The sequence below is a fragment of the Stegostoma tigrinum genome, chromosome 10 (assembly GCF_030684315.1).
Source record: "Stegostoma tigrinum isolate sSteTig4 chromosome 10, sSteTig4.hap1, whole genome shotgun sequence".
NCBI classification, from domain to species: Eukaryota; Metazoa; Chordata; class Chondrichthyes; order Orectolobiformes; family Stegostomatidae; genus Stegostoma; species Stegostoma tigrinum.
Window position 1 is genome coordinate 66,091,516 of NC_081363.1, and position 72,089 is coordinate 66,163,604.

A 72,089-nucleotide genomic window follows, 5' to 3' on the forward strand; every position below is an offset into this window, starting at 1 on the left:
ACCAATTACTGCCCCATCAGTCTTCTCTCAATCATCAGTAAAGTGATGGAAGGTGTCATTAATTGTTCTATCAAGCAGCATCCGCGCAGAAATAACCTGCTCAATGATGCCCAGTTTGGGTTCTATCAAGACCACTCAGTTACAGCCTTGGTTCAAACATGGACGGAAGAGCTGATTTCCAGAGGTGAGGTGAGGTGAGAGTGACAGCCCTTCGCATCAAGGCTGCATTCAACCAAGTGTGGCATCAAGGAGCCCAAGCAAAACTGGAATGAATGGGTATGAGAGGCCAAACTCTCTGGTGGTTGGAGTCATACCTGACACATAGGAAGATGGTCGTGGTTGTTGGAGATCAATAGCCTCAGCTCCAGGATATCTCTGCAGGAGTTCCTCAGGGCAGTGTCCTCAGCTGAACTATCTTCAGCTGCTTCATCAATGACCTTCCCTCCATCATAAGGTCAGGAGTGGGGATGTTCGCCAATGAATGCACAATGTTCAGCACCATTCGCAACTCCTCAGATACTGAGGCAGTCCATGTTCAAATGCAACAAGATCTGGACAATATCCAGGCTTGGGCTGACAAATGGCAAGCAAAATTCACGCCACACAAATACAGGCTATGATCATCACAACTAAGAGACAATCTAACCACCATCCCTTGGCATTCAGCAGTGTTACCATCACTGGATCCCCCACTATCAGAATCTTGGGGGTTATCATTGACCAGAAGCCCAACTGGATTCACCACATAAATGCAGTGGCTACAAAAGTGGGTCTGAAGCCTGAAATACTGAAGCAAGTAACTCACCTTCTGGCTCCACAAAGCCTCTCCACTATCTGTAAGGCACAAGTCAGGAGCGTGATGGAATACTTCCACTTGCCTGGATGAGTACAGCCCCAACAATGCTCAGGAAGCCTGACATCGTCCAGGACAAAGCACTCCACTTGATTGGCACTACATCCAAAAGCATCCATTCCCTCCATCACTGATACTCAGTAGTAGTAGTGTGTACTATGTACAAGATGCACTGCAGAAATTCATCAAAGATCCTCAGACAGCACCTTCCTAACCCACGACCACGTTGATCTAGAATGATAACAGCAGCAGATATATGGGAATTCCTCAGGTTCTTGGGTAGTCCACATTCAAGTTCCCCTCCAAGCCATTCACCACCCTGATTTGGAAATTTATTGCCGTTCCTTCACTGTTGCTGGGTCAATATGCTCGAATTCCCTCCCTAATAGCATTGTGGGTCACCCTACAGCAGGTGGACTGCAGCAATTCAAGAAGTCAGCTCACAACCGCCTTCTCAAAGGCAACTAGGGGATGGGCAAGAAATGCTGGACGTCCCACAAATGAAATTTTTTTAAAAATGTAATGTACTATAGGAGTGGATTATGTTTACTGTATTCTTTGGTAACTTCTCCTAATTTAATTCAATCTAATCAGATACAGAAGTAGTACCACCAATTACCTATTTGTTTTCTTGTGACATAACTTCGAGTTCTGACAGGTCGAACAGGTTGAAATGACTCTCTATCACCAGCTTTTATTTCTGCCTATTGCTTTACTTCTCACACACTTCAGTTCCCTTTATGATGCTGCAGTCTTTGCTCACTCTCACAGTTTCAGAAGCTGCTGTCCCTGCCTCCTCTCTCTCACTGTCTCAGACGCTGCTGCTCTCCACTCCCTCTCACTCTTTCAGAAACTGTTATTCTCGCTATCTTCTCTCAGTCGTCCCTGCATGCACTCTGTTCTCTCAATACGCTGTTTCCCCCATTTTATTTGGCATGCTTTAAGAAGCAATGGATGGCCAAAAAATGTGCTCCCACCCAATAATTTCCACATTCTGTGAATGAATATTAGAAAAGCTCATACTTTCACATCTCCAGGACACTCTATTGACTTTAAACTGGATAATCCTTTCATTCTTTTATAGTGAAAAATATCCATTTTCTGATGAAGAGTCACCCATGACCTCTGCTACTCACCACAGTTGCTGCTAGACCTGATGAACTTTGACAACAATTTCTGTTCTTCTTTCATATCTCCAGCATCTGCATTTCTTTGTTTTAACGCAAGACACTGAGTTGGCCACTTTTTTGGTGTCTTAAATTTTGAAGTTGGAAGAAATGAGAAGTGATCTGTGGTTACCAAACCAAAGATGTTACCTAATCAATGATAATTTTTATCTGGTAGAGGACTGTCATCAGCTGACAACATTAAGAAGATAAACATTATGTGGTGCTATGCTAACCATTATTAAATGTTTTTCTATATAATACATATTGAAGCACATCAAACATTACAGATAGATTGTGACATGACTTTATGTTTTATAGTTTACCCTTCAGAGAACTGTATTATAAATCCTGTCACCAAATTTTGCAACTCAGTCAGATGATGTCTCTCATTTATACAAATGTTGCTTAAGGCTGATTAGATTGTAAAGTATTTGCATAAGCGTTTAATTCAAAATTGCTATGAAACTGTTTCCTAGTTATTTGTTTTAATAGATGCCATTACAAATAAAGGTTGCAAAATAACGAATGAGACAAATGTTGCTATCTTATGAGAAATTATTGATTCCAAATTAATTTGCCATATAAGGCAATAGGACAGTTTCTTCAAAGCGGATAAAGATAAAAATTGATTCAAAGCTAACTTAAAGAATGTTGCTACCTGTGTTCTCCTGCACAACAACTCGTATAATAACAGCTAAACTGAGGAAATTAAGCAGAGTATCACAATCCAAGGATTGAGAAGACGTTTATAAAATTATGCTTTGTGATAGCCTTTGAACAAACTGATTGGCCTTTCATTTCTTTTCTACACTGTAACACAGTTTGATAACCAATGCTATAAATTTGCCTACTTTTGAATCAACCCACATGATTCCAGTACTTTGGCCTTTGAATCATGGATGATGAGTTGAGATGTAGCTGCAGAGGAGGAAAACACTTGTAGATAAATAAGTTTAATTTTTGTGGACAGTAAAGAATCCAAATATAAACAAGTAATATTCAAGCATACAAGCGATTCACATCTTCCTCTTCATAGCTGTCCTGGGAGGCTAACATGTCTAGTACTGGTTACAGAATCAATGGACGCCATTCAATCTGTCGTGTCAGTCTGGCTGTCCATGGGACTAACTCACCAAGCCCATTCCCCTGTCTATTTCCCAAAGGCCTATAAATTTTTCTCTTCAGACTTCTTTTATTCTTTCAAATGTGGGTGCCACAAACAACATCAGCCCTTATCGAGTCACAGGAGTTTCATAGCACAAAAAAGAAACCTTTGGTCCAACTTGTCTGTGCCAATCAGACATCCCAATGTGATCTGGTCTCATTTCTCAGCTGTTGGCACGTATCCTTCCAAACCCTTCCTGTTCATATACCCTTCCAGATGCCTTTTAAATATCGTAATTGTACTCACCTCCACCGCTTCCTCTGGCAGCTCGTTCCATACATATGCTACCCTCTGTGGGAAAATTGTTACCTCTCAGGCCTTTTTAAATCTTTTTCCTTGCACCTTAAACCTATGCTATTTAGTTTTGAAATCCCCAACCCCAGGAAAAGAACATTGGCTATCCAATCCTTGCCCCTCATGATCTTATAAACCTCTATAAGTTCAACCCTCAGCCTCCGATGCTCCAGAGAAATTGCTGCCCATCTGTAATTGTCCTTGAAGTGAATGGTCTTCTGGCCATAGCAGAGGACATTTGAGATTCGTCCATATAACTATGGTCTGGAGTCTCATGTAGACAAGTTCAGGTAAAGATGGCACATTAGGGAGTAAGGATGGAAGCTGAAAGCCAGGACAAATAGAATAGTAATCTCAGGATTACTACTGGAGCCACAGGCTAGTGAGGCTAGAAAAAGAGAGAGTGCAGCTGAACACGTGGCGATAGAGCTGGTGTAGGAGGGAGGGCTTCAGGTTTGACGATCATTGGGACACCTTCTGGGGAAGGTGGGACCTGTATGGGAAGGACAGGATGCACCTGAACTGGAGGGGCACCAATATCCTGGACGGAAGGTTTGCTACAGCTCTTCAGGAGGGTTGAAACTAGTTTGGCAGGGGGGATGGGAACACGAGCTACAGATCAGAGGATGGCGTAGCCAGTGTACAGACAGATAGAGCAAGCAGAGAGTCTATGAGGAAGGATAAGCAGTTGATCGGGCAAAGTGGCAATCAGTGAGACAGGTTGAGATGTCTACTTCAATGCAAGAAGTGTCAGGAATAAGGGTGATAAACTTAGAGCATGGATCAGAACTTGGAGCCACAAAGTTGTGGCCATTACAGAGGCTTGGATAACACAGGGACAGGAATGGTTATTGGATATTCTGACATACAGATGTTTCAAAAGAAATAGGGAGGAGGTAAAAGAGGTGGGAGAGTGGTATTTCTAATCAGGGATGGTATCCTGGAAATTACAGCTGCAGAAAGGGAGGTCGTGGAGGACGGTTTGTCCACTGATTCAGTACGGGTGGAAGTCAGAAACAGGAAAGGAGCAGTTACTTTATTGGGAGTTTTCTATAGACATCCCAGTAGCAACAGAAACACTGAGGAACAGATTAGGAGACAGACTTTGGAAAGGTTCATAAGTATTAGTGTTGTTGTCATGGGCAACTCAACTTCCCTAATAAAGACTGGAACCTCCTCAGTGCAAATAGATGGAGCAGATTTTGTCAGGTGTGTCCAGGAAGGATTTCTGACTCAATATGTAGATAGGCTAACTGGAGGGGAGGCCATATTGGATTTTTTGCTTGGCAATGAACCAGGCCACATGTCAGACTTCTCGGTGGGAGAGCATTTTGGTGATAGTGATCACAACTCCCTGGCTTTCAGTCATGGAGAGGGATAGGAGCAGACGGTATGGAAAAGTATTTAATTGGGGGAGGAGGAATTACAATGTTATTAGGTAAGAACTATGGAGCACCAATTGGAATCAGATATTCTCAGGGAAATGCACGATAGAAATGTAGCGGCTGTTTAGGGAGCAATTGCTTCAAGCACTGGATAGGTTTGTTACACTGAGGCAAGGAAAGGATGGCAAGGTGAAGCAACCATGGATGACAAGACATGTGGAACATCTAGTCAAGAGGAAGAAGAAAGTTTTCTAAGGCTGAGGAAGCAAGGATCGGACAGGGCTCTAGAGGTATACAAGGTAGCCAGGAAGGAACTGAAGAATGGGCTTAGGAGAGCTAGAATGAGGTATGAGAAAACCTTGGTGGGTAGAATCAAGGAAAACCCCAAGGCTTCCTATAATTATGTGAGGAACAAGAGGATGGCCAGAGTGAGAGTAGGGCCCGTCAGGAATAGTAGAGGGAACTTGTGTGCAGAGTCAGAGTGAGGTAGGGGAGATCCTTAATGAACTTAGCTTCAGTATTCACTAGTGAGAGGAACCTTGACATTTGTGAGGACAGCATGAAACAGTCAGATATGCTAGAACAGGTTGATATTAGGAAGGAGGATGTGCTAGAAATTTTGAAAAAAAATGAGGATAGATAAGTCCCCTGGACCAGACAGGATATAACCAAGGTTGCTACAGGAAGTGAGAGAAGAGATTGCTGCCCCTTTGGCAATGATTTTTGCATCCTCATTGTCCACTATAATAGTGCCAGAAGATTGGAGGATAGCAAATGTCATTACCTTGTTCAAGAAAGGTAATAGGGATAATCCTGGAAATTACATACCAGCCAGTCTTATTCTGTGGTGGACAAATTATTGGAGACAATTCTGAGAGATAGTATTTATAATTATTTGGAAAAGCACAGTTTGATTAGAAATCATCAGCCTGGCTTTGTGAAGGGTAGGTTATGCCTCACAAGCCTTACTGAATTCTTTGAGGATGTGACAAAACACATCGATGAATGTAGAGCAGTGGATGTGGTGTATCTAGATTTTAGCAAGGCATTTGATAAGGTTCCACATAGTAGGCTCATTTAGAAATTAAGGAGGCATGGGATTCAGGGAAATTTGGCTGTTTCGAAATAGAATTGGCTGTCCAATAGAAGACAGAGGGTGGTGGTAGATGAAAGTATTCACCCTGGAGCTCAGTAACCAGTGGTGTGCCACAGGGATCTGTTCTGGGATTTTTTGATCTTTGTGATCTTTATAAATGGCTTGGATGTGGAAGTGGAAGGGTGGGTTAGTAAGTTTGCCAATGGCATGAAGGTTGGTGGAGTTTTGGATAGTGTTGTAGGTTGCAACTGGACATTGGCAGGATGCAGAGCTGGGCAAAGAAGTGGCAGATGGAATTCAACCCGGAAAAGTGTGAAGTGATTCATTTTGGAAGGTCGAATTTGAATGCAGAATACAGAGCTAATGGCAGGATTCTTGGCATTGTGGAAGAACAGAGGGATCTTGGTGTCCACATCCATAGATCCCTCAAAGTTGCGACCCAAGTTGATAGGGTTGTAAAAAAGGCGTATGGTGAGTTGGCTTTCATTGGCAGGGGAATTGAGCTTAAGAGCTGTGAGGTTATACTGCAGCTCCATAAAACCCTGGTTAGACCAGACTTGGAATATTGTGTTTAGTTCTGATCACCTCATTATAGGAAGGATGTTAAAGTTTTAGAGAGGGTGCAGAGGAGATATACCAGGATGTTGCCTGGACTGGAGGGCAGGTCTTATGAGGAAAGGTTGAGGGAACTAGGGCATCTTTCATTGTAAAGAAGAAGGATGAGAGGTGACTTGATAGAGGTTTACAAGATGATGAGAGGCATAGATAGAGTGGATAGTCAGAGACTTTTTCCCAGGATGGAAATGACTGTTACGAGGGGGCATTTTAATGTGATTGGAGGAAGGTTTAGGGGAGATGTCAGAGGTAGGTTCTTTACACAGAGAGTGGTGAGCGTGTGGAATGCACTGCTGGCAGTGATAGTGGAGTCAGATATTTTAGAAGCTTTTAAGCCACTCTTGTATAGGCACATGGAGGATAGTAAAATGTAGGGTATGCAGGATAAATTGATCTTAGTAGGATAACTCGTCGGCACAACATCATGGGCCGAAGAGCCTGTACTGTGCCGTATAGTTCTATGTTCTATTTCCCTCCCTGAAATGAATTAGTGAACCCAATGAGTTGCTATGATAATCAGTGGTAGTTTCATGGTCACCATTTCTGAGACTACCTTTCAATTTCAGGCTTAATTAATTGATTTCAAGTTCCATCATCACACTGGAATTTTAATCTATATTCCCTCGGACATTAGCCTGGGCCTGTGGAAGACATCTCAAGTGACACTATCATTAAATAATTATCCAATTTTACTATAAAAGCACCATTGAATTTTTCTCTATTACACTCACAATGTGCATAGCAGTGATTAGCCATTCATTACACAAAAAAAATGTTTTTCTGTTTTTTATCGCCAATCACTTTAAATTGGTGTCTTCATTCTCAGTCCTTCTGTCTACACTCTCCGGATGTCTCATGATTTTGACTACCTGTAACAAAACACTTCTTAACCTTTAGCCTTTCCGGGAGAACCAACTTTGCCAATCTATCCATGTTTTACTCTCAACTCTAACACCTCTACTCTCACACCTTGTCTAATGCTTTTACATTTTTGCCAAAGCATGGTACTCATAAATGGTTGTGACACTCTAGGTCAATCTTGACCAAAGTTCTACACAGGCTTATTGTAACTAGATTTCTTTAACTCCATGCCTCTATTTCTAAAGCAGTATTAACTCTATTGCAACATTCCCAGCATCTTGAACAATGTTTGCGAATATGCCTTCAGCTCCTGAATCCTTTTTCAAATTTATCTTTTATTTTACATCATTTCTCCTGGTTTTTAGAAAATGATCTACCTCACAATACTCTGCAATAAATTTCATTTTTGTTTGTCTTCCCATTCCTCCAGGCTATATCAGATTATAGAGAGTTGCGAGCATAGCCCAGTCCACCAAGCAAACTAGCCTTCCGTCCATTGGCTCTGTCTACACTCCCTGCTACCTTGGGAAAGCAGTTAACATAATCAAAGACCTTTCCCACCCCAGTTATAATCTCTTCCATCCTCTTACATTTGGCAGAAGATCTAAAAGTTTGAAAACATGTACCAACAGATTCAAGAACAGCTTCTACCCTTAAGTTATCAGACATTTGAATGGACCTCTCCTATATTAGAATTGATCTTTCTCCGTACCTTCTCCTAGCTGTAACACTATATTCGGCATTCTGATCAATTATCCTGGTGTACTTATGTAAGGTATGATTTGGCTGGTTAGCACACAAAATGATACTTTTCACTGTATCTCGATACATGTACCAATAATCAAATCAATGTCTTCACTTTCTCCCTCACAGGTGCAAAAATTGCATAATCTGCAGCTTTGGAAATTGTGCCCTGTGCACCAGAGTTTCGGTCATTTAATATAGATCAAACAAAACTATCCCATAGTTGACCTCAGAAGAATGCCATTATTTACTTCCTCCAGTGTGAAAAAGAGCCATTCACCACTAATATGTCACGTGTTATTCAACCAACTTCACATCTATGCTTCCACTCCCACTTTTATTCAAAGGACTTCAATTTTGCTGACAAGCCCATGAGGCCCTTTATCAAATGTTTTTTGGAAGTCCTTGTTTATTCCTACATTACTCTCATCAACATTCATTACAAAATTCAAGCAAGTTAGTTCAATGTGATTTGTCATCAACAAATCCATGTTGGCTTTTGGATTCCTATTTTTTAAATTGCCACTCTCCTCCCATACTCTTTTTATTTCTCTTATATTTACTTCATCCCTGGACCTTCTATATTCAACACAGCACCGATATCTGTCATATGCAGAAATTTTTCAGCTTCATCTTATTTTCTATTTCTTGGAATCATTCAGGGAGCTCTGCATTTGATTTCCTTCCCTTTGCCCATCGTGTGAATGTACTTTAACTATCCTGTACGATTTTCAGAATAAAATGTAGCACAAAGACATCAAAATTCAAGGAGATAATTTTTTTTTAGAATGCAAGTAAACTTTCTATAACCAGTGACTAATCTGCAATGACAATGTTATTCTTATGCAGTACGTTTAAAAAAAACCTACTTCAAAGTCTAGTAGCATTTTAAAATATTATAAAGCAGCCATGGCATCAACTACGGTGAGATGTAGAGTTAGCATTTCAAGCCAGTGACCTTTCATTTGATGTTAAATCAGGGTTTTGACTGCCTTCTCTATTGAGTGCCAAAAGACCATTACAGTAAGGCAAATAATACTAGCAGGTTCTCTCCAATGCATTGTCCAGTAAGCATGTATACCTCAGCCAATGCCACAAAACATTTCCTGTTCATTAACACATTAGTCTTTGTGGGAACTTGCTCTGCATAAACTGATTGTCATATTTTCTGTGTTCAAATGCTAACTACATTTCAGATTATTTCATTGAATTTGAAGCAAATGAGGTTATGGAAACTCCAATATAATGCAAGCCTTTCTTGTGAAACAAAAATAGCATTGTAATTGAAAGCATTTGGATTGAAATGTATTTGAAACATTTTATAGTTTTTATTGAACAGGAAACAGACTAAGAACAAAAATATTTGCTTAAAGAAATATTTTAAAGGCATCATTGACAAAAATGCAATACAAAGCTGATCTGAATACCTTTTTTTGATTGTAAGATAATAAAACACTCAATCAGTTCCAGCCCATTTCAAGATATGACAATATACTAAAAGAAATTTAGTTGTGATTAATGAAAGATAATTTTTGCAGAAATGCAGGTAGAATGACAGGTGTATATGTTTCCATAAAATCTTAGCAAGATACAAAGGCAAACTTGTCATAATAAAACTGGCACAAAATAGCTGTTGGCACCTTGGATTGACAGATGTGAAAAGCTGTAGTTTAATACCACCACAAAGCCCATCTTAACAAAAACATACCCACATGTAAAAAGTGTGTCCTTAATCAGGGCTTTATATTCATGGAATGAATATTTAATTTCCAGCAAGTTTGGGTGAACACAATTTTGAGATGGATTGTTCTCATGAATTTTGTATCCATAAGTATATTTTGGTACAACTTCAATTGTAATATATTTCAAAATATTGTTTGCACTTTTCTGTAAGAAATTGATCTATCTCCAAGGCTTTCACAAATTTTTGCTAATCTAAAAATCCATGCTGCTCTCCCACAAATTGTCCAGAATCCCAAATATCCCAATTCCTTGCTCCATAGAATAATCAGTAGGAGAAACAAACTCCAAGATTCTTGTCAATGTTTTCTGAATTCCCATTGATATTTTATGATATTCCCTGGCCATGTTCACACTGCCTTTCTGTTTCAGGTTATTGACTCCTACTATCTTCTCTCAGTTCAATAATAAGCCTCAAATCATTTGGAAATAAGCTTCAAAATTTTACCCCAAGATTGTGTTGACTCACTTCTTCCCTAAAAGATCTGTTCTTCTACCATACTTTCAATCTCCCCAGCTCTCTTTCTTCCCTGCCCGTGCTTCTCATACTGTTTATCCATCTCTTTGCCTTGTGGGATAGTATTTTTTGGCACACAGACCATTATTTAAATGCAAATTGAAGTCAATGAGATGAGATTTTATCATCATAGATATTAACAGGCGGATGATTGTAATAAAATGAATGCTCTATGGTTTGCTTTTGAACAGCATATAGCATGAACAATTCCTTCCCCAAGCAGATTGAGAAATGTTGGCAATATTGAAAGTATGAAAGGATTTGTTTTCATGCAGCATGCTTTGTGACCTCTGAACATTCCCAAGTGTTTGGCATCAATTTAAAGTAACTTTAAAAGTAATGATTCTGATGTAGGAAAGTATGGCAGCTCGTTCATTAGAAAATACAATAGTTACTTTATTGTATCACCTTTCATTAAACTTGACGTCCAAAATCCTATTACAGTCAATTATCTGAGACCAAACCAAACTGTTACAACCTTTGTCTCAAATTTAACCCCAAGAGAGCTCTGACCACAGCACTCATACCAGCATCAAAATCATAAAATCCCATCTCAGTGTTATTACCCTATTTAAGTGCCTGCCTTGTTGTATCCACTGCTGAAAACCTCATCCATGACTTCCTACCTCTTGAAAACTTCAGTGCATGCCTTCCTAGACTTCCATCTTCCATGATCCATGAATCTAATGTCATCATAGACTGTGCTGTTCACATCATACTTTATCGCAAGATCCTTCACATACTACCTCAAAATCACTGAAATCCGTTCACTTCCAGTTGATCAACACTTTCTTTTCAAAATTCTCAGCTATGACTTCAAATTCCTCCATTTTTCTATTTTTCCCAATCTGTGGAACCTCCTCCAGCTTTAAACCCACTTCTAATCCTGATTCTTGCAGAATCCTGAACTTAATCTCACACACATTAGCATTTATGCTTTCAACTGCCAAGGACCTTAGTACAGCAATTTTATCACATCTGTTATCTGGGTAAGTTGGGAGCTGAAAAACTCACAACTTGAAGTTAAGTTACGTACAAGAAGAAATTCACCCTCATTGTACTTCTTATTACAAGACAAGATAACATAAGCTGTATGGTGCTTGCATAAGGGGTCCTGTAGTGCAAGCTGTGGTTTGCCACCTCAGGGTTCAAGACCAACCTTTCACAGAAATGTGCCAAAACACATCCAAACAGTCAATTAAAAAAAACTTGTAAATATTTTCACATTCATGAAAATATATGGGGCCAAACTTTCTTTGTACTAATGAGACAGGACAGTAGAAAAAATAGCCACATTGGATTGGACCTGGTGTTCCATCTCTGTTTCCACATTTTAGCTATTTTCCCAAGAGTGGCGGAAGTGCAGGCTTTGTAATAGGCCACCCCATCAATGAAGCATCTAACGCTGTTGTGGGCTTACTCTCTGCCCAACCCTGTCCCTGTTTCTGTCTGCCTGTCTCTGTCTCTTTCTCTGTCTGTCCAGCTGTCCCTCTCTTTCCTCCTATCATATTGCTGTCTCAGAATCTATGGAGTTTTCAGGAGATTTGCGTTGCCTCAGTGCTGGCTTCCTCACAACTGTATTGAAGTGATGTTTCCAAATAATGAGGACAACAGCAGGACTGAGATTGCAAGCCATGACAGCTGGGATAATGCATGTTACAAACCATGTATATGAGCACCGTCTCCCAAGTTGCAAGCAGCAGTATTCAGAAGCTGAGTTGTTAAGTTCAGGAAATTCCCACCCAAAGCAGGACAGTTACGAACCCTAGTTCTAGGATGTTTTGGACTCAGAGCCTTCTCAGAGGTAGCGCATTACAGTGAAACAGGCTTTCTTCCTCTCTTATGCCATGTGAAAGTATCCATTCTCAGTGAATATTTTCAGAAGATCTTGTATTGAGATTTGAACTATAAACAATGATAGGTGGTTTTTCCCATCAACCTAAAAACACTTTTCCTTCATTTCTGAAATAATCATATCCATCTTGATAATTCTGAATCTATTACAGTGCTTTTATGATGAGAATTCTGTATGTTAGCTTAAACAAAATTGTTCCTCGTGAAAATAAACAATGTTTTAAGCAGGAAAAGAGCTACGCTTGATACATACATGATAGCATGGCTAGAAAATATATCAGTCCTGTAAATTTATGAAAGGATGCAGTACCAGTAAAATATAAAAGGATTTTGTGGTGTCATCACCACTAGAGTTTTATTTGCCATAACATTTGAAATTAAATGCCAAGGGTGCGATTCATTTATTTTCCAATTTCCTGTAATTTAATATTTGAGCTAACTTCATATATTTATTGTACTCAAACATTAGTTTTAGTTTGATAGATTCAATTATTTGTTTCTGAGCTATACTAACAGTGTTTCATATTGCAATCAAGTAACAGTTGCAAGATTGACAAGTTACATAGAAAAAGCTTTCTGTCAACAAACAGACTAAAAGCCATTATTGTAAAGTGTACATTGTGTCCCAGACCTGGTAAACACATCTTCATTGATCACACAAAACGATAGAAAGATCTTCTCTTGTATAGCTCAATCAAGAACCTTTTATAAAGGCGAAGTGCAAACAATACTGAAAACAAAATGAGACTGACATTACAGTCAAACACTAAATAATAGTTTGGTTTAGCCAAGCCATCTGTAACCTTTTAAAATGGTGCCAAAAAAGATTAAATGCAAAAACCTGACTATTACAACCTTCTGAAAGATCGAAGAGTGACACTACATTGTAAGATTTATTGGGACTGGTGAAAGCAGGAGCTTTTAAGCAGAGAATTGCCAATGGAAAATAGTATTTTTCAAAGACTATTAAACAGCCACAACAAATTTTCATGGGAAAGCGTTGATAAATACTTTATAGGTTGTTTCTTTGAGAAACATGTTATTGTAATTAATCTGTAAGTAATACCCTCATGAAGACATAGTAAATTACACATACAAACACAGGAATAGTCTAAAGTTGTTATTACTTTGTATATGATTGAACTGTTGACTAGATTTCATTTTTATTAATTCCCTAATTGTTGCTTTGTTTGCTTGTGGTTTATTTTTCCAATTCAATGTATGATTTTGCCTGCTTATTTGGAACATGAGCATCTCAAATTATCATATAAACTGGCCAAAATTATGATAGTGTGGCTTGTTCTAATCCGTGTCAATTTGAGGGAAAATTGATATTATTAATTTCTGTTACACAAAGGTGAAACAGTTCTACTGCATAATTTGTCCATGTGGGTTCGCCTCTCTCACCCTCCTAGCTATAGGAGACAACAACCTCTGGATTCACTCACATATTACATATTCCTACAGCCTGAATAAACCGGCATAAACTATCTTTTGTATGGCATTATCACATCAGTGTAACCTTAGTGTTAACCCCTGCTGTGGAAACCTGCTTTCTTTGTGGTGACATGGAAGAATTTTATCCGAGCAACAGAACTCAATACTAAATTAATTCCCTCTAATTATGAACTTATTTCAGATTTTTCATAATTAGAATTTTTTTGAAGATATGATGAAGGTAAAAGCTACTAGTCTGAGGTGTTGGAATTCAGAGATTTTATTAATTTTTGGTATTGATAGACTTTGCATGACTGGGCGTGTCACTGTATTTTAATGGTACTTTAACTTAAACCTGTGTCAGCCCATTCATGGCTTTTAACAATGACACTACAGATCAGTACCACCTCTAAGGTTACGATAATGGTAAACATGGACTATTAAGTTTCGACTTGTGTTGCCTGATTTTGCAATAAGATCTCAGGGACAAAGGATGTTTCTTTTTTTGAAAAGGACGAATAATGACCTGAGATGGTTGCGTGATCATCTGACCATAATTTGAGGGGATTCCAGAAAACCAATATGGGACAAATGAAATTGGCTACATCAACATTACCATGTTATCTAAAGACTGGAAGCAGGAGGACCAACACATTGGTAGACTGGGAAGATACAATGACAAGTTGATTACTCCTGAAGTGGTGAGAAACAGATTTCAATTTCATCTACATTGGAAAATATCAAGCAGAAATCAGACAGGGGGAGCTTTGGGATATCTTATATGCACTTCTTCATGGCTGATTGACACTAACATATAGGATTCTAGGATAGGCGTGAGAAATCTCTGAAGCCAAGGAACAATTTACTGTACGCTCTGTGAGACTAGTGGCAGAATTTTATATTGTATCCAGGAGTGAGGAACAAGGTGGGGGGGGGAAGTCAATTTCTCAAAAGGCCAAAAATCAGATTGCTATTGGTAAGATGAAAGCCTGTAGTTAAGTTCTCTTTAAGATTAGGTCGAGCTTCCCAACAACCAGAACTGGGAACACCTTTGCATGTAATCCTCATCTCCATTTTAGATAGCTTAATCCTTACTTTTCAACTGAGTTCCCTATCTCTAATCTCTTCTACAATTAGAAATGTCCTTCCAGCATTAACGTTTTCAAGTAATCTCAGCATCTTTTTTTAACTCAATAAGATTTTCCTACTCTTCTAAACTCTATCAGATATAGGTTCTGGCTGTCCCATTTTTCCTTCTTAGATATCTGTCCTATCCTGTGAATCTGTCAAGCACTGTTTCTAACATACTTGCATCCTTTCTTAAATAAGGAGGCTAAAAATATACACAGTATTCAACATGTGGTCTCACCAGTGCCCTGTACAATTGTCGCAAAATGTTCCGCTTTTATGTAATATTCCCCTTTACAACAATCATCAGCATTTCATTTGCTTTTTTTGATATACATCAATGAACTGGATGGGACCCATATTTAGGTAAGTTCTACTCTCTCCATGTAATGAACCCCTGAAGACAGCAATATTGTTCCCTGATTCAGGTCTCACATTGACAAAATACCAGCAAGGTCCAGAGTTGGACTAAAATAGGCATGAACATACATCAATGAACTGAATGGGACCCATATTTAGGTAAGTTCTACTCTCTCCATGTAATGAACCCCTGAAGACAGCAATATTGTTCCCTGATTCAGGTCTCACATCGACAAAATACCAGCAAGGTCCAGAGTTGGACTAAAATAGGCATGAACAGACAGGTGCTGTTGTCTGAGGCAGGGAGGGAGTAAGGGACATGGCAGCTCCATAGGTGGTGGTAGGTTAGTGTCTGAGGAAGGATGCTTGATGGTGCAGTGTATATATAGTATAGCCAAGATTCTGAGACTCAGTTGGAGCGTCAAGGGTTGATGGGTGTCTACCTCTGGCTTAAGGGGCTGGGCTCCAAAGTACTCCATTGGAATCTTGAGGATCTCAGACTGCAGTCATGGCTGATCAGGGGCAGGTGGAAAGTCACTGAGAACAGGGCAATATCACTTGAATGCTTCTCTAATGTGATGGAGGGAAATTCAATTCAGAACAAGAAGGGTTTACAGGTCCTGTCTTCCATCTCTCAAGTCAACACTCCAGTCTGAACACAACCAGCCCAGCTCATCCCCTCCCCCCACTGCATCTCAAAACCAGCCCAGCCTGTCTCTGCCTCCCTAACCTGTTCTTCCTCTCACCCATCCCTTCCACCCACCCCAAGCCACACCTCCATTTCCTCCCTACTAACCTCAGCACACCTCCTTGACCGTCTGTCTTCCCTGGACTGACCTATCCCCGCCCTACCTCCCCATCTATACGCTCCTCTCCACCTATCTTCTTTTCTCTCCATCTTTGGTCCGCCTCCCCCTCTCTCCCTATTTATTCCAGAACCTTCTCCCCATCCCCCTCTCTGATGAAGGGTCTAGGCCCGAAACATCAGCTTTTGTGCTCCTGAGATGCTGCTTGGCCTGCTGTGTTCATCCAGCCTCACACTTTGTTATCTTGAACACTCCAGTCTGCACAGCTTTTTGAATGAGAAGAACACTGGATGAGAGCTTCACCATTGTGGCAAAGGTAGAAGCAAGGCTTGAACGAACACTAGGTGCAATACTTCCCATTGGCATGTTAAGCTGAATAAAATGTCCCCTGAAATTTGTTCACATCATTTTGTGCAGAAGTTTTTAGCTCCTGTCTTGGAGATAATGAATGTTTGCTTGCTGTCCTTTACACAATGCTGACTCACCCCTGAAGCAAGCATCATTCACTTTCATTACTACAACCCAACTCCGGTCCAGAATAGAGGATTCCTCCCAACTGGCATGCTGGGGCTGATGTAAGGAAGATAGTAATGTAAAATATTTAAAATATGGCAATTTTTGAAACTACATTAGCAATCTATTGCAAATCTATCATCATGAGTTAAAGGATGTTTACCCTATGTTATGCAGTTGGTAATATATGAAAAGATCCTGTTTCTAAGAGGCCTGAAAGAAATGTGAGCTCTCCTCACAAACTGACTATGTTGTGATGATTAGAGTGTTGAGCCCAGACTTGTGAAGACAGTTGGCTAAAGTAGACTATGAAAACACATCATAAAATAGATAAACAGTGCAAAATGTTGAAGGAGATATTTCATAACTTTCAAAGATATATTCAATCGAGCAAGAAAGACTCTATGAGAAGGATGCATGTTGTCTGCAGATTATCAAGGATCTTATAGATAATTTGAAGCTTTTAAAAAAAACAAGATTTTAAAAGTTAGTAATAGACCAGAAAATTGGGAAATTGTAGAAACCAGAAAAGTCTGATTGAAAGAAAGCAGGAAAACTAATCTGAGGTTAAATTGACAGAAAAAAATAAAGACAGTAAAACTTCTATATATAGTTATATATATTATGATAGAGATGCCAAAATAAATGTTGGTTCCGTGACAGAATGAGACTGAGGAATTATCAAAGGGAAACAAAGGAAATGATAGAGATTTGCAATGAACATTTTGTATCAGTTTTCATGCTAGAAGGTACTGAAGGCATCCCATAAATAGCAGAAAATAGAAGGGCAAATGGAAGGGGGAAACGCGAGAAAAGGCTCTCGGAAAACTAACGGGGCCAAAGGCTGACATGTTACTGCATCACCAGATCTTAAAAGAAGTGCCTACAGAGAGCAAAGGTGCACCAGCTGTTATTTTCCAAAAATCCATCAATTCTAGAAAAGGCTCTGACAGGTTGAAAAACCACAAAGCTATTGTCCCTCTTCAAGAAAGGAGGGAGACAAATACAAGAAAAATATAGATCAGTAAGTTTAACATCTAGCATTAGAATATGGTTAGAATTAATTAGTGAAGAAGCTATAGATAATTTTCCAAATTGCTATCATTATCACCAGTCAGCACGGTTTTATGAAAGGGAAATTGTATTTGTGAACTTATTAGTCTACTTTGAGTATGAATTCAGCAAGGAGAATATAGGGGGTGGGGGCTACCAGATAGGTGTGATTTAAAAAGCTACACCATGCCATCTTGTACATTAATATACTAACATGGAGATAGGTCTGGCTAACAGAAAACAGTAGGGATAAATGGTTCATTTCCAGGTTGACAAAATTTAATTATCAGAGTGGCACAGGGGTCAGTGTTGAAATGGGAACTATTTACCATCTAAATAAATAACTTGGATTAAAGGATTGAATGTATTGTAGTCATGTTTTTGATGCCACAAAGTCAGGTGGGAAAGAAGGTTTTACAGGGGATACAACAAACAGACAGATTACAAAGAGAATAAAATGTGAGGCTGGATGAACACAGCAGGCCAAGCAGCATCTCAGCTGTGCTCCTGAGATGCTGCTGGGCCTGCTGTGTTCATCCAGCCTCACATTTTATTATCTTGGAATTCTCCAGCATCTGCAGTTCCCATTATCTCAGATTACAAAGAGATATTGATAAGGTAAGGAAGTGGTCAAAGAGTTAGGAAATGAGGGATAATGTCAGAACATGTAAAGCTGTTAATTTTGGAAGGGAGGTTTTGTCTCTGGGGGCGAGAAACAGAAATTTAGACTGATTCCAAACTCTCAAATGGGTGAAACCAGTCATTGACCCTGAATTTTAGAGGGGTATATTCTATCACATTCCTGACTTTGATCTCATTGAAACATGTTAGATTCTTAAAAGACATTACAGGGTAGATGCTGAGAAGGAACAGCCTCAGAATAAAGAGACACCAGTTTAAGATTAGGAGAAATTTATTCTCTCCAAAGAGTCTTTGAAACTCCTTGCCACGAAGCTGTGGGGGCAGAGTCCTTGTGTATATTCAAGGCTGAGATAGGTTTTTGTTCAGTCGGGGAAGTAATGTTTACAGGAAAAAGGCAGGAAAGTAATGAATGTTTGATCAGTCTTGATCCTATTGAATGGCAAAGCAGGCTTGAGGATCTAGATGGCGTACTGCAGTTGTGCTCCTAAGATGCTGCTTGCCCTGCTGTGTTCATCCAGCTCCACACTTTGTTACTGTTCACAACAAACAACTGCACCTCCCAGTCGCAAACCATTTTAACTCCCCCTCCCATTCCTCAGACGACATGTCCATCATGGGCCTCCTGCAGTGCCACAATGATGCCTCCCGAAGGTTGCAGGAACAGCAACTCATATTCCGCTTGGGAACCCTGCAGCCCAATGGTATCAATGTGGACTTCGCAAGCTTCAAAATCTCCCCTTCCATCACTGCATCCCAAAACCTGCCCAGTTCTTCCCCTCCCCCCACTGCATCACAAAACCAACCCAGCTCGTCCCCTCCCCCCACTGCATCCCAAAACCAGCCCAGCCTGCCTCTGCTTCCCTAACCTGTTCTTCCTCTCACCCATCCCTTCCTCCCACCTCAAGCCGCACCTCCATTTCCTACCTACCACCTCATCCCTCCTCCTTGACCTGTCCGTCTTCCCTGGACTGACCTATCCCCTCCCTACCTCCTCACCTATACTCTCCTCTCTACCTATCTTCTTTTCTCTCCATCTTTGGTCCGCCTCCCCCTATCTCCCTATTTATTCCAGTTCCCTCTCCCCTTCCTCCTCTCTGATGAAGGGTCTAGGCCGGAAAGGTCAGCTTTTGTGCTCCTGAGATGCTGCTTGGCCTGCTGTGTTCATCCAGCTCCAGACTTTGTTATCTTGGATTCTCCAGCATCTGCAGTTCCCATTATCATTGTTACTGCTGTTCCTGTTTCTTATGGTCTTATGGAGTGCAGTTTATTGCATTTGGATAAAGCTTTTGAAGACATTTAACTACCTGTTCTACTCAGATAAGGTGACTGGTACCACAAACCCTCTAGACCTCTGGGCATTCAGCTTCCAACAGATACTTCACCTCTGGAACATAGGGAGGTTCTGCGCCCAGGCACTCATGAGCCCTCAAAATGGCACAACTATTGTGCTGCCTTGGAGCCACCAGCCTGAAAACATGCAACTTGTGATGAGTTGGAACAGCTGCCACTGAACATAGAGGGTAACAGAGCTTTTATTGCAGTCATTTACTGTCTGCATTAAGTTCTGGAAAGCACTGTCGCTGCCTGAGACCACAGTAGAGGCAGATGTGCCTGACACATCTGAACAGGCTGTTTTAAAAGTACCTATAAATGCAAACTGAAGGGCTTTTATGGTGCAATGGTAATGTCCCTAACTTGGGGACAGAAGGTCCGAGTTCAAATCCTACCCCCTCCTGCAGTGCGTCATAACATGCCTGAATTAGTTAATTAAAATATATCTATAAATGGAAAATGTCGCCTTTTGTGCATACTCTTTAGTGATCCTGACTTGCTAAGGAAAGTGTGATCTAGCAACAATGTCTGTATTTCTTAAACTTAAAACAATGTGAGAATGGTTTTGATAAGTTAACTAAATATGTCAAAGTCTAGTATAGTTTCCTTTACTGATGACTGTATTTACATGAAATTGGAGTTCCCATGACAAACCAGGAACTCTATCTACCTGAGGGAAGTTTAGTTGTAATTTTGCAGCTGTCTTGTATAAAATAAATGGTAATCCAGCAACAAAATGAGATTAGGTTTTAAACTGAAGGACATGGACTATTTTTATTGGTATAGTTTTATCATGGTCACTTATAAAGGGGGAAGGCATGGGTGGTAAGTAAAAACATTAATTAAAGATGTGAAAGCCTCAATAACCGATAAGCGTCTTTGTGCTTTTTCTCTCAGGGGCATCAGGTACCATTTCTCTCCATTGTTTGAAAGCTTTGTTTCTCCTAGTTAGATATGCTAATTTGTACAGCCAGTTCTCCATCATGGGAATTATTAATTGTTTTGTCCAAAGCTATTTCTCTATTTTCCAATGTAGCAAATGTATAGGCATTACTGAATAAATTATGTCACTGAGTAGACATCATCCTTGAATAAATGGACAGCTGAAAATACAATTTCCAACAATAGGCTCTATCTTAATGCATTGTAAGGTACTGTTCATTTCTAACCCAAGTTTTAATCATTTCTTTTAAACATGCATACACTTCTATTTAGGATTAGGAGAATGTTTTGGAAGAGTTGCTGAACATTGTCTCAAGCCATTGACCAATGAGACTGTAACAGGAGAGGCAAAATTTGAGTACATTTGAACATAGATAATAGTCAAAGATTCTCAAAATGATAGAGCTGGACAAGACACTTAAGTATTCATGATATGGGTGCAAAATTTAAAATTAACTGCACTAGGAAATAAGAACCAATAAGGTGCAAATATAAAACAGAATGCGCTAACATGTGTACACAAAACAAGTACCATAATTACTGAGCAGCCGCCTGTAATGCTTTAATAAAAGCAACCTTTTAGTTCTACATACCATGCTTATAAGGGAAGTAAAGTAACATTTGTTGTGTATCTCACATAAATAGATAACTAAGTGGTCTTTTTCTCACAAAAGAATTTTCAGCTGCTCTGTGATGACTGGTTCTAAAGCAAAAGCCATATAATTGGTAACAGCTGAGATGAGCTTCATTTAGAAGCAGCTGAAAGATCTGTTGCAGGTTGTACAGGAGTGTGAATTACTATTCTGACAATGTCAAGCAGTTCATTCAGTGTGGTTTTTTTTACATAAGTGAAGATTTTAGAGAATTTTTTTTGGGGGGGTGGTGTTTCTTGTTCTATTATTTAATTTAAACCATAGTTGTAAGTCATTTTCATCTCTGAATGGGTGGTAACAACAAGCCCAGCAGGTAATTCACACCACATTAAAAACTGTTGGTGCAATAAGAAGATTAATCATGGTAAGCTTCCAGTGACAAATTACCAACTGTAAATTAAAGCTGTTCTGACTGTCGATAGTAATGATGTGGTTATGTAATACCATGTTCATAATGAAGTAATTTTAAAATTTTAAAGTCACAAGACCCCATGTTTCTACAGGCATGAGCACAAATAGGATTTATTGTACGGTGACTGGTGCTTGCTCTTGGAATAAATGCAAATATCTTAGTATGGAGGCAGGATTTTTACTCACTTTTTCTGTCTTCCCTGTTTACTTTGCCAGTGGGAAATGAGTACTGCTCCTATAGAATTGGAAAGTGCTCTGAAAAAGGGTTGAAATGCTGCATTTTCCACCTTCTCTCAAATGAGGGTCCTGAATGCAATTTATTCTGTGAAATGTGGGCAAAAGAGAGAGGAAGGCAGCTTCTATAGTATATTAATGAATTAGAACATTCAGTAGTTTAGTATATTTGTAAACATACACTTTTCTTAAGTTACTTTTACAAAGGTGTACAGAATACCTGTAGAAAACATTCAGTTTAATTATGTCACACACTGTCATTTGTTTTGTCATTATTTACTCATTGGTTTGATTTTTCAATCCCTATTCTTTCCATGCCAGTCAAATCATGTTCATGTTTAATCTCCTACTCCAAACTACATTTATCTTTAAATATAGTTTTTCATGAATATAAGCACTAACGTTTCTTTAGTCACTGTTTCCAGGTACCCACCATAAATTTTCTTATTCATTTGTCAGATATGGGCATCACTGGCTGGCCAGCATTGATTGCCCATCCCTGGTTACCCTTGAGAAGGTTGAGGTGAGCTGTGTCCGTGAATCGCTGCAGTCCACCTGCTGGAAATTATTAGAAATCAAGAGGAAGAACTACTGTCTTAATTTGAGCCTGTGTATAAGTGGCAAAAGCCTGTAAAGAGGATTTGGAGACCAATGAGTATTTTAATTAGACAAATAATTCATGATTTGCCATACAACCAAACTCTTGGTAGAGCTGCACTGAAGTCAGCACTTAGATGTCTCCCTTTATTTTCAGTACTTTTGAGATATATTCTATTAAAATGATTTATAGTTCATATTGACTGCTCAGAAACATGTTTGTCTTTTTTTGGCATCCTATGCTTCAGTCAGGTACATAACTATATTGTTGACTCTAAGAGGGCTTTCTCCTCTAAATTAAAGGAAATATCAAAATGATAACTGCAATGAAAGACACTGCAGAAATGCCAGTTGATTATTACATCGTGATATTTTTAAGCACCAAAGCTTTGAAGGCTTTTTTACTCTGTTGCACTGAGTTCAAAACAAGTGTCTTGCTTACTCATCAAAAAGAGAATTCATTCAATATGAGTGACATGGAAGAAATAGTTCAGAGGCTGATGGGTTGCAGTAATGTGTCACTAGACAATTTCAAGGTGTTTTCTTACAGAAAGAATGAAAATGTTTGAATTAGATTTCCTTTGAAAATTCTGGAATTCAAGTTTTGGTAGAATATTCTATTTACTTAAGCCTGCGTTAATTATTTTTATTTGTTTCAGTATCTATAAATCATATAAATATAAATTTGACATAAATCATCCCATAAAATCTCATACATTGAAGTTACTCGTATTGCATTTGCAAACCTGCATTCTGACTTTGAGATCATTATTGTAAATCAGTCAGGACTTTTAAAAATGAAGTTGCAGAACCACTCTCACATGCGTTTAAAGGTGTCAATTTAATTATCTTTCAGGATATTGGGAGAGAATAGCATTTCAGAAAGAAGAGGGAATGCTCCACATCAAACCTTAAAATGATGTATTAGATGTTTAGAATGGCTAAAATCCAAAGTGTGAATATTGATGCTTCTGAGACTCGTATAAATAAATCACTTGGCAAATGATCCCAAGGTCCTTCCAAAAGATAATGCTCAGACTGGCATTCTGAAACAGAAGTGATTTTGTGATATGCTTTTCCTGATATGAAGAAGTGATTACTCTAAGTGCATCTTGGAAGATTGCAGTCATGCATCTTGTGAGTTTCTACCTATTACTCACAATGGATGTAAAAGCACAGCTGTACACCTGTGATTTTCCTGACTCAAGATTTTCCAAATGTTCTGATGCAAGCACCTATGGTTTTCTTGTCACACAACACCTTTGCTTCCTACTAAAGGTACTGGATCATGGAATCACTCCCATTGTCCCTATAACTGCTTCCATTTCAGGGGTATGCAGGATTGGGAAAGGCTCAACAATCCATCTGACAGATCACTAAAATGAATGCCTCCTAACAGTTCACTCCATAAGATACCTATCTGATACAGAAAATATTGCCACATAATCTGCCTTCTCTCCAGGTCACATGTCTCAAATGATCAGAGGGGTTGCTTTTTGCTTATGTGACTTTCTAGTGATTCAGAGCCCGGTACTAATATTAGAAGAATACAGGTTCAAACCCCATCATGGAAGTTGGTGGGTTTTAAGTGTAATTAGTAAATCTCTAGAATGAAAAGTTAACATTGTAACAATGACTATGTAGTAAAACCTCTCTGGTTTACTAATGCATTTTAAGGAAGGAAACCAACAGCAATGTGGCTCAATCATAAATACCCAAGCAAACCACTCGGTTATCTCAAACTGCTTCAGAAAAGTCTGAAAGAAATAGAATCCGATGGGTCGCCTGCCATCAACACCACACTGGAGATGGCAAAGATATACCCACCTCCATTGAACCTGCAAAGCCTTCCTCACTCACTTTTCTTTTTGTTATGCCAAAATATGGAGAGCAATCCCACAGACTAGTTCAGATGCCCCAGGCACCACCACCATACATCCATGGGTTTGTCCTTCCCTTCAACAGGACAGACCCACCAGCCATGTCTTCGTATCCTCAACTGTTACTCTCTATCCCAAAGAGTTTCACAGTGCTAAATAATATAGGTTAAAAAAGAACCTCCTGCTGATTACTGCATGCTTTTGCCCACCCCCATTGATGAATATATGCACCTTCACTTTCCACACCACCTGGGAAAAGTGCTGAGGGTAGCAGGGGAGCAGTATATATTCTGGGTGGGTAATTTGAACACCCATTGTCAAGTGTGATTCCATAGCACCACCACCTGTGGATATGACTGCTGGAGGCTGTGAGAAAAGAAATAAAGGGAAATCATCTATTTGACATTGTCCTCCCTAACTTACCAGTCAGACTCACCAATGTAATGGTAGGAACAACTACAACGCAGTGCTTGTGGCGATGAAGTTCCAGGTTAACATTAAGAATAGACTCCATTATGTTATGTGGTACTACCACCTTGCTAAATGGGACAGACTTCAAGTAAATTATCCATCCTGATTGCTTCTTCAGTTTACTGAATCTTAGATGCCTGTCTTCAGCCAGATTGATTCATTCCTTAGGCCTTGGGGGAGGCCGGTTTGGATCCTTTACTTGGCTAAAGATGGTTAAATATGTTTCAGATGGATGTATTTATCAGAGGTCAATTGTCAAAGTTTCAGAACACCTTTGCTGGAGTTTCTTAGTGCACAACTCTCATTTCAACCATTTTCAGCTACTTCATCAATGAGCTTCCATCCATCACAAGGTCAGAAGTGGGGATGTTTGCCAATGTTCAAAACGCTCAGCATAAATGGTAATTTCTCAGTCACTGAAGCAGTACATATTTATATGCATTACATTCTGAACAAAAAGCAGCCTGGGGTTGATAAGTGGCACATAACATTTACGTGACACAGGCATGAGGCAATGACCATCTCTAACAAGACAGAATCCAATGAACCACAGACTCACAGAGTAGGGAAGAGGACCTTTGGCCAATCAGCCATGTACCACCAAATATATGGTTATCACCTTTGACATGCAATGACATTACTGTCACTGAAATTCCAACGATCAACATGCTGAGGTTCTCATTGACTAAAAACCAACTGGACCAACCATACAAACTTTCTGGCTATCAGATCTAGCCAGAATTGGAAATACTGCTACTTTATCTTCTGGTTTTCCCCAAAACCTGCCCAACATCTACAAGACCAGTCAGGAGTTTGAAGGAATTGTCTCCACTTGCCCAAATGAGACGTTCAAAAAAAACTTTGTACCATGCAGGAATAAAAAGCCTACTTGTTTTGAACCCCATCCACCTTCACCCACAAACATTCCATTCATCTTTTTAGTTTATTAAGTTCACTTGAAAAGTAACATAATAATGACATGCCCAGTAAACTTCAAAAATAAATATCTGTTGAGGTGCTCCTGAAGATGAATCGGAATTCATTGCACTTGAAGTTTCAATGGATATGGTTATGGGCCTAATATTGGAAAATGGGACTAGTGTAGATAGTAGAATATATTTGGTGTTACATGGCTGATGGGCCAAAGGTCCTCCTTCTTCCCCACTCTGTGATGCTATGGTTCATTGGAACTACTTACAGATATTTCATTTTGACTCATTTACAGTTGCTGAAAAGGATTAATAATTTCAGTGCTTTGTTTAATCTAGATGTAAATTTTAAATCTCAGATAGAATTTACTATAATTAGCTTGTTGGAAGTAAACAGAGTTGGATAAAATGCTTGTTTTATCTGCATCTATTATTATTGTCTACTTATTGTTCAATTTAATACAATCAAAACTGTAATCCAAGGTTTCCTATTTCCAGTTTTGAATTCTAGAATATTTAAATGTGACCCTCAACTATCATTATCTTCATCCAATTTACTCATCATTCTGATACTTAGCAATATACATCAAGCCCTTATTCATAACCCACTGTAAGTTACTCCAAGATTTGCCTTTTGTGTAAGCACCTGTTCTTGGGTCTTGCCAGAATCTTTTTGTTTCTTTCACTCTAGCTTCATCTTCTCCTTGATGTTCCACCATTGATGCCACAGGTTTCAATTGTCACAATCTTTGACTCTGAAAATGCTTCCAATTCCTTCCACTCTCCCAATTTTCAAGCAACTTCTCAAAATCTATCTATTTAACCATGCCTTTGATCACCTGTTTTACCTCACCTACTTATTTGTGGTGTTCACATTTTGTGATCGATAGTAAATGGAAAGCATGTGGCATAACTGGATGCAATTCTCAATAGAAAACATGTAAAATTGTAGTTGTTTCACTGTCCTGGGTTTGTCATGACATGAAGCATACCATAAAGGGACAGCAGATAATTTGCTCAAGGTTTACCAACATAATTGGTATGCAGCTTGAAGGAAAATGAACTGTAGACAAGAACGGAACAAACGATCTGTGGTAGAAGTATATTTCAGTGACCAATAACTTCAAGGTGTTCTTTCAAATGCGGTCAAAAATAAAACACGCAATCAGATACATGCACTAAAATACAAGTCATTAATAATTCAAGTGCTCTTTGTATGACAGAGAGGAGTAGGACCATCTGCAAGCCTTAAACCTGGCCATGGGAAATATGAATTGAATTTTATTGCAAGAAAATCTGTTGAAAAGGATGACTTTATGTCATCTGTATACATAAATTACGCAAGGCATTACTCATAATTTTTGCTCTCCTGAGAAGTGGTGTGAGCCGGCCACAAATTTTTAAACTCCTTTTTACAAAGTTTTGTAACTAGTGTCTATGTAGTGTACGGTTTGCTTTCAGTAATAAGCTTTTCATCTTTACAAGAAGAGAACTGTCACTCAAACCCCAAGGGAGTCAGCATCACTGTGTGAGTCACACTAGTATCCATAGCAGCTCTGCTCCGTGGAATGAAGTAAAAAGACAAAGAGGTTTGCATCATTCCAACCCAACTTTGTCTGATTTCCATCTTTCTACCGTCACAAAGTGAGAGAAAATCAAATATGTTGGGAAAAATTCAATATTTGTTTCGTCTTTAAACAACATACTACTGAAAGTAGTTCTACATATATAACAGTATTTGTTGAGTATTGTGATCTCCACAATAGTGAATATTCTACAAACCTTGCATCTGAAATATTTACCACTTCACTTTTTGCTTATTCATGAACCTGAATCCATTCTTTGTTAATGAATTTTATCCATGTATTGCTATTGAAGGCTTTCAAGTTTTGATACTAAATGTTCCACAATATGTTTTCTACGACTTAATCCCAAACGCAGTTATCACAATCAAAGAATCTGTTCCTTTCTGCTTAGAGGATGTAGGTTTAAGGTGAGAGGGGAAAGGTTTACAAAGGACCTAAAGGGCAAAATTTCACGCAGAGGATGGTATGTGCGTGGAAGTTGCTGCCAGAGGAAGTGGTTGGGGGAAGTTACAACTACAACATTTAAAAGACACCTGAATGGCTATATAAACAGGAAGGCTTTAGAAGGATATGGGCCAAATGCTGGCAAATTGGACTAGGCCACATTAGAATATCTGGTTGGCATGGATGAGTTGGACCAAAGGGTCTGTTTCCATGCTATGACTCAATACCTCAATGTTTGTTATAGATTGTTCATTCCTTATTGCTAACATTGAAAGTGAAGTGTCTGATGTCAGTGCCTGTAAGTTTTTTTGTATCACATGTGTGTGTGCTGAATTATTATTGTGATTCCATTACATTCAATTACTGTCATTAAACAAAACAAAAGTAAACAACAATTGGTTTACACATGCAGATTAGATGCTAGTAAAGTCATTGACCTTTAAAGTTACAACAGATCATAGTAAGAGTTCTTGTGAAATACATACAAACAAGGCACTGAGTACCAAATAACAAGCTGTCAAGCAGCAAGGAAGAAAGGTGCTTTAAAGATTCAGAAGTGGAGCACACTAGGAGAAATGTAGGAATCAAAATTGAAGCATACACAACAAAAAGAGCTGTGTTCTAAATTCTACTGAAAGCAATAAACCTCAGGAAAAAAAATCTCTCATCAAATAAATGTTCTGTTCCACATTAGAAGGAATGGCTGAAATTTCCAGATATTTTGTTGTCTAAAAACAGTGAAATTGAAACTGCTGACCAGTGACCACTCTGGAAATATCTGAATGTAACAAGATGACAAGGGGATAATTTCAGAATTATTCACTATTAACGTTCTGCTGTAAAATGCCTAACCTGTTCATTATTTAAAACAACACTGCAAATATAATGAGCATACAAACTGAACTTAATTATTATTTAGCGACATTTATTACACCTTTCTTCCTGCTTGGCTTTTAATTTGAGGAAATATGGATTCTTAGGTAGGAAAGATAGTGAGCAAGAGTCATTATTTATTGAAGCAAATGTAAAGAAAGATCTGTTAAACAAGTAAAATATGCTAATTCCATTCAGATGGGCATGTGTTGGTGTTGATGCTACTGAATGTCTATAAAGTCAACCAGCTTCTCCGTCTTCCTAGTTTCTCTCCCTGATGTTCTCGCTGATCTCATCTCATCCATTAGATCTATCTGCTGCTCCCTTGACTCCACCCTCAACAACTTCTGTCTCACTTAATTAGTCAGCCTTCCTTTTGCTGTTTTCCACTGAGTCAAAAATTACAGCCACTTATGCTATCAACCCAGGCTCTGTAATGTGCATGTTTGCTATTTTATATTCCTTTACATGTTTTATTTTTGTTTTCTCAATAGAACTTCTCCCAGTCTCAATCACAATCTCCTCCTTTGCACCATGCCAGGATGGATTTTGTCACTGGGACCTCATGTCATCCTATAGACTTAAGGTGAACATTTACTTTTTCTTGATCAAAGGCAGAGAATAATGCAGGTGTCTTTGAAGAAAGAAAACCAAATACTGTTATCTTTAAATGGGGTTTTCTAACTCCTGGAAGTTTTGAAAGGAAGGAAAGTTAAACATAGACTTAGAACCTGATTTTTAAGGAGTTTGACTAACCTGAAGAGCTCCACATGCTTGGGCAGGACTCAGATGTGGAAGCCTCAACTTAGTCACTGACAGGTCCAATTTTTTTGCTGGTTGTGGAGAAGGGGCAGGGTGTAAAAGGCAATGAGAAGAACATACATTCGGCTTATAACTTTTGAGTTCAAGTAGACCCCATTTTTCTGGACCAAGGTCATTAACCTGTAGTGTAAGAGGCATGAATGAATGGAGTAGACATAAATGCTATTGAAAGGTGAGTAAGATCTGTTCGAATATTGCAATTTGAAACTTTTAGATCATGCTTTAAAAATAAGAAAAAGCAGGCTGAGGTTGTCAGTTAGAGTTTGAACAAAAGCCTTCCTTTTGAGTATAATAATTGACAGGGCATCTTGCCAAGGTTAAAAGAAAAAAGTTTCCATCTGTTCATACAGTCATGTATTTGTTAATGTTTTTCCAACAGCTATTATTATTAATAATTATTATTATTACCACTATTATGAATGCTTGGCAATGTTTCAAATGTACCATTACCTCAGCTGGGAGTTCCAAGCTAACAGCTCAATTGGCATTAAAAAAAGGCAATAAGTTGTCTTTGCACTTTCTGATTTTTTTCTTTTTTTCTAGCAGCTTCTTTATTTGTTAACTCTATCATCTCGTTATTGAATGCCCTGCAACATCCTCAGTTTGGTAGCCAATCTGTTGGACCAAACTTGAGTTATAAATTCTTCTTCTAAATCTGAATGTCGTCTTTTTTCACTCACTGAGGATGAGAAAGGGAGGGGCCTGTTTTGTGTAGGATTTCTGGATTTCTAGAGTTTAACTATCACCCTCCCATGGTCCAAAGATTTGCAGTTTAGATGCATTGGTCAAGCTAAATTCCCATAGTGCCCATGGATGTCCATACTAGATGGATCAGCCATGGGAGATGTAGCATTACAGGGATAGGTTAGGGGGCAGATCTGGGTGGGATTCTCTTTGGAGGGTCAGTGTGGACTCGATGACCAAATGGCCCGCTTTCACACGGTAGGGATTCTATGATTCTCTGGTCTATGACAAACTGAAATTTAAAAATCCAAATGTTGTTTCTATTCAGCTTTTCAATTCAAAAGCCTCATGGTTTCAGTTAGTTTCACAGAAATTACATACATTGTGTAACCAAAATGTATGCACCGCCAAGTTAGGAAACAGTGAATGACAGTTAATATGTTATGTTTTGGACTGGAGGAAGGTTGTAGTAGAGTTCTGCAAGATTTAGTATTGGGACCTGATATTTTTCTAGATCTTGGAGTGCAAAGGATAATTTCAAAGTTTACAGATCACACAAATTTGGGAGCATTGTAAATGACGAGGACGGCAGTGTAGAACTACAGAAGGGCTTATGAGAGGGCAGATAGGTGGCAGATGAAGTTTAGTGCAGAGAAATCTAAGGTGATACAAAGAACATGGACAGACAGTATAAAATAAAGGTTGCTATCTGAAAGCATGAGCGGTAAGACTTGAGTGCTTAAAGTGCATAAGTCATTAAATGTGATAGTTCAAGTAGAGGTAGCTGTTAATAATTACAATATTCTAGGCTTAATTAATAGGATCATAGAACATAAGAGAAAAGAGATTATGCTGAACTTACGCAAGACAGTAGTTAGATCTCAGCTGGAATGTTATATACAGTTTTGGGCACCTCCTTTTAAGGAGAATGAGAACTTACTACAAAGAGTGTGGAAAAGTTTTGCAAGAATGGTTCCAGGGGTGAGAAAATTCAGGTATGAGGATAGAATTGCAAAGTTCAAATTGTTGTCCTTGAAAAGGAGAAGACTAAGTAGAGATTCGATCCAATTTTTAAAAATCATGACGGATCATGCAGAAGAGATAGTGACAAACTATCTTCTCTTGTAAATAGATTGAAAATAAGGGGCACAAATTTAAAGTGTTTGCAAAAAAAAAGATAAGCAAGGTGAGCAAAGAAAACATTCTCATGCAGCAAGTGATTATGGTCAAGAATTCATTACTTGGAAATGTGAGGAAAGATTCAAATGAGGCAATCGAAAGGGCAACTGACGATTAATTGTATTGAAATAATGTGCAAGGTTCCAGAGAAAAGGCAAGAGATTGGCATAAAGTCAAAATGGTCAGAAAGCTGTTGTATACATGGCAGGTCAAGTGGCTTCCTTCTGTACTGTAACAACCCTGTGATTCTGTTGCCAATTGCATCCTTTATATTAGAGATAATGGGAACTGCAGATGCTGGAGATTCCAAGACAATAAAATGTGGGGCTGGATGAACACAGCAGGCCAAGCAGCATCTCAGGAGCACAAAAGCTGACGTTTCGGGCCTAGACCCTTCATCAGAGAGGGGGATGGGGGGAGGGAACTGGAATAAATAGGGAGAGAGGGGGAGGCGGACCGAAGATGGAGAGTAAAGAAGATAGGTGGAGAGGGTGTAGGTGGGGAGGTAGGGAGGGGATAGGTCAGTCCAGGGAAGACGGACAGGTCAAGGAGGTGGGATGAGGTTAGTAGGTAGCTGGGGGTGCGGCTTGGGGTGGGAGGAAGGGATGGGTGAGAGGAAGAACCGGTTAGGGAGGCAGAGACAGGTTGGACTGGTTTTGGGATGCAGTGGGTGGGGGGGAAGAGCTGGGCTGGTTATGTGGTGCAGTGGGGGGAGGGGATGAACTGGGCTGGTTTAGGGATGCAGTGGGGGAAGGGGAGATTTCTTTAAGGTTCTTTAAGGACCGCAACTTTCCCCCCACGGTGATTGAGAACGCCCTTGACCGCGTCTCCCGCATCTCCCGCGACACATCCCTCACACCCCGCCCCCGCCACAACCGCCCCAAGAGGATCCCCCTCGTTCTCACACACCACCCTACCAACCTCCGGATACAACGCATTATCCTCCGACACTTCCGCCATTTACAATCCGACCCCACCACCCAAGACATTTTTCCATCCCCTCCCCTGTCAGCTTTCCGGAGAGACCACTCTCTCCGTGACTCCCTTGTTCGCTCCACACTGCCCTCCAACCCCACCACAACCGGCACCTTCCCCTGCAACCGCAGGAAATGCTACACTTGTCCCCACACCTCCTCCCTCACCCCCATCCCAGGCCCCAAGATGACATTCCACATTAAGCAGAGGTTCACCTGCACATCTGCCAATGTGGTATACTGCATCCACTGTACCCGGTGCAGCTTCCTCTACATTGGGGAAACCAAGCGGAGGCTTGGGGACCGCTTTGCAGAACACCTCCGCTTAGTTCGTAACAAACAACTGCACCTCCCAGTCGCAAACCATTTCCACTCCCCCTCCCATTCTCTTGATGACATGTCCATCATGGGCCTCCTGCACTGCCACAATGATGCCACCCGAAGGTTGCAGGAACAGCAACTTATATTCCGCCTGGGAACCCTGCAGCCATACGGTATCAATGTGGACTTCACCAGTTTCAAAATCTCCCCTTCCCCCACTGCATCCCTAAACCAGCCCAGTTCATCCCCTCCCCCCACTGCACCACACAACCAGCCCAGCTCTTCCCCCCCACCCACTGCATCCCAAAACCAGTCCAACCTGTCTCTGCCTCCCTAACCGGTTCTTCCTCTCACCCATCCCTTCCTCCCACCCCAAGCCGCACCCCCAGCTACCTACTAACCTCATCCCACCTCCTTGACCTGTCCGTCTTCCCTGGACTGACCTATCCCCTCCCTACCTCCCCACCTACACCCTCTCCACCTATCTTCTTTACTCTCCATCTTCGGTCCGCCTCCCCCTCTCTCCCTATTTATTCCAGTTCCCTCCCCCCATCCCCCTCTCTGATGTAGGGTCTAGGCCCGAAACGTCAGCTTTTGTGCTCCTGAGATGCTGCTTGGCCTGCTGTGTTCATCCAGCCCCACATTTTATTGTCTTGCATCCTTTATATTGTTTGAGAAAACAGTCTTCCTGTTACTGTTTTGCTGTTTTTCACTGAGTCAAAAATTACAGCCACTTATGCTATCAACCCAGGCTTTGTAATGTGCATGTTTGCTATTTTATACTCCTTTACATGTTTTATTTTTGTTTTCTCAATAGAACTTCTCCCAATCCCCCCTTGCATTTTATATCTTTTACTCCTCCACCTGCAGCTGTTTTGTTGGTGTCAACATCACAGATTAACATTCATATGCTGTCAACATTTACGTTATTTTCAATGTATTTAGCAATATGATAATAACCACGTAGTTTGTTTCTATGATGTTCACTGAGGACTAGGGCATTGGCCAGGATCTCTCAGTACTATACTCAATTTTCAGGCTTGGTTTCTCCTAAACTCCAATGAGTAGAGTCCCATCCTGTTTAGCCTTTGCCTTTTAAGCAATCTCACCATATCAGACATCATCCTAGTGAACCTTCTCTAACTGCCTCCAGTGAAATGATAGCTTTCCTTAAATAACGCGACCAATACTGCTCACAGTTCTGGTGGTTTCACCTTTGCTTTTATTCATTCATTCACAGTGTGCGGGTGTGGCTCGCTAGGCCAGCATTTGTTGCTCAACCCAGAGGACAGTTAAGAGTCAAACATATTGCTGTGCACCTGGAGTCACAAGTAGCCCCGACAAGGTAAGGATGGCAGTTTCCTTCCCTAAAGGACCTTGGTGAACTGGATGCGTATATTCCAATAATCAACAATGGATTCATTAATAGTGTGCCAAGCAGCATCTCAGGAGCACAAAAGCTGACGTTTCGGGCCTAGACCCTTCCCGAAACATCAGCTTTTGTGCTCCTGAGATGCTGCTTGGCCTGCTGTGTTCATCCAGCCTCACATTTTATTATCTTGGAATTCTCCAGCATCTGCAGTTCCCATTATCTCTAATGGATTCATTAGACTCTTTAATTCCAGATTTTTTTGAAAATTAAATTCAAATCCCACCAGTTTTCACGATGGTATATAAACACAGGTCCTCAGAATGTTATCTGGGTTTTTGGATTAACAGTTCCCTGATAATATCACTAGGCCAACTCCTTTCTCTGTTCCTTTCCCTACTCTTATACTCCAACTCTCTTGAAATAAGGGCCAACATCCCATTAGTTGTTCTGCACTCCCCTCTTACTCTCCAATTCCTCCAACCCTTCGACTTTCCGACCACCATCATCCCCATTGCCTGTGGCCCTCTGATACCTGCAACCCTTTAACCCCTTCTTACCCCCAATCATCCTAGACTTTAGAAATTCCTTGACCCTTTGATGTCCATCCATCCGCTGACACCTTCAACCCTCGTATATTCTTGACACCCCAGCTATTCTCCCTGATCTTCCTGCTCTCTACCTGACTCTATAACTCCCTGACCCTCTGACTTCTTCTGGGGCTCCTGCCCCTCTCTATTTCTCCAAAACCGCCTTACCCTCCAATAGCGGTCTGAACAGCCCAAACCACCTATTCCATGCCAACATGGCCTCACCATCCTTCAATTCTGCCACCTTACTTCTTCAGTATATCACTTTAAGCATTCTGCATCTTACTAGGGATTACTTGAAGCATGACACACTATTAAAAGCATATTAATATTAGCCACCAACTAGTTTAACATGAGCCCAGACACTTATAGGTAACTGTGGATGTACTATTTTGATAGACTAGTGTGCTATAATAAGATTCTTCAACACCACATTATCCACACCATGTTTCTGATATATTGAGGAATAAAATATCATCATACCATTGTAAAGGAAACAAAGCAGGCATGAGCTGGCTATGATAAATTGGGGAATATTATTTAAATGGATGATGGTGGATAGATAATGGCAAGTATTTAAAGAGTGCAAGGAGGAACTGCAACTATTCTTCATCCCTGTCAGGCGCAAAAACAAAACAATAAAGATGATCCAACCATGGTTGAGAAGGTAAATTAGGAATAGTATTTGATCAAAGAAAGAGGCATACAAATTGACCAAATAATGCAGTAGACCTGAGGATTGGGAGAAGTTTAAATTTAAGCAAATGGGGACATAGGAATTGATTAAAAGGGAAAATAAGAGTACAAGAGTAAGCATGCAAGGGGCAAACAGACGGATTATAAAAGCTTCTATGGATATTTGAAGAGAAAAAGATAGGGAAGGAAAATGCAGGTCCCTTACAATCAAAAACAGGGGAAGTTATAATGGATAACAAAGAGTTAGTAGACCAATTAAATTCATACTTTGGTTCTGTCTTCACAAAGGAGGGCACAAATAACATCACAAAAAATTTAGGGAATTCAGATTCTGGTGAGATGGAGCAACTGAAGGAAATCAGTATTAGGAAAATAGTACTGGGGAAATTAATCCCTTGGGCCCAAAAATCCACATCCCAGAGTGGCCACTCATGAAAGTGGCGTCATAAATATCAGATCAATTGATGGTCATCTTTCAAGATTCCGTAGACTCAGAAACAGTTTCTATTAATTTAAGGTAGCTGATGTAACCCCACAATTTTAAAAATGTAGAAAACGGGAAACTATAGACCAGTTAACCTGACCACAGTAGTGGGCAAAATGCTAGATCCATTATAAGCTGGGTGGCAGTGTGAAATTTGAGGACGATGTTATGAGAATGCAGGGTGACTTGGACAGGCTAGGTGAGTGGACAGATGCGTGGCAGATGCAGTTTAATGTGGATAAATGTGTGGTTATACACTTTGGTGGCAAGGACAGGAAGGCAGATTACTATCTCAATGGAGTCAAGTTAGGTAAAGGGGAAGCACAACGAGATCTAGGTGTTCTTGTACATCAGTCAATGAAAGCAAGCATGCAGGTACAGCAGGCAGTGAAGAAAGCTAACAGCATGCTGGCCTTCATAACAAGAGGAATTGAGTATAGGAGCAAAGAGGTCCTTCTGCAGCTGTACAGGGCCCTGGTGAGACCACACCTGAAGTATTGTGTGCAGTTTTGGTCTCCAAATTTGAGGAAGGGCATTCTTGCTATTGAGGGAGTGCAGCATAGGTTCACAAGGTCAATTCCCGGAATGGCGGGACTATCATATGTTGAAAGATTGGAGCGACTGGAAGGATGAGAGGGGATCTGATTGAGATGTATAAGATTATTAAGGGATTGGACACTGTGGAGGCAGGAAGCATGTTTCCACTGATGGGTGAGTCCAGAACCAGAGGACACAGTTTAAAAATAAGGGGTAGGCCATTTAGAACAGAGTTGAGGAGAAACTTCTTCACCCAGAGAGTGGTGGATATATGGAATGCTCTGCCCCAGAAGGCAGTGGAAGCCAACTCTCTGGATACTTTCAAGAAAGAGATGGATAGAGCTCTTAAAGATAGTGGAATCAAGGGTTATGGGGATAAGGCAGGAATAGGATACTGATTGTGGATGATCAGCCATGATCATAATGAATGGTGGTGCTGGCTCGAAGGGCCAAATGGCCTATTCCAGCACCTGTTGTCTATTGTCTATTGTCTATTATTTAACAACATTAACAGATCTAACAGCAGAACACTTTGGAAAATAGTGATGGGATTGGACAGAATCAAAATGGATTTACAAAAGTGAAACCATGCTTAACATGTATTAGAATGTTTCAAGTAACTGTTAGCACTACAAGGGGGAGCCAGTGGATGTGGTTTACTTGGATTTTCAGAAGGCTTTCGATAAGGTCACACGTAAAAGATTAGCATATAAAATTAAGGCATGTGGATTGGGAGTAGTGTACTGACATAGATAGAGAACTGGTTGGCAGACCTGAAACAACAGTAGGAATAAACAGGTGAGTTGCAGCCAGTGACTAATGGGGTACTGCTAGCTTCGGTTCTTCGACCCAACTATTCAAAACATACATCAATGATCTAGATGGGAGAACTAAATTTAACATCTTTAAGTTTGCAAATAACTCAAAGCTAGGGAGGGAGCAGGATTTGTGAGGTGGATGCTGAAAAGCTTGAGTGTGATTTTCATAAGGTGATTGAGTGGGAAAGCGAATTACACAAGAAGTACAATATGGATAAATGCGAAGTTATCCGTTTTGATAGTTTGATCAGCAAGGCAGATTATTATCTGAATGGTGATAGATGTGGAGATAGTGAGGTGCAACAAGACCCAGGTGTTCTCACACGCTAACTGCCAAAAGTGAGAATGCAGACAAAGCAGGCTGTGAAGAACTCAAATGGTATGTTGGCCTTCAAAGTGAGAGGATTCAAATACAGGAGCAGTAATGTCTTGCTGAAATCGTGCAGGGCCTTGGTGAGATCACACCTGCAGTATTATGCACACTCTTGGTCTCCTTATCAGAGAAAGGATATTCTGGCTGTGGAGGGAGTGCATTGTACGTTTATCAGACTGATTTCTGTGCTGGCAGAACTGATATATGAATGGAGATTGGATTGGTTAGGACTATATTGACATTGACAGAGTTTAAACGAATGTGAGGGCAATCTCACATAAACCTATAAAGTTCCAACAGGACTAGGAAGAGTAAATGTGAAAAGGAGATTTCCAATGACTGGGAAGTCCAGAAGTGGGATCACGGTTTCAAGAAATGGGGAAGGCTATTCAAGACTGAATTGAGGAGAATGTTCTTCTCCAAGAGAGTGGTGCGCCTGTGGAATTTTTAGCCACAGAAAGTAGTTGAAGCAAAAACATTGAAGTTAGATATAGTCAGAGATAATGGGAACTGCAGATGCTGGAGAACCAAGATAACAAAGTGTGAAGCTGGATGAACACAGCAGGCCAAGCAGCATCTCAGGAGCACAAAAGCTGACGTTTCGGGCCTAGGCACTGAAGTTAGATGTAGTGCTTGGTGCTAAAGGTATCAAGGATGTGGGGAGAAAGCAGGAACAGAGCTCTGAGTTGGATGAGAAGCTATGATCATAATGGTCATAAGGGCAAAATGGCCTACTCCCATTTCTATATTCTATGTTTTTGTGGACATTGCTGCACCAGGTAACTTACTGCAGGAAAAACCAACATTAATTGAAACTCCGTGCAAAACATTACCCAGGAGTATTATAAAGGAAAATTTTACATTTGCCACTTCAGATATGATAACAAAGACCAAATGCTTGATCAAAAAAGAGTCTTCAAGGAGGTAAAAGGGGGTAAAAAGCTAGGAACAATTCCAGTTAAGAACCTCCTCTGCTTAGGACCCAGGAAATGCAAGGTATGGATGCTAATCATGGAGAACAAAGTTGGAGATGTCCAAGAGGCTAGAATTTGAGCAACGCCAAGATCTTGGAGGTTTGTGAGGTTAGAGGAGACAGAAGAGGCAGGGGTGAGGTTAAGGCATTTATGAACTGTGACAAGCATTTAAAAATTAAATCTGCCATTGGTGCTAATACTTGGATTTTCTGATTCAATAATCATAATGTTAAAAAGTAAACAGAGGGTATAAAATGATTTGAATAAAATGGCTTGCAAGAGGAGTGAAAATGTACGTTGGCTGCAAAATATTAGGGTGCAAAAATATCTTTGTACATTCTGCCTGCATATGTAACTGAATGTATCTAATTACAAATATGGCCAAATTTCTGCACAAATTATTTTCTTTTGAAGTGCTGCAATTTGGATCAGAAAACAAAAACATAAACAGTTTTTTGAATGCGGTAGTTTTCCTGAGAAAAGTTTGAACTTCCTTTGTGGTAAATTGATATGACAATTCTTTGTTGCAGTTTCCTGGATGCCAGAGAAATGGCTTGTGGGATTGATTAAGCTAAAAGTCCCTTGGCCAATACTTCCTGTTCCAATCCTTATCTGTCATATACAGCTGTTCTCTTTTCCATATAATCTTGAGCTTTCCTCAAAAACCTCATCTGTATGGCTCATGTTTGAAGACAGAATAAAACCACTACACCCACTTGCAGGAAATTTGTGATACACCCATTAAAACAATGCTGGGCTCCTCTAACCACTAGCTCCAGCACTAACTGTTTGCTTGGAGCAAACAGGAAATGAATCAGCACTCTGTCTAGTTGTGATGTCCTTATTCTGCAGGTGTTCAGAAATGGTCTTTGGCGATGAAGACTCTTATCAAGCAGCAGTACGGATGTGAAGCTCAACCCTTTGTTCTAACTTGGACTGCCCAGTATCGGAAATAAGTCTAAAACATGTACTAAAAACTTAAGTTGAATGCTATTATGCTTTTGTGCACAAACACTGAGACTGAAAAGTAGCTTTTCTGTTCAACAGAACATCATTTAGAAAATCTGTTGTGCAAGTTGTCCAATTTTGAGAGGGAAATATGTCCTTATTTGTGCTTTTTTGTGATAGGGAATGACTTTAAGTCTATAAGCTTGATGAAGGACAGATAGAACACACAACTGGAAATTGGAGTGACGTTAAGAATTTTATGATTTGGGGGAAATGTTTTATGAATAAACATTCTGGGTTGTGTTCAATATGTCAGTACTTCTTCGGATTTGTCTATTCTGCCTGTTGTCACTATTTTACACTTCTCTCATTGACATATTTATTTCAGCATATTTTGTTAGATTTCCTACAGTGTGGTAGCGGGCCCTTTGGCTCAACAAGTCCACACTGACCCTCAGAGCATCCCACCCAGACCCATCCCCCTATAACCCACCTAATTTGTACGTACCTAAAAACCATGGCCAATTCACCTAGACTGCATATCTTTGGACTGTGGGACGAAACCCATGCAGTCACAGGGAGAATGTGCAAACTTCACACAGGCAGTTGCCAAAGGGTGGAGTTGAACACAGGCCTCTGGCACTGTGAGGCACCAGTGCTCACCACTGAATCACTATGCCATCCCACTCCTTTTTTGCCTTTTTTCAATCTTATGCATGTGTCTCTGTTTCCTCTCCCTCTTCTTCAATTGACTTCAGAAATTATGTATGATACTGGGCCCCAAGCCATTGTGAAACATAGAGTCAAATCCATTTTAATACATTTAAGAAAGCAAAAAGAATTGCCTTAACACTGATTTTGCCAAGATATGTTTGTGGTACAAAGCCTGACCGAGGGAAGGATTAGGATGCAGACTCATTTGAACTTGTACTTTCTGTTAACATTTTCTCAATCCAAGATTTTGCATCTTATTCCTATTTTGGATGATCTTCTACTCAGGTTTTCGTTTTCATAGACATTGCCAACTCTGCTCTGATAACATTCTTTAAGAAGTCACCGTGTGTCCCAGGATAATTTGTCCACTAATTCCCTCCCATTTACAGGAAGGAAGCAGGCTATTTCTTGGTGTGTTATGTGAATCGTTGATAGGCTCACAGTGAATTCACTGAAAAAGAATGGAATTCGAAGTTTGATCATTCTGTAACATATAATTCAATTCACATTGTAATATTTTGTGCAGTAAAATTACAGACTAATGCCTCTTCCAATGACTGAAATTAAATTTGTATTTGTTTCTTGAATATTCATATACAAGTATAAAATTATATTGTGGACAAGGATGAACAAGAATTAAAATCCCAATTTCCTTCCTTTCTTAACAGTTTCTAATCATTTTTGATTTAAAGGAAGATATATGTTTCTTAGGCCAGAATGGGAAAGTTAGTTAGAATAACGAGCAATAAGCTTTTGTAAGCTTAAATAATGGCAACTATTTCTGTATAAATACACTCTAAAATCTAACACACATGCACAAAACTACTATCACTCAGGCTAGAGTACAGTTACCAATCACAAACAATAGAATTGTTCTTGGTTCACTGTTTATGCTGTGTTAGGAAAGATGCATAATTTGGGGGATTCACTGAAGGAGGCAGTTCTGTTTCTGAGTTAGTCTAGGTAAATTCAAGCAGCCAGAGTCCTATTTTTGATTAGTTTCAGCATTTCCTCAAAGACATGTATTTTTCAGTATGTCTCAAAATTGGCCGCTATGTTTTTTTTTAATTGAGAAGTGAAATGGTGAACTTAAAAATCAACAGGCTGAATATCTTTAAGGTGTAGCAGTCACTGGGTATTAAAGATGGAGCTATTACTACCTTTTCAGCCCTTGCTGTTCTGCAGTTTGTGCTTTGGATTGACTGATTTAACAACCTTTTTGAAACAATGGCCAACATGGCTGCCCATCATGTAGTCTTTCACAGCCTACCCCAAATAAAATGCAAGACAACAAGTGTGGAGCTGGAGGAACACAGCAGGCCCAGCAGCATCTCAGGAGCACAAATAAAATATGGAGTTTAGTTACCCACATCCAAGGTGTTTGTGTTTGCAGGTACCCCTCTTCTTGAGAAAATTATTGTCTTGGTTTCAAAATGACCCTTTCAAGTTATGAATTGGGCAGTTGGGACAGTCTCACATTATTTTACACCTCTTTATTCTGAAATATCCTTTTGCAACAGTGTGGTAGTACTTTCTTTTGAAATCTACAAAGTGAGAGTCAGATGGCCACACTGGCATTGATCTTTTGTAGCCCATCATTCTCCATTTGAGAAGAAAGGTAGTTATGGAAGAGTCCAAAACCAATTACGGTCTATGTATTTTTCACCTTATGAAAAAGGCATGTCTTTGCAGGCCATGATAATCATCGAGTTATACAGCAGCGAAACAGATCCTTTGGTCCAACCAGTAAATGCTGATCATAATCCAAAACTAACGTAGCCCCACCTGCCTGCTCTTGGCCCATCTCCGTCCAAACCTCTGCTATTCATACATCCATTCAAATGTCTTTTAAATGTTGTAACTGAACCTACATCCACCACTTCATCATTCCAAATACAAGTCACCATTTATGGAAAAGAATTGCTTCATGTATTTTTCAAATCTCTCTCCTCTCACCTTAAAAATGTATCCCCTGGCCTTGAAATTTCTCAACTTAAGGAAAAAACAGCCACCATCAACTCTATCTATACCATTCAATATTTTGTAAACTTCTATCAGGTAACCTCTTAACCTTCTATGCTCCAGTGAAAAAAGTCCCAGTCTATCCAGCCTTTCTTTATAATTGAAACCTTCCATACCTGGCAACATCCAGGATTGAGCAATGATTGCAAACATGACAAGTGCCTTTTTAACCATCCCATCTATTTGTGACAGAAATGTTGAAGAATTAGGAACCTGCACCCCTAGGCCCCTCTGTTCTTCAACACCCTACTGTTAATTGTATAAACCCCACCCTTGTTTATTGCACCAAAGCTGCAAATCATTTTTCAATTTTGACATGTTACTTATGATCAGACTGGATTGCCTTAATTTTGTTTTGTACAATTGTTTGTGGCAGAAACTAGAAATGGGATAGGGACCAGTCACACCATCTCTCAATTCTTAATTGTTGCTCACTCACTATTACATATCTTGTTGAAACTCTCGGCAGTATTCCCAAAATGAGTGGGAGAGATTATTGAAGAAATATAGACACAATTGTAACACATCTTGTTTTCCATCATTAGTGAATCATTAGAATTGGATGTACATCATGTCTGTCTATATTGAAAGATCAGCTGAGTTTGATCATATTCTTGCAGTGCTGACAACTACTTCACTATCTACTCACATACTTTCAGCTGCAAGGATCATACTTTCACTTGACTCCAGTTTAATTTATTACAGATACATTTATTCCTCAAGCAAATGACAAAATGATTATCAACTAAGTTACGTGAATTAAACTAAATATCCCTAAATTTCAAACACACTTGCATGATGAAGACATACAGGATTAGATTTGATTTGATTTGATTTATTATTGTCACCTACAGAGATAGAGTGAAAAGTATTGCTTTGTGTGCTACCCAGAAAAGTCATACCTTACATAAGTGTATCAAAATATAGAATATAGTGTTACAACTTCAGAGAATGTGTAGAGAAAGATCAACTCTAATATAAGAGAGGTCCGTTCATAAATCTGATAACAGCAGGGAAGAAGCTGTTCTTGAATCTGTTGGCATGCGTTTTTAAACTTTTGTGTCTTCTGCCCAAAGTAAGACATGGAAGAGAGTACATGGGGTGGGAGGAGTCTTTGATAATGTTAGCTGCTTTCCAGAGGCAGTGTGAAGAGTGGATGTAGTAAATGGGAGGAAGGCTGGTTTTATGATGGACTGATCTGCATTCACGAACTCTGTAATTTCTTGCAGTCTTAGGCAGAGCAGTTACCATACCAAGCTGAGATGCATCCAGATAGATGCTGTCTATGATGCATCTTTTAAAAATTGGTAAGAGTCATTGTGGACAAAACAAATTTCCCTAGCCTTCTGAGGAAGTAGACGCATTGGTGTGCTTTCTTGATCGTAGAGTCGGCATGGATGGAACAGGACAGATTGTTAGTGTTATTTACTCCTAGGATCTTGATGCTCTCAACCATCTCCACCTTAACACCATTGATACAGACAGGGATGTGTCCTCCACTCTGCTTCCTGAAGTTGATAACCAGCTCCTTCATTTTGCTGACACTGAGGAAGATATGTTGTCTTTGCACTAAGCTCTCTATCTCTTTTCTCCACTCTTTCTTCTTGTTTTTTGATAGCTGACCCACGACTGGTGGTGTCGTCAACAAATTTGTAAATGGAGTTACAGCTGAATTTGGCCAAACAGTGGTGAGTATGTAAGGAGTATGGTGAGGGGCTGAGTATGCAGACTTGTGGGGAACTAGTGGTGAGGATTATTGTGGAGGACGTGTTGTCACCTATCCTTCCTGACCCGTAGACCACAATCACTAATATAAGGATACTAGTTACATAGTGGGGGAGCAGGCTCCTAAGGCTCAGAGTTTGGAGATGAGTTTGGATGGAATATGGTGTTGAAAAGACTCTGCAGACCTGTATTGGATGGGAAAAATATATATATATACATATCCCTCTGTAGGTCAAGAGGTAAATACAGATGACAAATATGGGTTGATTTTTTTATAGTTCCTTTGAATTCCTGTCAATGAGATCCAATAGCTGACAGTCATAGAATAATGCAAAAAATTTAGACTAGATTGCAAGTTCAGCTGAGAAACAGTTAAGAGTTCTAATATTTTAAACATTATCAGTTTCTTCACCAAGAGAAGCAGAAAAAGCAATGCTTTCAGTTCCAAGCTTTGATTCCTACTGACAGCAAGAGAGTAAAGATTGCTTGCAACTTCTTCAGCAACTGCCCACAACTTCTCAGCCCATTTTCTCAGGCCAAGGTCTATTACGAGGTAATTACAGCAGAAATCTTCCAGCTGAGTCAGCATGGTGTCTCAATGGTAATCATTGTTGTCTCACAACACCAGGGACTTGGGTTTGCTTCCAATCTTGGGCAACTGTTTGTATGGAGTTTGCACATTCTCCCTCTGTGTACGTGGATTTCCTCCCACAGTTCAAAGATGTACAGGTTAGGTGGATTTGCCATGCTAAATTGCCCACAGTGCTAGGATACGTGGATTAGCTGTGGGAAATGCATGGTTACAAGGATAGGTCGTGGGTGTGGGTGGGATGCTGTTTGGAGGGATGGTGTGGACTCGATGGACTAAATGGCCTGATTCTCGACGGTAGGGATTTAATCTGTTTCTTTAATCATTACACCTCCATCCTTATTTCTCTCTCAAAAACTTTGCTGGACACTAATTTCTAAAATCACCATTTATTTTTGTAAATGCCAAAGAGACCATTGTTTCTTTTAACCCTTTGAATTTCCAGTTTCAAGCAGGCCAATGACAAAACCTTCGCAACCCAGAAATTTGAAACATGTCCATTTTCCAATTCTCTTTAATCATATGTATATACAAATAGGTGAAGCATGTGCACTCTACCTATTCAGAGCTGAAACTTGCAAACAGGCTTCTGCAACCAGCATGTGTAAGCCAGAACATTTCAGCCAGGATGTGTTGTGCTTGTGTTTACATGCTTGTATGAAAATTATGTCAAGCAAGTTTTGGGCATTCAGTATCGACAGTGGAGCCACGCAGACATTGACAAATCATCCAGTGAAACTTATCTCATGAGAACTAAGCAGGAAAATTTGAAAAATAATCCGTCCCTATCTCTATTCACCGGTTATGACTTCCTTCTTGTAGAGGATCAGGAGAAGAGGATTGGTGGGTGAGCCGTATGGTATTATTGCTTTGCTTTGTTTGAGAAGCAAAGTGCAAATATCTGAATGTTCCATTTTATTGTCAAAAGTTCAGCCAAACACCAGTTTCAGTAGACTACCTGCAGTGAGGATGAAGACTAATGCATGATGAAGAAAAAGTTTCAGTGAGCTGTAGTCATGTACGTCAATCATTTGATGTCTCTGACATTAAGAATTATCTCCTTTAATGATAAGATTATGGAATATTTTACTACTGTAATAGCAATCTTTAGCTTGTTGTAATAATGGCATGTATAGTTTGGTTCTTATTTTTCTGAACTGGCAATCTCAGTAAACATCCCTTACATGTTTGGAGTTTGGAGTAGGCTTTAATTGTAACAGCTACTCTTTCTGCTGGACTTGCACGAGCACTTCATTTTCAGATTCTTCCCTCATCTCAAAAAAACCTTCCCTTGATGTTCACTCAGCCCAGAAGCTGTCTCTGAGTATCTGGTGGCGGGGTTTTGCCTAATATGGATCTGATATATTCTCCAAAGTTTTGAGTCCTGATTTCAAACAAATAAGAAAATTGTTGATCACCGGCATTTAAATTGTTGCAGGCATTTGAGATCTTGTAGCAGCTGAAGCAATAGCCAGCTTCCAATTGACAAACTCTGAATCTGAGGCACTGATAACAGTGCAAGCTTGTGTTAAATGCTCAACTCAGGCCAATCGAGAAAAGTTTAGCTTTGCTGATGAAGTTCAGATGGATGATTGAAGTTAATGTCCCATAAGGCTTTCAGCAGCAATCCACCCCAAGGGGAAAACTCCAACCTCAATGTTGATTTACTTTCCACTCTATCTATTTTCAAAAGTGCCAACACAACATTTTAGTTGGATCAGAAACAATGAAAATGCAACTATGGGTGGCAATGCTCTTGCAATAATCTGGAGAAGATACTTTCACTCTTTGCCTGATCAGTTCCTCAGTATCTCTGAGTGAACAACAAAGTTGTCATCAGTGCATTGTGATAACCAGTCACAACATTGCATCTTGGTACTGTTAATGCTGAGGAACATTCTGTATGCACCCAGGGAAAATAAATAAGCAATGCTGCCAGGACTAAAACTTAGAAGCATACCACTCCCATCCAATAAAATAGTTCTCCAGAACCAAAAGAAACAGATAAAAATATTCTACACCTAAAAATCACTCTCATTTATAAAAGTCACAAAGGGCACTTTGAATACTCAAAATCATATGACAATATTGACATATACTGCATTTTTGATCTTTGTAACTTTTAGGAATTGTTTTATTTCATTTATTCAAGCTTTTGCTGGATTCCATTTCCTGTAAAATTCAGTCCTGTGGTCAATATTCAGCACGTTGTTATTTTAATGCAGTAACTTATAACATAAACAAGCAACACTAATGTATAAATCATGAAGAAATTTGGAGATTTGAGTGCCATTGATTTAAATAAAACCAAATAGCAGAAATTAGTGGATAAGAGATATGCTAGAGCCATAATGGCAAATGTTTTCAAAAAGATGGGTTTCCAAGTGAGGTCATGAAATAAGGTATAAACATATGAGCCAGAATTTTTGCCTCCAGATATAGCAAGAATAATGGAATATAAGGTTTTAAAATAGGAGGGAAAAACTCACTCCCAGCCTCAAGAAAAATGATCTGATCTTCCCCTCAAGTCTTAAATGGTGATTTCAGGCTCTCATTCTTGAGTGGCGACAACCTTATTCCGTGGATTTGTGTCTCAGTATAGTTCCAACTCACCATTTTATCATTCCACTTCTAATACTCCTCTCATCCGCTGAGATAACACAAATTCTCAACACATAAAATAACTATTGCAGACTGGTTGCTGCAGCTTGCCAAATGTCTGGATGGCTTCTTCTGAACAATATCCTTGTGTGGTCCATGGGCATTGTCCTTTTCGACCTGTCATCAAGACAACTCCGCACTGACAACTCAGCAACCTCACCATATCATGATGCCTGTTCTTGCACCAACTCAGTTATCACTTCAGGCCTTCAACACTTTACTTTGGAGATGATGGACAATGATGGATGATGAACTTGCAGCTTCTGCAGCTCAACTGCACACAGGGACTCACTTCCATTTACAACAGATGCTTCTGCAAAGTCATGGGCACATGCATCATATGGCTTTTAGTTTGGTTACTCACCATTAGGCTACAAGATGTAGGAGCAAAATTAGGACATTTGGCCCATTGCATCTCTTGGAGTTTAGCCGAATGAGAGAGGACCATATTTAAACATGTAAGATTATCAACAGAAATAGATGAGTAAAATAATTGAGGTTCTAAATAAGTTCTGGATGCTACTACACACTAAAGATGAAAGACAAAACCTATTTGCTGAAGTGGTATCCATTAGCAGACATAGAGAAGAATTTGGGTATAATCGCTATACATCTCTAGAAAGCTTCCAAACAATGCCAGGTGGAGTTTGATTAGCAGTATGCTTGGATCTAACAATATCTGGGAAATGAATAGATAAATGATCAAGCGTTTTCTCAATTAGATGTTGTAAATCATAAAATCCGTGTAGAATTTTGTCTCAGTGAATTAAGTATGTGAAATAAATTCAATGATGGGAATAGATAAAGCCTAGACTGTGGAAGCAACTGACTTGATAGACCAAATGTGGTGCCTTGCAAATTAGAATAGAATGTTTGTAAACGCCACATTTTTTATAATGATTTATGGAGTGAAATGAACTAATATGCTGGACATATGACTGGATATTTAAAATATATGAGAAAAACTTAGCCTGATTACTTCCTGTTTCTTTTGTTACAATGGTGCCAGCAATTCTTCCTTTCTTTTCTGCAATTGAGCTCAGAGATGCTATCACTGAGTCAATGATAAGAAATGCAAATACTAAGATCTGACATTGACTGCCCAGTTATCCAGTGGTACCAGTTGGAGCTAGATATAATAGAAGATCCAGAATTCAAATCCTAGTCAAGTGGTCAATGACCTGAGCCAGTGACAGCTGGGGAATGTGTAGCCATAGAGTGAAAGCAGGATTTGCTATGAACGTGGTACCATCTCCAGCCCAATAGACTGATCACTTTTACGAGCTGGACCTGTGTGAAGGAAAGGATTCTATGAATAGTAATTGAGAGCAACTAGTACAAAGGAAACTCTGGAAATTTTCAAGAAAGAATAATTGAAAATATGATGTAACATATTCAAGTCTCTTTACAAATTTTTTTAACTTGAATAGATCTATTTCTTATTGAATGTCACAAATAAATTCTCCTGTTTTGTTGGAAGAGCATGTGAAGCCTCTCCTTAAGATTGTTTTGTATAGCGGTATAAAACTTACAGCATTTAAAGGAAAATTAAGTCGCTCCTGCAATCAATGTTCATTTTAAAAATATTCACAAAAATCATCAGAATCTGAGTATGTCAGCTGGATGATTGCATGTTCAGGTCCAAAACAAAAGAGATTTAGTGATTGTATTATTGACAGATTGTTTTGCTTTTTACCTGATCAAAATTTGCAGATTTTCTTTTTGTTTTAGATCTCAAATGTGATGCTTCAGGAAGCAAAATCAGGTTATGTAAAATGTGCTCCTATGCCATATAAACCTCCATTGTGTAGTATCTCACAGGGCAGAAAAGAATTACATGTAGGCTTATAGTTTGTCACCTTGAGACTTGTTCAACCATCCACCTCCAATCCCCTACTCTTGGTATAAAACCTATCCCATCCCTCTCCGCTCTGTTATGCAACAATAAGAACCAGGAGCAGGAGTTGGCAATTCGACTCTGAGCTTGCTCCATCCATTTAATATAATCATGGCTGATATCATTTCTGCTTCAATTCCATTTTTCTTCCTTCTCTCCATAAACCTTCAACCCATTACTAATTAAAAGCCTGTCCATCTCCTCCTTACATTTACTCTATGTGTCAGCATTCACTGTAATCTGGGGTAGTTGCAGGAGACTAGGGAGGAGCTGCAGGTCCAATGTCAGTGGACTTGGGAGCAGCTAGCACTGTCCCATTATTTAAAAAGATTGTGGAGGTTGTGGTGTTAGTGGCAGAGGGAAAGACTACTAAATTACAGGTTAAGCGATAACAAGTTGGAGAGCTGGATGAACATAACAGGCCAAGCAGCATCATAGGAGCAGGAATGCTGATGCTTCGGGCCTAGACCCTTCTTCAGAAATGGGGGAGGGAAAGGGGATTCTGAAATAAATAGGGAGAGAGGGGAGGCAGATAGACGACGGATAGATGAGAAGATAGGTGGAGAGGAGATAGACCGGTCAAAAAGGCTGGGATGGAGCCAGTAAAGGTGAATGTAAGTAGGGAGGCTTGATTGTCATGCCTGGAGATGCCAGTGCATTGCTGCGAGTGTGTGATTCAGGAGTCGCAGAGGGAAACACTTCTGAAGGGTCTCAGTGTTCTGAGTGTAGACATTGTCACGCTTGGGGCCTAATTAGGAAGGCTTGAATGTGGACTGTAGTCTATTGGGGATGATCTGGTTCCATCAGCAGGTACTAAGAAAGGTGATGTGGCTGTAGTACCTTGTTTGCTAGGCTTGCTGGTTTGCTCGGCTTCTCCAGCATCTGCAGTTCCTACTATCTCTGAAACAATTTTAACCCCATTGCAAAGCCTCTTCTAAGGACACCTACCTTGAAGAAGTTACCCTCCTCCTTCTGGAAAAAACCTCAGGGCAACTCTCTCGTAATCCCTTCGGCCTTGAAACTGCTTGACCACGTCCTGAAGCAAGCTAGGTACTACAGCCACATCACCTTTCTTAGTATCTACCTATGGAACCAGATCATCCCCAATGGACTAAAGTCCACATTCAAGCCTCCCCAATTTTTCCCCAACCGTGATAATGTCTACATTCAGAACATTGAGACCTTTCAGAAACATTTCTCCCTGCGACTCCTGAAACACACACTTACAGCAATGCGCTGGTATCTCCTGGCACAACAATCAAGCCTCCCTACCTCCCCACCCACACTCACATTTACTGGTTCCACCCCCGCCTCTTTGACCAGTCTATCTCCTCTCCACCTATTTTCTCCTCTATCCATCTTCTATCCACTTCCCCCTCTCTCCCTATTTATTTCAGAATCCCCTTCCCCTCCCCCATTTCTGAAGAAGGGTCCAGGCCCAAAACGTCACCTTTCCTGCTCCTAAGATGCTGCTTGGCCTGCTGTGTTCATCCAGCTCTACAACTTGTTATCTCGGATTCTCCAGCATCTGCAGTTCCTACTATCTCTAAATTACAGACTAGTCAGTCTAATCTCAGTGGTGAGGAAGTTGAAAAAATGAATTCTCAGGAACAGAATATGGCAGCACTTGGAGAGATACAGTTTAATCAGGGATAGTCAGAATGGCTTTGTTAAGGGAAGGTCATGCTTGACAAATTTGATTCAATATTTTTTAACGAGGTCAGCCAGAAATGTTGTTGACAATACATATGGTCTACATGGAGTTTAGGTCAAGTTCCACATGGCAAAAAAGTAAGAGTCTGTGGGATTCAAAACAAAGTGGCACATTGGATCTAAAATTGGCTAAGAGGCATAAATCAGAGGATGATGGTTAAGGGGTGGCTCTGTGACTGGAAGTCAGTTTTCAGCTAGGATCTGCAGGACTTCATGTTGTAGCAGTATGATCAAGAAGTTTACAGATGATATGAAAATTGTTTGGTTGGTTGGTAAATCATGAGAAGGATAGTCATAAACAGGAGGACAATATCAATGGATTAGTCAGGTCGGCTGACTAGTGACAAATTGAATTGAATCTGGATAAGTATGAGGTAATTCACTTTGGGAAGGCTACTGAGACAAAGCAAGGGCTAATACTATGAATGCAAATACCTTGGAAAATGCTGAAAATATAGTGTGCACATCCAGATTTCAGAATGTAACTGTCAAGGTATATAAGGTACTTAAGAAGGCATACGGGATAATTACCTTTGTTAGCCAAGGCACAGAAGAGCAGTTGGTTGTGGGTGAACTGTATAAAATGCTGATTAGGCCACTATTGGAGTATAGCATGCTGACCTGTTTACTACATAATAAATAGGATGCAGTCGCACCAGAAAGGATGCAAAAGAGATTTATCTCAAACTGCCCAGGCTGGAGAGTCTGAGCAATGAGGAAACATTGGATGGCTGGTGTATTTTTTGTAGCAACAAAGTTTAACCAGTGATAGATAAGGTTATGATAGTGTTGATAATGAAGACTTATTCCCCATTAATAGACAGGTTAGTAGCCAGGGGTAACAAGGTGTAGAGCTGGATGAACACAGCAGGCCAAGCAGCATCAGAGGAGCAGAAAAGCTGACGTTTCAGGACTGGACCCTTCTTCAGAAGACAATCCTTTTCTGAAGAAGGGTCCAGACCTTAAATGCCAGCTTTCCAGCTTCTCTGATGCTGCTTGACCTGCTGTGTTTATCCAGCTCTACACCTTGTTATCTCAGATTCTCCAGCATCAGCAGTTCCTAATGTCTCTTAATAACCAGGGCATAGGTTTCAGGTAAGTAGAAGGCTGAGAGGAGAGTTGAGAGAAATGTTTTTCATCCAGATGATGGTGACAGTATAGAACTTACTGACTGAAAGTTTGATTGAATTAGATACTCTCATAACATTTAAATTGTACTTGGATATTCACTTGTGTTGCTATTGCCTCCATGGCTATGGACCATGAACTGGAAAGTAGGTTTAGTGTAGCTAGGCCTTTAACTAGCATGGACATGTTAAATGTTGGTCTGCCACTGTGGCTATAAACCTACCCAGCATCTCAGAGTTTCTCTTTGAAAAACATCAAATTTTTGACCTTTGTCAAGGCATCTTCCAATTGCTGTATGATTCTATGACTCTATAACTTTAAACTGGTCATCCACTTTTGAGATTGCTGTCTATATGACGTGAATTGGAATCTGTTACTCCTGAAGTTAAGTCTGACCATAAGCTATTCTGATGGAACTTATCCAGATCTTTCCTACATTGTTTTGATTCTCCACAAAACAAAACAAAATATAGTAATTCTACAAAGGCCCTCCTCATCAATGGCTGGTGAAACTTTCAAAGTTCTTTTCTCAGGATTGCTTATTGCTTGGGCTGTAAAATAAACAAGCGCATACATTCGTTGAACAGTTGTAATTCAGTAAAAGTGTCTCTGGATGCCCATTCCATAATGCCATTTTTGCTTTCTATTATCCATCCTTAAAAACACTGTAGCTTTAAGTAACTTTAAAATCAGAAAAAATGCTCCTTGGCTTTATGTCAATGGAAATTAAAATTGTTCCTTCTATAAGGGCCAGTCTCTGAAGTTGTTATTAGAGATTGTTAGTTTTGTGTCAACTGTAAGGACAGAGCATACTAGCATCTCAACTTAAAAGTATACTGCAATTTTTCTTTCATTTTTAATTGAGATGATCTTAGGAATTTCTTTCATTTTGCAACAGCAGCTTACTTTCTAATCACAAGAAAATTAACAGTGACTTTCTGATTGTCAACGTCATTTCTAAACTTTTGTTTAGCTGGTTGCACTCTCAGAAACTGATGCTCTTGACTGTTCACATTCTCTAATGTCCCAAGATGCTATCAATTGGTTTTCTAAACATTTACTGCAACAACTTTGAAGTGTTTTTCTTTAGACAACCACTGATTCTTACAATGATATAATTTTGACTCCAGCAGGGTATTTATATCTCATAAGTACGTAACTAGGATAGAATGGCATTGAAGAAACCAACAGGCATTTACTGAAACAGAAACAGAAATTGATAACAAAACTCTGCAGACTGGCAGCATCTGTGATAAGAAAGTGTTAACATTTCAATGCCGGTAACTATTCTACTGCAGTAATTTCTGTTTTGCATCAGATCACCAGCATTCACAGTTCTTTGTTTTCTTTTAGGCATTTATTGAAGGAAGCTATTATATGCAAATATTACACTCACAGTCACATAGTGTCTGGGCTAGCATAGAGATATTAAGTTGCACAGAGCAGCATTGAGCAATATGATTGCAGTTGCATGTCATGTTTCATATGATTTCTGGGATACCTTGGATCATAAGACCTTAATATTCTCAGTTCATACCCCATCCCATCCTTTGTCCTCTCAGTGATATAGATGTGCCATCAAGACAAATGATGACAACTCTTTATGGAGGAAAAAACGTGAGGTGACAAGTCAGTCTGAGGATCCTAAATCTAAATATTTAAAGAGAAGATGCACTTGTGGCTCCTCCTCCTGGCCTCTTAGTTATGCAATGACAGATGCTATTTGAAGGGAGTACCAAGAAGCATAAAAGGGAAGATAAAAACTAATTAAACTGTTCCCTACCTAAATCAAAATCTATCCACAGACTGTGATCTGTCATATTTTTGTGATTAAGTTGAGGAAATTTTAGCTCATGACTAATTCAAGGACGTGCTGACAGATTATCTATTTGTTCAGAGTCCTACACCTGCCCAAACACAACTGAAAAGCTTTCAACCTTATTGAAACAAAGCTACACAAAGAGCAGGAGTAGCTTCTATAAAGATTCCCCTGTTTGATAAGTGTGCAAGTTGACAACAGACAGAGCTGGGATGTACTTATGGTTTTGGTTAAACATCTAACTGTTAATGCCAGCTTTTTTTTAAATGTGAGATTTGCAGTTGAAATGCTCGAGTGGCAAAGAAAGAAAGACTCACAGATCTATTCATATCCATGCCTACTGCTGATAATGAGCACAAACATTTTCAATCTCGCTGAACCTTCAAGACAGAAATGCGCATTGTGATCTGAAAAATAAGGCAGCCTAAACAAATTCAATGAAACATTGCAAGAGCATGAAGGTTAGTGGCCAAAAATGATTTGCAATGTGCAGGTGAAACAATGTTATAATATTTTACCAATGACATCAGCCAGCAGAAATAATGCCATGCTTTTGTGCAATGAGTTCGAACGGTGTCTATCAAACAACTTATTTTGTCATGGGTCCATGTGGGAGGAATAGGTTTATTGTGAATGTGATGCAGAATTGATGCTCAGCTTAAAGCAGGAAGAATGAAATAAATGGACAGTTCTTGGCCTCACAAGATTTACTTTACTTTTCACTTTTTCTGTGGACAAAAAGAGTGACTAGAGTTGAGCCATCAGTCCTTCACTGCTTAAGCAAAATATGACAGAATAACACTTGAAGAACAAATACGTATAAGAATTGCACTTCCTTTCTGAAAAAGTGATGTTGGCAGTGATAACGAATGCTTCTAGTGGGCCTACTGCCCACAGCTTCCATTGTGAGCTAATTCTATTGTCTATATTGCAGGTCTTTTGTTATGTAAGGTTGAAATAATGATCATAACACTTGAACATTGTCAGAAATAGATGATCTATTATAATGCTTTGTGCTGCCTTGTGTGCTGGGCTGAAATTCGAGGTAGACAGCACTGCTGTCTATGACTAAACTCTTCAGAGTTACTGCATATCCAAAGGTGCACATGAGCTAATTTTATCTATCTCTGCTCTAAGCCAATCTATAATTCTGCTCACCTAATCATACAGAAATAGTTCAGTGCTGATTTTAGACCCTTCAGCAAGGTTACCTTGATACCAACATGATCTACAGAAGGAATTTAAAAATACAGGGTATGCCTTTAAAACAAAAATGCCATTTGACTTTCCAACATTTGTTCAGATTCAACAACAGTGTGCTTGAACAACGAGAGTAGATGAATGCACAACAGTAGAGGAATATTTTGTATTTCTCGTAACAGTACAACTTAAGCTGCTCTGAATAAATTTATACTATCTAACTGGTTGTATATGTACAGTGCTTGAATTAGGGAGGTGAAAATGCATTTGTGAATTTCAAAAGCTACATGCTTAAAAAGGAAGTTTTTTAAATGGAATTTTACAAAGGTTTTCAACAGCCAAATGAGCAAATGAAGCGAGTTAGACAGTTGTGGAATTATACACCAAAAGAACAGGTGTTCAAGTGGACTGTTCTGCAGAAGATGAATGTAATGTTTTTAATAACCCTTTACTTTAGATTGACTCTCAAATTAAATATCTAATAATGTATGCTGTTGGTGTTTCATTATTTCTCCAGGATCAACACAAAGCAGAATACATTATTAGGTTTCTATGGGGATGAAATTCCTCTTGTTGATAATTTTAGTGAAAAATTGTGGTCTGTAGTCACACTGACTTTTTCATGAGATCTATCAGTGGAGAAACAATTTCATCTTCAATATCTATTAAGTGATTAGATTATTTAATTTATTTAATTCTAATTAATATGTGACATTGCAGAGTGGGCATTACATATTTTGGGTCATTCTATCAACATTCACCCCCAGCTAGAGAGTCACACTGATTATGTATCTAGGTAGGGCACTATCTTATTGTCCTGAGTCTCTGATTGATATTCGCTTCACTTACAGTGGCTTTGCTCAGTTCGTTTATTGAATCATGTGAATGCAAATGACTTAGATTTATATTTAGCATGGCTATGGGAAAAAGAATCAAGGATGTTGGTGGGATGTGCGAGATATTTTTTCAAAAGGCTTGCACAGCCACAGTGAGCCAAATATCCTTTTCACATTTGCTGCATAAATTCTAGGAATACAACTTCAGATATGACAGTGCACCTTTCAGAGTTCTGACATGATCTGTTTTCCTGGGCATACTAAGCAAATCCTGATCCGTTGTACCTCCAATAATAATTGAGCAGGTTAAAAATCAGTTTTTAATACTTAATTTGTTTTTTGGTCTTCCATGGAATTAAATAAAACATACAATAAAGAAACAGCCCATTTGGCCCAACCAGATCACAATAGCATTCATGCTCTACTAGAGCCGCCACCTATCCTTTCTCAACAACATTGAGGACCTAACTTACTCCAAATCAAGCATATCAGGATAACTGTTTATTTCCTTCTCACTCTTACACAAATCTAGCCTTTTCTTAAAAACTATTCATTATATTAAATTATTATTATTTATTATTAATTATTAAATACTATTCACCTCAAACTCTCCTTGTGGTAGGAAGTTCCTAATTCCCACTACTCTTTGTGTTCTACTGAATTCACTATTTAATTTCTTGATAGCTATTTCATATTGTTGACTGCTAGTTTTACTCTTCCACGTAGCAACAGTTTTGGTCTCCTTATCAGATAAGAAATACATAAATGCTATGCAGTTGGCGACAGAAATGTAAGGTAATGCCCATCAGGAAAGGTGGACAATAAAATGTAAGGCTGGATGAACACAGCAGGCCAAGCAGCATCTCAGGAGCACAAAAGCTGATGTTTCGGGCCTAGACCCTTCATCAGAGAGGTGGACATCTCTCTTTTTACAACTGAAGAATGTCCTAATAGTGATCTTTGTAATTATAACAGATTTTGTCTCAGTAAATGCTTTGAAAGGTATTACAATTCTGATGGAGTGACAGCTTCATAGGACATGAAATTAGCACAGCTACATGTCCACTTGGTTCTGCATGTATTGACATTTCTTATTAGTCTGTCACATTGCACCTTACCAAAGGCCCTTGTGAAACCCAGGTAAGTTATATTTATCATGTTGTGCCTACTATTTTTAGTGTTAGTTCTTAAATGACATTGGTCAAACAAGGTGATGAGTCTTTTTCTTTTGTTTCTACTTGTTTTTTTCTATTTTCTCATTTAGTGAGGATTTGATTATCTTTCAGACTACTCGTATTAAGCCAATTGGCTTATTTTTCCTTAGAACTGTTCCATCTCTTTTTATATATTTTACTGTAATTTACTTATCCATTAGTCCACTACACATTTTGTAATGAATTATTAACTATGTACAATAGTTACTTTGCTATGTTTTTGCTAAATTCATTGAAAAATGCCTAGATCTATCCAGATTCCAGGACTCACTAGTATAGTTTTAGGCCCCAGTAATTGCTGTGCTGAATCACGCACAATTTAAAGCGAACAATAAGTACACAAAAAGTACACAAAAACCATCCAATCTACAGCCAATTTTAAAAATTGTTCCTAAAAAATTTCACCATGGTCGCAGAGATACTTCAAAGTTAATTATTAACTTCATATGTGCCATAAAAACACCAATTCAAGCTGAGAAATCCAAGTTTGCAGCAACTAGCAGTAAAAATTATAGATATAAATCCTGCAGTTTGCATCATACCTTGACATCAAGCCAACTTGACCAACTATGACATCAAGAAATATTAGAAAAATTGGCATAAATTAGAATTGGGGGAAGTTCTTCACTGTTTAAAATCATACCTAGAGGAAAGGAAGTTGGTTGTGGTTGATCATCATTATAGGAGTTCCTTAAGGTAACGTCAATGGCCCATCCATCAACATCAATGACCTTCACTCTATATTAAGGTCAGAAGGCATTGATGTTCACTAATGAAAACTTAGTGTTCAGTATCTTTTGCAATGCCTCAGGTATTGATGCTGTCTATGTTCACATGCAGCAAGATTGGTCAACAAACAGGCTTAGGTTGATAAACGGCAATAAAAATTATCCCTTACAAATCATAGACAGTGACAATTTCTAACAAAAGAGAATGTAACCATCTTCCCATGACACATTACCATCACTGAATCACTACCATCAATATCCTGTTAACCAGAAACTGAACTGGATCATCCACATGAACACTGTGGTCATAACAGAAGATCAAATGTCGGGAATTCTGCAGTGAGTAACTCACCTCCTACATTTCCAAAGCCAGTCCATTTTCTAGAAGGTACTAGTTTTGAATGTGATGGAAATGCTCCAGCTGTATATTGAGCACAGCTCCAAGGAAACTCGAGGATCAAAATAATCCATGTAAAATAATCTACCTCTCCACATCCACTACCTTAAATATTCATTCCCTTCACAAATACCCAGTGACAGTAGTTTTTACCATCTGCAAGATATATTGTAGGAGCTTGCTGAGTTTCCTGTAACAATGCTTTCTAAACCCATGACCCTTATCACCTCGAAGGACAGGAGCAACAGCCATATTGGAACACCACCTACTGCAATTTCCCCTCCAAAAGCTCCTCATTATTGTCATTCTTTACTGGTCACTAGAGGAAAAGTCCACAGCACTGTGAGTTTTTCTACACCAGGTAGATTGCAATCATATAAGAAGATGATCCCTCACCATTTTCTTGAGGACAATTCGGTTTGAGCAATAAATGTGACCTTGTCAGCTGTTCTCACATCCTATGAGATAATAGAAGAAAATTGCAATTTTCCTACTGCTGACCCTGATAATATCCTATCTAGCCCTAGTGGCTTAATTCCATTGTAAGCTTTCCTTCTTTTTATTTCTGTGCCTTTGGAATATTGTGCTTTATGTTAATGTTTAGTTTTATTTTCTTAGCTCTTCTTCTGGATATTTTGTGCTCTTGAGGATTTGGTCACTGTCTATTATGAAAATTGATTTTGAATTCTAACGAGATGCCAATGTTTGGCTTTGCCTGCAACAAGACTCCTACATGAAATTAATTTAGTCAGTCAGAGCTATTTTCTTATTTTGTACAAATCCTCATCATAGAAACAACGCATTGGGCCATATTTTCTTTGCTTTTTTGTTCCAAAGAAAGAGGTTCCATATTTCTGTCAGGAGATTTCACTCAGGGCTCCCACAGAAGTGCAGAGCCCTACTTTCATTTGAACGGCTCTTTCTTAGTGCACTACAGTCAGGGGAAGGCAAGCCACATCCTGTTTTTGCATTAGCAAGCTTCGTATTCCGAAATATAAAAGTCCTAGCAGCCTCCATGATAGCTGCTGTAAGTATATACAGCATATGGTGAAAAGAATATGATGATAGAATGCTGGGAGAATAGGGTTTAGATGGGTGTGGAAGATGTTACTTAGGTGCCAGATGGTAGAGTGCTGGGCTGCCCACAATGTAGGGGTAAGGTACCAATTGGGAGATACCAGATGTTTAGAGTATAGGATTTCAGATGGGTAGGGCGTTGAGGTGCCAGGCAAGTATGATGTCGCCCGAGTACGCTACCAGATGAGAAAGAAAAGGGTGCCACAGATAGGATGTCACAAGACTAGGCTGTCCCTTAGGTAAGGTGATATGGGTGGGAAGCCAAATTGGTACTGTGCAAGGGGTTACAGTATTTTGGCATTGGGGAAGCTGGGAGAAATCTGGAGGTATTGGAGGGATGTGGTTTGCCTTCCCCTGACTGCAGTGCACTAAGAAAGAAGTGTCCGAATGAAAATAGGCTCTGCATTTCTGTGGGAGCCCTGAGTGGAATCTACTGTCAGAAATATGAAACTCTTTTCTTTTGTGAAAAAAAAGCAGAGAAAATCTGACCCAATGCATTGTTTCTATGATGAGGATTTGTTTAAACTAAAAAGTAGCTCTGACTGACTAAATTCATTTCACGTAGGACCCTTGTTTCAGGCAAAGCCAAACATTGTCATCATGTTAATCTGATGGCAGTAGGATAGTCTGAGCCAGAGAATGCAGAGCTTGGATCCAGGTAGTTCACCAGGTTTTGGGTTGGGGGTAATGCACAGCTCAATGGTAGAGAAAGGGGTTCTGGGTGGAGCTGGAAAGGGGGATTGAACCCTCAGACTGTGCGGGCTCAGAGTCTGGGATTGTAAGAAGTCTGGGGGAGAAGTATTTGGGGCTGTGTGAACCAAGTATGAGGACAATTGAATAATTAATTAGGAATTAGGGGATGTATTTAATGCTTACTTTTTCCTGAATAACTATTTCATTCCTTTATTTAATTTTATCGGAACACTCTGAATACTTTGAATTAAGTGGAGAATTTAGGAAGATTCCAGGAGCTGGGTAATTGCCCAGTGAAAAATTCAATTTCCTATGCATTTCTTCAGAGTGTGCTATGACAGGGATTCCATAGGGTCCTCATGCAGAACTCCTGTATATGCTGGAATAATGATCATCAGGCCATTGGAAAATTTCGACCATTGAATGCAATAAATTGGGAGCCCCATGCAATGATTGCTTGACTGCCATTTTTAATTAACAAATCCTCTATCTTTGTTTCATGCAACATCCTCATAATAGTACTTGAACCAGTTGGAATTAGGCTCTTTTTCTTAAATTTCAGAATTTCTATTTTCCAATGCAAAGATATGTGGTATGAGAAATACTATTTCATATTGAGGCAGTAAGGTATTACCCCTGTCTGATATTTGTTTTAGTGGGGCTTCAGTTCAATTTGTTACTTCCAATTCATGTCTCCATTCCATATCTTTCATACATTCCATTGAATATTTTGTGACCATTTCACTCTGTTGAAGGCAGCATTAAGTGTCTGTTAGGGATCTTGGGAAAGGAGTGGTTAAATGCTGGTTAATGCCTTCCTGTTTATGCTTTTTGTAGGCAACAACCAACAGTTAGCTGACAAAAAGCTATATAAATTCATCTCCAAATGTTCAGATTTCAGTATGAATAAGACGATAGGTTTTAGGAACTGTCGTTATGTAAGTCTTCAATGCTTTTGCATTTCTGGAGGTCACTTGCTTTATATTAGCAAGTATTATTGACAGTGGAATGCTGTGATTTTATTGTTGATGGCACTCCCTCAGTGTAAAAGTGTTTTAATAGATTGGAATAGAAAGAAGCAGAGAGTCAGGTTTGAGTCAAAATATATGACTCAGTAAGATGAGCGAGCGACATGAATAATCTATTTGCACTGATTTGAACAGTAGCGTGCATGTTTTTTTCACTTTAGGTTAAAACATATTGTTGACACCTGAAGAAGATTGTATTATACTAGCTAAATCTAAGCAATAATCTTTTTTTGTTAATACTAATTAGCAAAACTAGGAATGTTATTTTTCCAGGCAAGAACAATGCTGATCTAGGTAAGCACCAAAAATATAAGAAAGAGCCAAAAGGATTAGTTAGTCCTAAGGCTATTCTGATGGAATATAACATTGGGAGAAAATAACTGAGTGAAGCAACATTTTGAGCAGTGGTGCCAAAAGATTAAAACAGGGGAAAGGATTGTTTTAACACTAAGCTTGAGATGTTTGTGGCAGAGGTCATGAAGAACAAAAACAATCTTGCACTGTTGGCAGCTGGAAAATGAAAGTTTCTTTGGAAATTTGGACAGAATGCTGTCAAAATGAGCCATTAATCTACTGAGTAGAGATCATGAACTGTTTATACGTATGCTCTGAGAAGTCTGAGGAATCATCTGACGGAGAACATCAAGTAGAAACTGGTAAGGATTAAAAGTAAGAGACACAAACAGAACAGACTCAGGGTCACAATCCAAATCTAGTTCACATTAGAGAAGAAATGAGATTTTCTAGAGGGTACATGCTTTGGGGATCTCATAGCTTCTGAGTGGCCACGCAACTACTGTATGACAACTATTATCTCCACACTGGCACTCCACATCCAATATCTTTCAACAGCAAGTGGTTTTCAATAAGCCACAACAAAGACAGTTCCCAGTCAAGCGAAGCACACCACAAAGCAGCCAAAATTTTTATCCCTGCAGCACTGATGTTCCAGCAGAATACATTGAACCATTGGGTGCCAAACTATTTTACAGTCATTCAATAAGACAGTGCAAGGATAGTTTAGCCATATATGAACAGGGCTCAATTCAATAATAATATGCAAAGTGATGGAAATGTGTTAATTGATGCATTTCTTAAGAGTTGTGGTGAAAGAATACTGAATACAAGTGCTGTTTATGCCTAGTATGCAATAAATATTACAATTGTCAGGAATAAGAGGAGACCAAGGTCAGATCCCGGGGTCACTAAGGGTTGCAATGTTGGATGGGACAGAAGCCCTTACAGGTGGTTATCTTGCTATGAGTGAATTTCAATGAATAAGCCCTAAAAAGTTAAAAGGAAGTGTTCTTGATGCAATCTCGCATTGGTTTATCAGCCAAAATAAAATCGATCACTAGAATTTTCATGGATTAGGTTTTCATAGAAATGCAATTAAAAGACCTCCATGAAAACTGCAAATTTGTTTGTGTTTTACTTCTTTGAATTTTAGTTAGGTTTAGGGTTACAGTTAGGGTTAGAGTTGGACAGCATTGTGATAATGGTAAATTTTGCCTGAGCTTAATAAAAGTAGGTAATTCATGTGTGCTTACATTTTATAGTGGAGGAAGAGGATCTTTGAAGGTGTAATGTAGGTCAGGCTGTAGAGTCTACAGTGGCCTTGCATGTAAATTTATAGAGTGAGGCACATGCACCTCAATAGCAGAGAGGCCATGCTTGCTAAACCTATCATTCACAAGGGAGGTTGTGACTGTGTTGACCTGAAGTCAAATTCATCCACAGACATATAACAAGAGCTGCATTAATCAACCAGCAGTGTGGAGACATATACAGCTTAATTGTGCAAGCAAGCAACTTTCTGCTTTGCTTGTCAATAACCATCATCACAGAATTATGCAAATCAGTGCTAGTTCTCCAAGCAGTTAATTCAATGCCCTCATTTTTAGGCAGCTCACCATCCCACCAATACTGGACACATTGACTTGCCCAGTTTCCCCTGTGCAATACTGTCCTATCGATTATGTATGGTCCAAATTCAATCGAAGAAAATTTGCCCCATCATCTTTCTTAATCACAGAATGTTGTTGCAAACATATGATGGCAGTATCAAAACTCTCTTGCAGAAAACATTTACATCTAACTGGATAAAAGATATGCCCAGAGGCGGCACAGTGGCTCAGTGGTTAGCACTGCAGCCTCACAGCGCCAGGGATCCAGGTTCAATTCCAGTCTCGGGTAACTGTCTGTGTGGAGTTTGCACATTCTCCCTGTGTCTGCGTGGGTTTCCTCCGGGTGCTCCGGTTTCCTCCCACAGTCCAAAGATGTGCAATTTAGGTGAATTGGTCATGCTAAAATTGCCCGTAGTGCTCAGGGGTGTGTGGGTTATAGGAGGATGGGTCTGGGTGAGATGCTTCAAGGGGCAGTGTGGGCTTGTTGGGCCGAAGGGCCTGTTTCCACACTGTAGGGAATCTAATCTAAAAAAAAACATGACCTGCCCATGTGTTTCACTTTAGATGTTCCCCCGTACTATTTATTATTAGTTCCATTACTGACAACAGAAATGTGAAACATTCCACATTGTGTGATATGCAACAACGAACAAAGTATTCACAAGCTTTTCCAGGGCTTAGTGTGATCTGCCCCCTATGAGATCTAAACAGCTGAATCACATTTTGAAAGTGCCAAACTGCATTCTGTGACTGTCTCTGCAACAGTATGAGAGCCATTAAAACTCCCTTGTGGCCTGTTTGAGATTTGGCACAGGAGTCATCAGCCATCATTTCAAACTATCCTCTCTTTTGCTTGCCAAACACAGAACTACAATCATTGAAAAATACCCAGCACAGTACGCAGACACTGACATCTGTAGGCTGATGTCTAACCTAGCAGCTGGCCACTTTACTAAACATAGGATATAATTGCATTAAAAGCAGTTCAGAGGAGGTTCATTCCACCGGTTCCTGTGATGAAGGGATGGTCCAATGAGAAAAGGTTGAACATGTTGAGCTTATGTTTGGAATTGAAGAATGAGAGGTGAACGTTTTGAAACGATCCTGCAGAGGATTGGCTGAGTTAATGCTGAGAGAGTCTGGAACTAAAGGGCACAGTTGAAAAATTTGGGATTTCTCATGTATACTACAATGAGGAGAAATGTTAGACTGTGGAATACACTTTGTCAGAAAGCAGTGGAGGCTGCGTCTCTGAAAATATCTAGGGCTGAGTTAGACAGATTTATGATTGACAAGGGAACTAAGGGTAATGGAGTATAGATAGGAGAATGAAGTTGGCACCACCTTATCAAATGGCAGAGCAGACTTGAGGACCTACTCTTGCAATTAATGCTTGTGATTTTGCATATAATTAGTTCTTTAAGAAATCTGCTTCCTGACTGAAATAAAGAAATCCTGGTGTTTCCAAAGAAACTGGTACATATATCCATGCTGATGAACCTCTTATTTCATTACTCAATAGAAAGGATTGCTTTGTTAATGTAGGTACAAGAGATTTTTTTTGCACTTGTTTGTATTTAAGTTATTATCATCAAAGATCCTTCTTTGGTTTCAGTTGATCTTTGCGAGAGTCATGAGGAGCCAAGCTGGTCATTAGAATAGCATTAATAAATAAAATTTTTACTGTTAGAAGTAGGGCTTCATTGAAGTTAATCTCATAGGCAAGGCTCTTTTATAATGAGTCAGTTAGCTCATAAGCATATAGTTTAAGTCTGAATTACTTGAAGGATCACTTTTCTGATTAAGTAATTACTTTAATATAATTGTCAGTAAATAATTTAGGATTGTGTTTCTTCATGTTTGTATCCTTGTGCCTCAAATAAATATTCATTAGTTAAAATTAGTAAAAGAAATAGGGTTTTATTTTAGAGTGTCATTTTATACCCTGCACAAAAATGTTATTCATTCTATATTAATAGGCAGGCAAAAATACATACACAAATACTACCCTATTTTTTATAGAACATAGAACATAGAACAGTACAGCACAGAACAGGCCCTTCAGCCCACAATGTTGTGCCGACCATTGATCCTCATGTATGCACCCTCAAATTTCTGTGACCATATGCATGTCCAGCAGTCTCTTAAATGACCCCAATGACCTTGCTTCCACAACTGCTGCTGGCAACGCATTCCATGCTCTCACAACTCTCTGTGCAAAGAAGATAATGAAGATAAAAGATCTCTACTTTGACTGTACAGAATTCATTCATGTATAAAAATGCACCATAATGTACTTTGAAAAAAATGTAAGTATTGCATAAACTGTTAAAAGGTAGTTTATGTAGAATTGTTACATTCCAATCAGAAAGAAGAATTCCGAGGAGAGGACCAATCATCTGCTATTAACCAAAATACTTAAAAATAGTGTCACATTTTAAGATAAAGTGTGTTATTGTGCAAAGATGGTTGCAGAACAAAAGTTTGGATAAAATACAAAAAACAGCAACAATTGATTGTTAAATTAATAAGACAGAAAAAAAGTACAAGAAAAAGCTGGCTGGAAATACAAAATAAGCTGGTAAAAGTTCCTATAAATGTTCAAAAAGGAAAAGAGTTAACAAAGTGAACATTGGCCCTATAAAAAATATTGAGTCAGGGGAATTTAATTATGGAAAATAAGGTGACAACAAATGAATTGAGTAGGGAGTTTGCATCAGCCCTCTCCACAGAGGATGCAAGTATGTCCCAGAATTAATTGTAAATCTGGAAATGGAAAGATGGAAGGAACTCAAGAAAATGCAGAACAGAGCTGCAGGTTGGCAAGCCCCTAGGTTCTGATAGATTTGGTTATCAGATCTTAAAAGAAATAACTAGTGAAGCAGGTGGTTTGAAATTTCCAAAATTTATTTGGTTTGGGAAGAGTTCCCAAAATTAGACCTAAATTAGAAAATAGTGAACATCACTCCTTATTGAAAAAAAGAAGGGAGACAGGAAAGCTTAACATCTGTCATAGGGAGGATGTTAAAGTCATTACAGCACTAGAAAAGTTTAATATAATTAAGCAGAATCAACTTGATTTTGTGAAAGAGAAATCACAATGAGCCAATTTTTTGGAATTCTTTGACAAAGTAATGTGTACTTTGAATAAAAGGGATCAGTGGATGTATTGCATTAGAATTTCCAGAAGGCATTCAATAACATAGCACATCAAATGTTATTATAGAAACTAATAGGGGGTAACATATTGACATGGATAGAAGATTGGCTAGCTAATACAAAAATGAAACTACGCACAAATGGGTCATTTTCTGGTTGGCAAGATGTAATGAGTGGTGTGACATTGCGACCAGTGTTGGACCCTCAACTGTTTGCAATTTATATAATGGCTTGGATGAAAAGACTGAAGCTGTGCAAGCTAAATTTGGAAATGACACAAAGATAGGTAAGAATGTAAGTTGTGAAGAGGATATAAGGAAGCTCCAAATAGATGTAGACCATTTAATTGAGTGGATATCGATCTGCTGTGTGGAGTATAATGTAGGAAATTGTGAAACCATCCAATTTGGCATGAAGAATAAGGAATGAGATATATAATAAGCAAGACATTTCAGAGCTTGAGGTTTAATGGGATCTCTGTTCCTAGTGCATGCATTGTAAAGGGTTAAAATGTAGCTACAACATGTAATTAGGAAAGCTTGAGAATATCATCGTTTTTTTGTGAGGCCAGAATGGTGGTTCAATGGTTAGCATTACTGTCTCAGTTCCAGGGATCCAGGTTCAATTCCACCCTCAGGCGACTGTCTGTGTGAAGTTTGCACATTCTCCCTGTGTCTGCTATTTATTATCGGTGCTGCTTCCCTCTCTTGTCTGGAATTGGAAAAGTTCATTGATTTTGCTTCCAAATTCCACCCTGTCCTCACTTTCACCTGGCCTATCTCTGGCTCCTTCCTTCCCTTCCTTGAGCTCAATAATTTTAGGGCCTAAACTATCCCATGTCCCAGCCCCCGTTTCCGTTTTTGGGGAAAGACTGGCCATTAATATCCACTATAAATCCACTGTCTCCCACAGCTACCTGGACTATGCATCTTCCACCCTGCTTCCTGTAAAGACTCCATCCCATTCTCCAAGTTCCTCCGTCCCTGTCACTATGTTCCAATAATGCCAACTTCGGCAAGGGAGCTTCCGAAATGTCCACCTTCTTCCTCAACCGAGCATTCACACCATTGTCAATAGGGCCCACAACTGGGTCTGACCCATCTCCCGCACTCTGCCCCTAGCCCTTACCACAACATCGATAGGCTTCCCCTTCCATCCCATTAACCTCCACAGCCAGAAGATCAGCAGGTGCCATTTCCACCCCAACCAGCGAAATGCCACCATCAGACACATATTCCCCTCCCCTCCCTTGTATGCCTTGTGCAGAGAACATTCCCTTTGGGACACCCTGGTCCACGCCCCCACAGCTTCAGAGCACCTTCCCCTGCAACTGCCAAAGGTGCAACACCTGCCAATTTCCTCCAGTATCCAAGGGCCCAAACATACCTTCCAGGTGAGGCAGTACTTTATCGGCACTTCACACAACCTAGTCTACTGCATTCGCTGCTCACAATGTGGTATCCTCTACAATGGGAAAACGAAGCTTAGACTGGGTGACCGCTTCACAGAACACCTGCATTCTGCTCACCAAAAAAAAAGTCCCTGAGCTTCCAGTTGCCTGTCACTTTAACTCACCACCCTGTTCCCCATCCAACATCTGTGTCTCTGGCTCACTGTAGAGCTCCAGTGAAGCTCAGTGCAAGCTAGAAGAACAACACCTCATTTTCTGCTTAGAGGCCCTGAAGCCCTCTGGACTCAATATCGAGTTCAATAATTTTAGGGCCTAAAGTCTCCAATGTCCCAGGCTCCGATCCAAAACTCCAGGCATTGTTACCACATAGTTTACCATTACACACTACCCATTCTTAGCCAATAACAGTCTCCATTAACAGCTGTTCACCCTCCTAGCCAGCTCATGATCGTTCTTTTGTCTGTCCAACTATTTTTCTCTCTCTTTGGCCTCTATCGCCACCTATTGTTTACTTCTGACCCCCTTCATCCACCATATCTTCTGCATACAAACTGACATTTTCTTAGATACCATCAGTTCTAAGGAAGGGTCGTCAAACCCGAAACGTTAATTCTGATTTCTCTTCAAAGATGCTACCAGACCTGCTGAGCTTTTCCACAAACTTCTGTTTTTATTTCTCCCCATGTCTGCATGAGTTTCCTCTGGGTGCTTCAGTTCCCTCCCACAGTCCAAAGATGTGCAGCTTAATTGGATTAATCATGGAAAATTCAGAGTTATAGTGATGGGGTAAGGGGTCTAGGTCTAGGTGAGATGCTATTTGGAGGGTCGGAAGGGACTTGATGGGCCAAATGACCTGGTTCCACACTGTAGGGGTTCTAAGATTCTATGAATTTGATACAAAAGTCGGAAGGTTATACAGTATATTGCCGAGAACTCATGTGGAGCACTGTATGCAAAATTTGTTCCCTTATTTAAGGAAGTGTGTAACTATGTTAGAATTGTTTCAGTGAAGGCCTACTCGAATGAATGTTTGGAATTGGTGGGTTGGACAGAGTAGACTTGTATCCACTGGAGTTTGAAAGAGAATGAGATGACTTGGTTGAAATATATAAGATTCTGAGGGGTCTTGAAAGGATGGAAAAGAGAAGGATGTTTCCACTTGTGGGAAAACCTCAAGTGAGGGGTTACTTATTCAAAATAAGGAATTACCTATTTGAGACAATGATTATGACAATTTATTCCTCTTAAAGAGTCATAAGTCTTTTGAACTCTGTTCTTCAAAAAGTGATAGAAGTAACGTCTTTGATGTTTTTGAGGCAGGGGTTCATCAATTCTTCATAACCCAGCGTATGTAGATTTATCAGGGAATAGGTGGAGTTGTGGAGTAACTCAGACTAGTCATGATCTAATTGAATGGCAGAATCAGCAACAGGAGCCTAGAAGCTTACTTTTGCTCCTAATTCTTATGTTTGTGTAAATGCTAATATCATTGAACCACATTTATGTATTATTTAGCCATTATCTTCTGAACACATCAGCTCAATATAGCCCCTTTCATAAAAAAATACGAAAAACACGATTTGTTTATGAAATCACGCCATTTTCTGTTTAGTTTTTCCCCTTCCTGCCCTAATAGTGTCAACTCATGTTGATGTATATGCCTAAGTAATTCCCATTCATCATATGAAAATGGCATCCCTCATGCATGACCTTTGACCTTGGGCACAATTAGTCTTGACCATATAATCACTTCCCTCTACACAAATGCATTTTCCAATGGCAATCGTTGAATAGCAACTTGAAACGCCAAACGAACCTTGTCTCATTGCCAGTCCAAAAAAGCAAAGACCTGTTGATCAGCAACAGTGTCATTAACCTTAGAAAACAAAGAAATTATATCTGTTGCCACCTTTTGCATGTAGAATGAATATCCAGATGAAGTGGTGGATGTGGGCATAGTTATAACATTTAAAAGATACTAGTTAAGTACATGAATAGGAAAGATTTGGAGGGATGTGGGCCAGGACAGGCAGGTAGAACTAGTTTAGTTTGGGATTATGTTATGACTTGTTGGACTGCAAGTCTGTTTCTGTGCTGCATGAATCTATTATTCTATGGTCTTTACGAGTAATAGCAGGTACTAGTTAAAGGAATGTTTTGTCTGTCAAAACAAATTATAAGACACTGTCCAGCCAGCGTTACTGAGGGGTGCCAAATTTGAACGGAAAGTGGATTAACCACAGAATTTCTGTGACCATTGAGAGTCAACATTAAAAAATAGTTATCCACCCAAAAGCTCCCAAGCTCATGAATATAAGTTCACATTTGCAGTTGAAGTGTTTTGTTGAGTGAGATTCACAACGTGCATTCCTCCAGGACTTGCAGCAACTTTTCTCATGTAATTTCCATTTTTCATCTCATTAGTTATGTAACTTGTTGTTCAACACCCTTCTCATGGAATTGCGTGGCAACAGAGACAAAGGTTTTTACCTGAACCATTAACCAGCAAAGAGATTTTCACCTGAGTAGGTATTCTATCCAGTTTACACCTGGGAACACAATCTGTTGGACACATCACTGCTGGTCAAAGAAGAAACGCCCAGGTCTGAGTGGCCAAGAAGAGTTTGGCGACTGTCACGGAAAGCCGTGTCCTATTCATTAGGTATCTGTTGATAATATGCATAGACTACATGCCTTTGTTCTAAATGTAGGTGTTCAGCATCAATTGCAAGGTGCGAGGGGGGGTCAAGCGATCACAACCTCACTCCAGGTTTGGGAGACAGGGTTGTGCTAGCAGGACTGATAGGGAGAAGGAACTACACCGAGAACACCGCAGAGGTGCTTGGCCACTTTAACTCCAACTCCCGCCTTGGTCTGATCCTAAAGCATGCAGAAGATCAAACTGAGGAAGGTGAGCCGGCGTCTGGACAGGACACATTTGGTCGGCATGGACCTTCTCTGCAAAAATTTGCAGGGATGACTGCCAAGTCTTCTAGGTCAAGAGGGCCATTTGCAGCACAGGTTCCTTCCACCCCAGCAGCCAAATTCTGGTCTGCAATTTGAAAGTAGTGAGAGGGAGAGGAAGAAAATAACCTACTGAGATCATTAAAGGTGTCATGGGTAAAACATCATTGCAAATGGCTTTCACTTTTGTAAATACTTCTTCACTTGTTTGGCTAAAATATCTGCTCTACTATAAGTTCTGCTCTCTGACCTGGTTAAGGTGCTCATATCTGAGAGATGAGGAGCCTCTTCAGACATCCCAAGAATTAAAGAACTTTTAATCATGAAACATTACTCATCTCTCAAAGCTTAAAAACTCCTTGACTATAGATAGCTTCTCTCCCAAAAGCCATCACTGCACAATCTAAGGACCTTGGAAAGAGGCAGGAATCTGAGAGTTTCCAGTATGTAAGAACACACAGGGATTGGAAGCCTTTTCCATTGACTGACTCTGTAGGTTGAAGATATGGTGCTTACAAAGCAATTTTAATGCAGTGGATACTGTCCTGCACCCTTGGCAATCCCACTATTGTGCACAAACCCATTGTCCCAGGCTTGAATGTCCTCATCACAAGGGAAGGATATGAACGACTGTGATCTGGAGAAAATGGTACAAGTTACATCCCAGATATATTGGTCCTGATGAAGGGTATAAACACAAAATGTTGACTTTCCTACTCCTCTGATGTTGCCTGACTTGCTGTGTTCCTCCAGCTCCACACTACATTGATCCTGTTATATTTATGGGTCGAGGGTTTGTAGATGCCACGCAGAACCCCATTTGGTTCTTTAAACAAGCCATTGTTTAAAAATTCAGGGCAGCTGTGATCTTGATAGCTATTGGGATGGAGTTACCATTCTGTCCTTCTGACTGCTAATTCTGCTCCAGCAGACTGTATAGTTCCCTGATGATATGACTGATGTTAGTCAGTGACTTCAATATGGGGAGACAATGGTGTAGTTGTAATGTTACTGGGCTAGTAATCTAGAACCCATCTAATGTACTAAGGCCATTGGTTTGAATCCCACGATGAAATGTGGTAAATTCAACAAAAAAAGAGAGTGTCCCTGCATCCAAACCATAGATGTCCGTGAGCTCCACAGCAAAATGTTGAAAGGCTGAGCTGATGTGAATTCGTCTAAGAATAGACACAAACTTGTGTGAACAAATGGTCGAAGAGTGTGGTATCCATAGATCATGGATGTTGTGGTGAAGATACAGTTGGGTGATGGTTAGGACAGTGACCTGCAGCCTCCATGTACCCAGTCTAATAAACACATCAGGAATTTGTGCCATCTCGTCTCTCGGGGAAGAAGAGGGAAATTGTAAATGTCATACTAGTAAGGCAAGTTGGGGCTTTAATGAAGTGTGAATGTGTAGAAATAAGGTAGTTGTGAATCGATGGTGAGATCTGAAGTCTCCATTTAAAACTTAATTGGAATTTTACAAAATGGTTTCTCGACTGAGATTCAGATTTTTTTTATTTTCTCAGCATTGCCCCAACTTTGTCACCATTGCTCACAGGACACCAAGGAAGAGAGAATTCCAGCCAATATTTAGTATTTAGCAATATTTTCTCCTCCCTATATTTCCCCATTGATAACCGCCAATATTAGTCTCAAAATCATCCCATTCATGTAATCTTCCCTAATGCAAACAAACATTTCATGAATTGATACTGCTTGAATTTAAATCCTTTTTAACTGTTTGCTCCAATCAGTAGCACAGCTCACTTTTCCTTTCAATATCTGTATTTATGTCTAATCTCTGATAAATTAAATCCACTAATTAATTAGTTAGTATTTTATAACATT